This window comes from Thunnus albacares, chromosome 8 (genome assembly GCF_914725855.1).
Source record: "Thunnus albacares chromosome 8, fThuAlb1.1, whole genome shotgun sequence".
In the NCBI taxonomy this organism is placed as follows: domain Eukaryota; kingdom Metazoa; phylum Chordata; class Actinopteri; order Scombriformes; family Scombridae; genus Thunnus; species Thunnus albacares.
Genome location: NC_058113.1, coordinates 23,733,366 through 23,805,454, shown reverse-complemented (window position 1 = coordinate 23,805,454; position 72,089 = coordinate 23,733,366). Strand labels below are relative to the sequence as shown.

At 38.5% G+C, this 72,089-nt stretch overlaps 2 long non-coding RNA genes across 2 annotated transcripts; both read left to right on the top strand.

The window, feature by feature from the left end:
- Positions 1–14,218: 14,218 nt before the first annotated feature.
- Positions 14,219–29,206, top strand: LOC122987453. Its single transcript, XR_006404493.1, has 3 exons — positions 14,219–14,500; positions 14,737–14,783; positions 28,936–29,206. It is a non-coding gene; the product is annotated as an uncharacterized LOC122987453 (long non-coding RNA).
- A 15,538-nt stretch (positions 29,207–44,744) lies between these two features.
- LOC122987454 lies at positions 44,745–69,690 on the top strand. Its single transcript, XR_006404494.1, has 3 exons — positions 44,745–44,759; positions 60,618–60,626; positions 69,615–69,690. It is a non-coding gene; the product is annotated as an uncharacterized LOC122987454 (long non-coding RNA).
- Positions 69,691–72,089: the final 2,399 nt, after the last annotated feature.

The window sequence follows — 72,089 nt, the reverse complement described above, 5'->3', positions numbered from 1 at the left end:
TAAGTCAGTTTTTATTTGTACAGCCCAATATCACAAATCACAAAATTGCCTCAGGGGGCTTTACAATCTGTACAGCAATACAACATCCTTGTTGACCCTCAATTGAGATAAGTAAAAACTCCCCCAAAAACCCTTAAAAAATGGAAACCTCAGGAAGAGCAACAGAGGAGGGATCCCTCTTCCACGACAGACAGACATGCTGTGTGTACAGAAAGGAAAAACAAGATGACAAAATTGTAGACAGACTGATAACTTACATGAAGAATCTGATCAGGATCATGTGGGTTTTCTAAAGTAAGCATCAAAACAGGGTTATGTTAGAATGAAAGAAGAGTCTGGGCTTACATGTTTTCCTATATTACTAACTAGCTTCCTACGGCAATACAACATCAATGCTGCTCCTTTTCCGTGTCTTCCATGTTTGTTTGCCTGGGGCATGTGGCTTTAGCCTCAACCTTTTAGTGTAATAATATGCATAGTAAGACTGTTTTATAGGGTCCTTGATTCAAAACAAATCACCTGTAGAATGAGTTTTCAAAAAACTCATGGGGCTAATGTTAGTTTCATTAGAAGCTAACACTTGCTTGAAAAAATTCAAGCAAGAGTTGTCATTTCAGCCAGCAAAATCAATGGTTATTGTCTAGAAATGAGAAGTCTGATTTTGCTTACTTCTGTCTGAAATCAAGGACCCATTGTTTCAAAAATTGCAAAGAATTTTAAGAGGTAAATCTGCCACCGTTATCACTGTAAACTGCACGTGGGTTGTGTGAGAATAAAAATCTTGACAGGCATAGCAACAGTAACTAAAGGGGCTGGGGCTAACAAAGGGTAATTTACACTTATTCCACAATACATTCCTTCAAATTTTGCTCCTCTAGTCTTACTTAATGAAAAGTCATCACTATTGTGTCTGCAGACTTACCTCATATTTGCTGTGCCCACATTTCTATTTGCACCTTACATGGCTTTTATGGAAAGTTCCAAACACAAACTTTTTTTAAAATCTCAAAGTTTGTTGTTTGAAGTCAGTTGTTACCTCTATCTCACATAATCCTTGTGTTTCCACTAACCTGAAAAAACACAAAATGATATGTTCAAGGCAGAGCACTTTGAAAATGTTTAGCACAGAAACACCGTTTGAGGTACAAGAGTGGAGTGCATATTCACTCCCACCCCCCTTCCCTCTCTCAGTGTTTCAAAGTTGTGATAAGATGTGACAGTTTATCAAACCTCAGTGAGGGTTTTAAACCATCCATCCATGCTGCAGTGCTCGGTTATCTTGGTGGCATTTTGCTGGCGATATAACAGAGAATCAATTATGAGTACACAGATATGCGAAAGGTTTAGTCGGCAAAAGATGCTTCTTGGCAGTTTGATGATATGATGGCGGTAAATAAGCTCTGTACATTTTTTTCCTGAGCCAAAAATACTATCCCCTTGAGCTGAATGTTAAGATAAAGAGAAGAGAACAGCCTGCACAAAGGCAAAGAATGTGGAATTAGAGTCATGAAAAGAAACAACAGTAATGATAGTAATGATTTGTGTGATTCAATCACGCTTCTATGTGCTTTTAACTGAACAGTAAGATCAATTGAATGTTTCAAAGTTACAAAAATATATAGTAATAATAAGAATCACATAAATTTTGCTAATAGTTCTGCAATCATAAACACTAAAACTCTTGAGTTTTAGTGTGGGATTAGATATTATGGGGGGGGGGGGGGGGGGGGGTTGTTATCGTGCTCGCACAGTGTGCGAGTGAAAATCATTAGTAGTCCATTGATATTAATGATCGTGTGAAATTTTTGCAGTTAGCAGCTGTAGAATGAATATAACGGAAATGTTGCAATTTGTGCTAAGAATAGATGTTTTGAAGGTGCTTTAAAATCAGATATATAGGAGAGTAAATAGGGGTTTCTTTAGCTCCTTGTTCTCTCTCAAGCAAGAAGCAGAGGGTTAGTGAAAAGATTTCAAGATGTAATGACACATCTTTTTGGATTCTAAAAGAAAAGGCCTCTGATGCTTCACAGCTGCTGTTGATACAGTTCCACTGAGCTGCAAGCACTTCAAACAACTCAGGAAAAGGCATGTAGGAACTCCCAAAAGTCTCTCTAATCAAATGTCACAAGACCTTCATGAAAACAGTAAAGCAACTCAGCCTATGGCATTGCCAGTGAAATTGCAAAAGCCAACACATCAAGAGGACTTTCTTTGTTTCTGAACCTCCTAAACCAGGGATGGCACTAGGTGGTAGCTTCAAGTTGCTAAAGCAACACCAAGATTTGGCCTAGCAACTGCAAAGCAACCCCAAGGCTTTCATTATGAGAACTAAAAAAATATACATTAAAATATATAAATTGTTTTAAAAATCATTTTGATACTTTTAATGATAGTTTTTATGTTTGTAGTTACTAACAATCAGTAAAAATTGAGATATTTTCTAACAGTAAGCGGCAACTGGCGAGACTCGCAAGAACTAGTCAGAGGTATATTACCATTAGCCATGAAATTAGCTAATGTAGTGTGCTAACACATTTCTTGAGTTGAAGTTTCTTGTGTCGAGGCGTAAATGACCAAAAACTCAAATGGAGACAGACATTGTCAGTGCAAATACCACTACCCTCCACAGCATTAGTGTAGCTGACATCAGCTAGTAAGCTAATGAAGGACCAAGGTGCTCTACGCTACGAAAATACCCGACAAAGAAGTGCAGACTTCAAATGAGATTGTTCAACCAAGGACTTTGTTTTGCATACCGACATTTTTCACATGAGGACCATGGGTTGGACATAAATTCGCCATGTATGCATGGTCTGAATTTAAGTTACGGAAAGAGAGTGGCTCAAAAATCGGAAATGCACTAAGCGAAGGACATTCAAAAATGGTGTGTGAAGACGGAATACACGCGGGCAGTCGTAGAGGCACTGCGTAACACTGCTTGTCAAACTGTTTTACAGCGAGGGCACAGGGAAGGTTTAACATCAAATAGGGGAAACTTCATCGAGCTGTTACACTTAATTCGCAAGTTTAACAAAACTGTAGCAAAAAAAATATCTGACAATCCGAGAAATGCAAAGTACACTCACCACGACATACAGAATGAACTTAATGACTTAATGGCAAATATGGTCAGGGACCAAATCAGTGGAAAAGTAAAGGAAGCTGGAGTTTTTGCACTGATGGTGGATGAAAGCAAAGATGTGAGTAAAAAGGAGCAGGTGTCTGTGGTACTACGGTTCTTGCATAATAATGACATACGGGAGGAGTTTCTTCACTTCAATCCAGCTGATGGCTTAGATGCCGATTCACTTTTGACAACAATCAAACAGACGCTTAGTAAATGCAACATTGATTACAACATGTGCATTAGCCAATGCTATGACTTTGTCACTGTCATGTCAGGGTGCAATAACAGCATACAGGAGAGATTTGGGAAGGAGGTCCCACAAGCTGTTTATGCACATCACCATGCCTATTGGCTTAATTTAGTTTTAGTTGACTACGTCAGTAATGTAGAACCAGCGGGAGAGTTCTTTCAAACTGTGCAGATGCTCCTTTTTTTCTGACTCTGCTGTACATAACATTTTCCTTAAAAAGCAAAAGGAAATAAAGCCAATGGAAAAGGCAGTTGAACTGAAAAAGTTGTCAGAAACTAGATGGGCTTGTCAGTATTCAGCACTGTGGGCCAAGGCAGTAAAGGGACTGATAGACAGTTCGCTTTTCACTTTATTTGAGAATCTGTTTTGCATCTCCAAATTCTTGTCTGACCATTTACAGTCCCCAGAGCTCTGCAGTTAGCATGTTCTATGGATCTTGCTGAGTCTGTGATCACATCCCTGTCCAAAAGGCAAAATGAAAAGTCATGGAATGACATTTAGGACAAAGCAAAGGCCATATCCACCAAAACTGGCATCCTAGTCCAGGTGAGACAAGAGAAACGACAAGCTCAGCATCCACACCACCTGGAGGGATTCGTAGTTAACACTCAGGAGAACTTCTACCACTCAACTCCACTGATGACATCTGAAAGCACAGCTACTACCCTGTCATTGATAGACTTATCAATGAAATGAAAAGGCGGGGCAACAACTAACAATTTGTCTGCAGAATTGCACCGAGTTTGATAGCTACTTGGTCAAAAAAAGCAGCAGGGACAAATTGTGAACACTACATAAGACTTTCTCTCCCTTCTCCTGCCATACAAGGACGTATTTGTTGATTTGCACAGACTTTTGTGTCTATCCGTCACACTGCCCATCACGTCTGTTACCTGCTAACACAGCTTTTCTTGTTTAAAGGCATGTCAAAAAATACATGAGGAGCAACATTGGGGACTCTAGGAATAGGAATTTGGCTTTGCTGTCCATGATGAGCACGACATCACAGATGCTTTTGCTGTGAACCATAACAAAACAGGTGCATTGTTCTGCTCTGACAGACTGACAGACATCCATTGGCGGGTAGGTTAATGTGAATTTATATGATTTCGTTGAATAGCTTAAATCTCTGTATGTGTACCGGTAGACTATAGTAACGCTATATCTGCTGTGTTGATAATGCTGCTTGTTGCTAGACCCACTCATACCTGCGCATTGTAGCATAGGCCACATTTGTTTGTTTATTTTGACAATTGACATACAACTCCGTGCAATCATATAGCAACTACTAAGCTACTGCAGTGAAAAATTCCCATGTCCTTAATCTTGTTGGTAGTGACCAGATGCCTCTTGAACTGACCCTGTGATGGATTGTTTGTTTGGCTGAGTTCAGTGTTTTATACATAATTGAACAATAATAGAATATTGATCCAACAATAATAAACTGGTGTGTCAAACACAGTATCTCGCAGAGCTTAGCCAGGAATCTTTCAATGCCCGCGTCAAATAGTCTCTGCAAGATGTCAGTTTTGGCAAGATACCAATAACGGATGTTTTCTCAGGTCAGTAGAACAATATAATGCAAAACACAATTAAACTTTTTACCACTTAATTTTCATTCAACACACTGGGAAGGTAAGCTACAGCGACTATGTGGCTACTGTAGATAAGTGCATTGTGCTCTGTCATGAAAGGTGCTTGTTTGTTCACAAACACACTGCGGTCCCTGAAGACTTGTATTGATTGTGTGGGGTCATTTTCCCTGCTCCCAGCCAGCAAAGCACTGCTTCAGATGGGCACAGAGAGGATCTTGACTGAGTAAAGACAGCTTGCTTTGTTTCCTTTTCCTTTTTACTCTGTCTAGATTTGACATGCGGATTCGACAGGCCACAGCAGTGTGGCCCAAAAATTTTAAAGTTATTGTTGACATTAATAGATGATGTTCTCATCTCCACCTACAGGTGTAAAGGATAACAGCATGTTGTCCTGCCACAGTTGCATGCTCCTCCAGTTGCGTATATATATGCTGGTGATGACAAATGGGGAAGGACACACATTAGCCCTCTGCGTACCTCACACAGCTTCCTACCCGGTAATGGATTCACCTCTGTGCCATCATCACCTTCTATTAGGCCCAGGACGGAATCGATAGTTTTCTAAATGCAGCTGAATCATTCATCATAAGAGGCCTTGTGTCGTCCACTTCATCTATCGCCTGCTACCTCTCCAATCTGCCTGACTCGCTTTGCCTCCTCAGATACATAAGTGAGTACCCATTTGTGAAAGAAGAAGGCTTGATCAAGCTGCATGAAGGTACCATCAGAATCACGGATTTGGTTAATGATGCCTTACCCTAAATCAAATGTGAAGATCTTGAGAATTTATTGCAGATAATCTTATTGACATGGGCTAATCTTCTCTTTTAACCCAGGGACAATTTCAATACGCATGAAAACACAATACCTTTGACCAAATCTCACCACTGAAGACGTGTGTCTGGAGGAGATAAGTTATTAATTCAGCAGAAGCAAAACATTTTGAGATGAAAGTGGCATTTTTAAGGATTTACTAAATCAAGGAGAAAAACATTGTGAGGGTGATTAAGGAATTATATTCAAAATGAGTTTTCTGTTCAGTTAATAATTAATATACTGTACAAAGGTTTTCAAAAATCAAATATAGATACCTTTCATCTTCAGTACAATTATTGTGGTTTTAGAAAAAATATGTCTCTGTGGGGAAACTGCACACTAATTCCATGGAGTGTATCGTGACAGAACTATGTTTATCTTTTGTTTTACTATTTGTTGTTAAAATGCATATAGTGTTTTGTTTTGTGGATGAGTTACTATTTATGTTTTTTCATCAAAAATATTCCCCATGATAAACAGGAACAATCACATGTGCTGCAACGAGAGAGACACTGTAAATGGATAGTATTGTGGGTTTTGAATTATTTACTGGTGGTCATAGCTGGGAAATTTCTAAATACAGGCTTGATGGATTACTTATGTCAATATGCAAAAATCAAACAGCTATCAACTCAACTCAAGAGGTCAGTCTAATTCTTAGAGCAGGATATACCCACAGATCTCCTCACCATGGGAGCCTTGTGAAGTCAGCTGTGGGCAGCACCAGTCGGGCCTGGCCTTTATTCTGCCAGCATTCTTCTGGGAGGCTGGGCACTGGCTGCTAAGACATGATTAATTGCTGCAATAAAGCTCATTATGGAGATTAAGTAGGAGTTACAGGAGCATTATTGATCACTGTCCTTTAAATAACCTTAAAGTTGCTTGTTTGTGCATGTTTGTATGACGCTGGTCAATGCAGAGGGCAAAATGGGAAGAAGAGACTCAATGGAATGTTGCCCCCAGACATTAACGTATGACATAAAATCAGTCCCGTATGGCGATATGGGACATGTTTGCATGATTGCGGTGCTGTAAGGCCTTAACACATTGCATGTGCTCATGATTTTTGTTGTACAGTTTTACAACATTAGGTGCAAAAGATCATGTTTAAATATATACAAATGAAAACCAAATGCCACCTACTATATACACCATGAAATAGGACATATTATGCTTTTGTGATTTTCTGTTATTTTATACTGTTATGATGTCAGATATCCATGCTAAACATGGTCAAAGTTACAAAACTTTCGGTTAACATATATAAAAATGCTCCCTACAAGTCAAAAGCCCAGGCTTCAACGTGCTCTGAATGTATGTTTTTCTATCTTGCCTACTGATGTCAGCTCGTCGTGCATGCCCATAAATGGCAATTTGTTCTGTAGCCTTGGTTGCTAAGGTTGTTGCTGAGGTTGTTCCACGTGTTTGCGTTGTCCACTCTTATATTTAGATCCAATACCAGCTGGAACGGGTACAGATGAAGAGATGGGTCATACAGTAAAGGAAAAACCAACATGAAGTGTGTTAGTATGGAGTTAGGCCACCACGAACCTCCAGAACAGCTTCAGTGCTCCTTGCCAAGTGTGATGAACACCATTCCTCCACAAGATATTCACTCATTTATATATACCACCTGTGTTTGATCAGGTAATCTCATTTAGATTACACAGATATCACTAAATAGATTTGAAGATATTATATAATTTGAGAGCATTGTCTTATGTGTTGGTCCAAAATCTTCCACAGGTGTTCAACTGGGTTGAGATCTGCTGACTGTAAAGGCCCTAGCATTTTAGTCACATCATTTTCATACTCACCAAACCATTCAGTGAGCCCTGGTGCACAGAAGCATCTGCATTTGATATGTTTCTCAACTCTTTTATTCAGGTTTTTCCTTTAATTTGCCCCCCATCTGTATTTTAGAAGTTGAAGTTTTTTGTAGTTTGTTGCATAATTTGTTGACGTTGCCTCTAGAATAGACAGAAGAGTTAAAACGGTCTAATAAGTAAACCATGCAAAGATATTCCAGTAGAGCCCTAGATCAAAACCTGGACTAAGACCTGGAAATGTGCAAATGTGCCCTTTAACACCTCTGTAAAGCAAATGATACTGCCTTTTCCAAGTGACTGACTTGTCTTTTATTTCCAAATTCCACATGAACTGAGGATAAAAATATGATCATTTAAAGATAGCTCCTAAAAGAGCATTTGAGGTGCACCTCTGTATTTTTTTAAAGGGAATCATATGTGCATTTGTCAGAAAATTCTCAAATCAAAGTGCTTCATGGAACCTGTTTCTGATGTGAGCCTTGCTTGAACTAAGCTAGGTTTTTTTTTTCTACAGGTTTGAAGTCAGTTTTGTTTTTTGTTTTTTGAATTTGGATTCAACACAGCTGATGCAATATAAACTTCTGCTCTGCTTTTCACATCATAAGTGGGAATACAACAGCAAATAATCATGGCGTGTCTGTTTTTAAACTGTTCTTAAATCTATGTAAATTATATTAATTTACTCGAACATCTGCATCCTCCATCAGAACAGACATTTGATTATCTACTACCATATTACTGACGTCATCCACATGTTTACGTTAAAGAGACAGCTATTTTCAATCTTATTCCTATTACCTCTCAGCTTTTATTTACAGTATAAAAAGGAATTGTAATACATTGATTCTATTATTCTTTCCTCATCTTTTGTTACCTAAATCCCTTTTTTAAATCCTTTTATCCCTTCTAGCTTCTGAAAACCCCTCGCATTGACAATAAACCCCTGAATATCTCAGTGCAATATATGAAAGCTTTTGTATTTTCTGAATATTGATCCTATGTTAACTCCTCCAGTATGAGTAGACTATTAATGATGCCACTCAAACTTTATTATCCTTGCAGCCATTTTATCCACAACTGGTAAACTGTAGTCATTCTGCGAACAAATGCTGTGTACAATTGTGACTATGGGTAAAGAAACACAATCAAAGGGACTTTTAAGCCCATGGCCCACTTATCAAGGTCAATACTTGGCGGTGGCTTACACATTCCTTAAGGCTGGGAACCCTAGTTGTCTGCTAAAAACCTGCTAGAGAGCAATGCATGACAATAACAGGCTGAGATCCACAGCCAGGTTCCTGAGTATAACACACCTGGCAGCTTGCCTTTATCCAAGTCACCATTTATTTGTCAAGAGCCTAGCCAAGGACAAGTGTAGGTAGTGTGAGATCACTTTAAGTGGGCATTCTCAAGGTAACTTCATAAAGACACTCAGAAGATAGTCACCTGTGTTGTGTTAAATTACCAGGTCAAACTCAGTTGAACTCAGTCAAAGTTCCCTATGAATCTGTTGAGCTGGAGGAATTAGATACAAAGATAAAAATGTATTTTGCTATTTTTGTGAAGGAAAACAAACAAATAGGATGTTTAATCAATTGATATGTGGCCTTTCAAAGCACAGGTATTGAAGTAAAATACATCTGGGCTATTATGTAATACATAGGAAACTACTGTATAATGTGAACCAGTGCCAAAGAGAACAGCCCCATTCCGATATCCTCTTGCTAAAAGTGAATAAATAAACACATTCTAATGCTTTCTATTGCATTTTTGGCCATATCAGGACCGATCAGTTCAAGTCAAGCTCCAACACTCTCCATCAGCACCATAAGTTGTCAAATGAGACAGGCCAGGAGATCAGCACCTGCTCCTACCATGCAGTTGACGGGTGTTAACCTGTCACTCAATCTCCAATTTGCCTTGCTACTCACCATTGGCTTCACGTTTCCAGGCAGCCCAACCACAGCACACTGCCTGCCTCCAAGAAGGGAAAACTCATTTAGAGTGATGACGACAGTGGCTCGGTTTTGCAGCATTTGCCATGTTCGTCACGTCCTTGAATAAAAGGACCTATTCCTATCACGCTAATAATGCCGGGCTGCACATGTCACGCTCAGCACTGGCACGGGGGCGTTTTGAGCATGTCAGCGAGATAAGAGAATAGCAGGGTGCATGTTCACATGTCTTATCGGACTATGCCAGGAGAGGGTTTTGCCTGCTTTCTACAATGGTACAACCTTAAAGACGCAATTGCAGTATATGCATGTGATGCAGGTGAGCAAGAAAGGGGAAGAGGGAGTGGGATACATTATAAATAGGTCATTTATTACTTAAAATTCAATTAAATCTTCAGGATTGTAATACCTGTTAGATATTTGAGATACAGCAGGCAGTTAACGTGTTTTTACATGATGTGATCCACACCCAAAGTACATACACATACACTGAAGGGTCACTATAGTGGACAAATAACACAGCAGTTGCTGGTTTAAAACTGTAAGGCAGGTTTATAATCTTTATACCAGGATTAATTCTGATATACCCACCCCTGGCACTTTACCTCGTGATGCTGTACATACTCTGCTCTAGGCAATGTAATGAAGTTAAAAAATAATTCCCTAAACTCTTTACTATAACCTCTCAACACAGGTGCCATGCATCTGCCCCTGCTGCTGTAGGAAAAATACCTCTGGCTCTACAGATAAGTCAAAGGCACAGAGTTGAACTCAGGCCTTATTTAGTGCTCCTACAAGCTCTCCAGTTCAGTATCAGTAATCTCCAGGTGAGTAAGCATGGGCTAGTTGACTGGAGTTTGGCATACAGAGATAAGCAGATTCATTGACATGGGACACTTTGGCATCATTTCATTCCCAGGCCTATTATACCTTATTGATCTCTGCTCTGGTTGCTTTCTAAATCCCACAACACAAATAAGGCAGCTGCCTTGACTCAGAAACTCTCTAAACTGAGCCTCTCCCTACTGCCAGACGCTCGCTTCCAGCATCAGCCCAAACATCATTTGAAAGTATTTTAGGTTAGTAATTAAACTCCCCCTTGTGTCGTTTCCCTATTAACTCTACTTTTGATCACCCGGTGGCTTGATATATGGAGTGGGCGGTTTCCGCAAGCATGCAAATGTGAATTTTGTCTCCCGTCCATAGATGAAACATTCAAAAACATCAAGGAGTCTGATTAGTTTAAGCTCTGCATCCTGGCCTCATTTAGGTACTTAAACAAAAAACACAAAATGAATGCAATGTTTGATTGATAAAAGATATGTACTTAACATAAATATCACCTTCACCTCCAGCTCCAGTTTTCACTTTTGAATACATTTTTGATTTAACCAAAACACCAAACTATGTCTTGCATGAAATTAAAACAATGGGGCTTGCACAGTTGAACAAATGGTAAATGGAGGGAGAAATAGCTGCCTGAGAGGCCCTTTGTCATCACAAGAAAATGACAGAGAAATGAAGAGAAAAACTGTACTGAACTATCCAACGTGACAAACTGTGCAATGCAAATGCCAGAAATGTGCAGATTTACAGAGGAAAACAAACTGGATGCTAGTGGTGAGTCCTAGAGTGAACAAATACAGAAAATCATGATGAATAATGCGGGTGAGTAATGCCCATCCTTACCTCACCAACTACCGTGATGATGTTCTTGAGCAATACTCAAGCATTTATAAATGTGTGTATTTTATTTGAATAAATAAATGTGTGTGCAGACAGTCTTCTTTGAATGAATAAAATTAACAAGACTTCAGTGAGGTAGACTGAGGATAGAGGCTGTGTGAACACTGTCATAAATGGAAACCTTTGACCCATGACTATCTGTCCACATAAATGATACTAGATTTCACACAGTTCCACAAGATATTTCCTCCCAATTGATAGTCAAGGATGTAATTTTCAGCCAGTGCCCTCTGCCCTAAACCTGCTGGTTTGGCATACAATATTACTTGGAATATGAATTGGAGTCCACTGAATGTTCACATATACTCACTTTAATCCATTTTATATTATGTGGTCTATTTGCAAGAGAAGGGTAAGACAGTATGTATGACTATATCAGATTTTTCTTAGCAGACTTTACACTTCATGCTGCAGTCATAATTTGATTTTATCTGGCCTCTCCTTTCACTTCCTCCATCTGTCAAACAATCTGAATACAGTATTTTATGTACTGTTTGGTTTACTAAAAAAACGTTGTTTTTGGCCAAGTTGGCCAACAGTGTCTGGCACATATATGCTATTAAAGTCACCAGATGGTAAGGCAAAGGATTTGGTACAACCCAGAGAGGGGGTCTGGTTTAATACAGAAATAAGTTAAATACATACATACATACCCACTTAACCTCAATTTGGGGCAGTTTTGTAGCCTAGCACACTCTTTACTCTTGCCACAACTGTTGTAGTTATAATTTGTCCCTCTATGTGACACCCCTTTCTGTTTAATAAGATAGAAAATTGTGCTTTGTTGTTGTATTTGGCTTTTGAAGTTAACTTGCTATGCAGAGGCTCCTGTGAGATCCATACAGTGCTCTACTCCACAAGAACACATTATAAATGCTGCTCCAGAAGAAAACCTTTACACATTGGTGACTCTAAATGGCTGCAAGCGTTATGAAAATGTTCTACTTAAAAACTGTGAAATAAGTCAGTCAGAGGAGGAGGCACATGAGCTTAACTCAAGTCTAACTTGAGTGTCAATTTCATTTACCCAGACTCAGGACTTGACGTGTTATTCTAAATTTGGTATCTTGAAGTTGTTAAAGGCTCTATTCCAGTTATCAGTAGTTCTAGCTGATTAGACCACTGCTCAGGTTGAAGGTAGGAAATTAGGTGAGGTCCCCAGACTCCATATATGGTCACAGTGCAGGTTTGTGCTTCATTTTGAAACAACGGCTCCATCCGGCGATAAACCAAATACCATGTGTAACAAACACGTGGGAAACAATACAGACTGATAAACACATATTTCACACAACTTCTCATGATAGCCATAAATCCAAATAGAAAAGGTACTGCACTGTCTGTGCCAACTCTTAGAAGCTGTGAAAAGATTAAATTAAAGTTTACCACAGCATCTACACTACCTGCTGCTGTATGGTAATCAGCTGATAGGTATTCAACATCATACCTGCCGCTTCATATGCCGCTTGCACTCCAAGTGAGTTTCCTCGCCTTTGACAACCAAATAGAGGGCAGCCAATAAGAATGACAGTGGTGCAATTTTTCATAGCCAAAACACGTACGGTACAACAGAGACAACAGTTATACACAGTCTGGCCACAATACACACAATCCTATGAAGAGGTCTAATCAGGTAGAATGGTTGTGCATGGGGTAACTTGGGACCTGAGTTTAGCTGCTGTGCTCATGATATCTTTAAACAAAAGCAAATTGTTCCACTTTCTCAACCCTGAGGCTGGTTGGTTTATGTGAAGAAAATGCTTTTACCAAAACCCCACTCCATAAAATTTAGATAAGTAACATATTTTGATAGTTCCTGTCACAAACAGGTCACATTTTTATAGCTGTGCATCTGGTGACTTTACAATATTAAATAGGATAATGATTTTAGGCAGATAGTGATACAGTTCCCCTTGTGTCAATATACTGTATGTTTAACAAATCATTATTTTTTCCATTGTTGATTCAGACTTTTTGATTGTGTCACATCAGATTATGTGATGGTTCACAGATATCTGTGTAAAACTGGCACCCAATATGGTGTCATTTTTTGTGAAGTTGTGTCGCTTTTTAATACTGATATTGGTAACATATTCTTGATACAAAATAAATAGGTTTAAAATATGTATTTAGGTCTGCAAGCTAGATCAGGCCACATTGAGCTGCTGCATTTACACATGGCAATCTATTTTCTGTGAACCAATGTATTCAACGCACCCTTAGTAAAAAAGCAGCGCAGCCAGATGTACGATAATTATCGTATTTGTACGATAATTTTGCCCTCTGTACAATCAGTAATGCCAAAAGTCATATAATGTACAATGATTTGATAATTTTGTGACACTTAGTAGGAATAATCAGTCGAGGCTATCTCATTTTAATTCATTTCCTGGCGTGATCAGGATAGTAAAATATGGATCCTACTTCTGTGTATACGCATCTCTTCTCACATGACGTTTCTCCAGCCAATCATGCTTGTGATGCTGAACGTGACTCACAAGAACGGCTGTTATTCTCCTGTGAAAATTTGTTCAAGAGATAGCTTACTGCTACATTTATGTGAAAAAAGTAAAGAAAATGAGTTATTTATTTATTTATTGAGCAGCTATGCTTTTGTTTCCAATGTTGAAACATTTTCATTTGAGTTATTTGAGTGAGTCCCGAAAGACTAACCTTACCCCCTTCCACGCATCATATAACCACGTCAATAATTTTTAAATTTTTTTTTAACAATGTGACTAGATTTGTAGGCAGTGCCAAAAAGTCTCAATAAATACATGTTTTCTGAAATTACACATTTGCGCCTATTTGTTGTCTCGGTTATGATTCATGATAATCCCTCTTAAAATACGATAATTTTTTTAACCTTTCCCATCTGGCAACGCTGGTAAAAAGGCGGGCTATTTAAGCTCTCTATGCCCTGCCCTCTGTTTGCTTGGCTGTGTTGCTGCTGCAGGAGCCAATGTAGACTTTTCAAAGGACGCTAGCTTGCTAATAGTAAGATCATATCATTTCAGGACAGCGTTTTGAGGAAATAATTGTGAGACTCAGTTAATCTGCTGTGTGTCATATCAGCTGTGGGCCTAGCAGCAAACTGGAAGTTGGAGTTTGCTGTAGCTCCTGTCACAGTTTCAGAACATGACTCCTCTCAAAGAGCACTGACACACCTTTACTTCAGCCAGGTGAGAATTGCTTTGAGTTGATGCTTTGGCTGTGTTCTGCTGGGTTTGCCTCTGCCAAAGAGTTACTTGCTGTCAGTTAGGCTAACGTTAGCTGCTAATTGCTTCTCTTAAATGCTGCTGCCATCTTTGCCTCAGCATTAAATGTAATTGACTGTCGTGTAGTGACTTAGCTTACTTTTCTGTTGGTTATAGTTTGACTCTTTAAAGCCTGAACCACTTTCCTCTAACCTTACCAGATGGTTTATTGCTGAGACGTCGGGGATCACTGCTTCTCTTCAACAAGGTAAGAATTTGCTTTTTGTACTAATATGCATTTTGTGAGATGACTTCTTGGCTCTGTGCTGTCTGTGTTTATGTGCTCGGCTACATGAGGCTGTTAACAGTGCTGGATGTTTTAATGCTCTTGCAGATCTGTTTGCATCTGATGGTTCCTAATTTCTGCTGTTATGGTGTTGCCATCTATCTATACATGTCCATAGTGGCTGGGTGTAGTTTTGTTTTATTTGTATTTTGGCATACGCACCATGAAACATGAATTTCTTTGAGTAATAATGTGACTCATGAGCTGAACTGATTTTGTGGCAAACTGTATTTTACCCTGTTATTGTTGTTGTTGTCCTGCGGGGTTTCCTTTTGACTCACTGCAAACATGTCTGGCTTTGTTCCTATGTTGCTGCTGTTGCTATGCTGCTAATTTTGTAACTCTATGGTAACTTTACTGCATATTCTTGGTCCTGTTGCTGCTGTTCATACAGCATTTCATAACATCTACATTTACCTGGGAGAAAACGTTGGGACTATGACAAACAAATGTACCCTTAAATAATAAAATCTGGACCCTTGTTTGTTAGTTTCTCTTGGTTTTACACATTTAGGCCTAGATTTTAGAACTGATGTTCCAAACTAACACCATGGACTTGACTTTGGACTCGCAATTTACACTTGAAATCTGACTTGAGTTTTGTAACTTGAGACTAACCTTGGGATTGACCAAAATTGCCTTGGTCACACCTTTGCAGTCAGAAAACGGAAACGTAATTGCATTTAACACGGCTGATCTGCTGTGATTTTATATCAGAGGATATCAAAGGAAAAACTGTTGTTATGAAGACTATGGGTGCAGTTTGAGCCCATACCTTTACTAAAATTCACAAAGAAGCTTGGTAGCTCTATACTGCTATGGCCCCATCTTGTAATTTATAGCGCAGTTTCACATTGTAATTTTGCCAAATACTACAGTAACCGTATCTCCTGAGTCTTTGTCAATCAGAACATAAGTTATTATGTCACCTGGTCTGACTGCAAAAATCTTGATAGACATTATTTAGTTTAACTAAATCATTACAATTACTAAAGACTATTTTTCTCTATCTTGCTAAAGATAAACACAAGATGGCACAAATCAATGTTTGGAGGAACGCTCCCTGAGCTGATGATGAGCCATAATCACATTTAGGCCACTGTGTTATCTGTCTGTTTCGACTTGTTCTTCTTCACTTGCACTCCTCTCACTCAAGCTGTTATCAGTCAAAGTCCTGACAGCGGCTCTCTGTTTCCAGGCCTTGTACGTGTCTTTGTCAGTCCACATCTCAGCATTCGGACAAGCCGCTATCGGCCAAGGGTGCTTCCCAGCCATTACTTCCACCTGTGTGACAACAGGCGGTCTTATCTGCTCTAGTGATGTGAGCCTAGCTGAGTTGCTGATTAATAGACATGGGGTCACGTCACCCCTCTCTCTCTGTCTCTCTCTCTTTCTGTCTCTCTTCCTCCATCTCATTCACCCTGTGTGTCACACACTGGGTGAATGAGATTGGAGCGGGAAAGCTGAACCAGACAAAAAATTAAAATATTAATTAAAGTATTACAAGACCAAGGTCATTTGGAGGTGATAAATATTAAGCATGAATTAATGTTTTTAAAACTACATTCTCCTGGGAAATGATACACACACACACACACACACACAGAGTCTTTTCCTCTGTTTTTAATTAAAAGCCTGAGTGACAACGTGGCCTATTTCTTCCATGGCTGTTTCAAATTGAGAGAGAGATAAGGCTTATATTTAGGAGGCCTTATCGAACTCATCTATTTACTGCTGGGTAATTTTTCTTTTCTCGCCTTACAAGAAAGTGCAGACAGAAAATCCTCCTTTATCCTATAGGGTTCAAGTCTCCAAAACAAAACTGTGTCTCTCTCCCCCTCCTCGATCCTGATGCCTTCTGCCCGTGCTACATGGAGTATGAAAGTGAGAAATGGAGACAATGGATTTCACTTGTGTCCTAACATGCTTTCCATCAAAGCTGTTAAATTGAGTCAATATCCTACCAGACCGATGAATGATTAACACGGCTGTTTTTGCAGTGTGTTCTGGTGTTCCGGTGTTTACTCCCCAGTAGGGCCAGGTCTGTTCTCTAAACATTGTCATCTCTTAGCCCAGATCCACACAGGACGCATAATGACAGACCAACATTAAAGCTTCTACGACACTGAAGAATCTGTTTCTCCTTGGTCTATTTTTGCTTCCCAGTAAGGAGTCACTTGATCCTACCTCCTTCCTGACAGTTCATCCACTGGATATCATTTTTGTCTGTCTGTAAGATTAGCATAAAAGCAAAAGGGAAATCATTTTACCCTGAGAAACCAACAGGAGATATGACAAGCTCTGAAACATTTATGCTTGGCTTTGATTTGTTTGGCCTGGTTTGTGTCTGGTTTGTCTCAAAGCAAGGCTTAATCAAAAGAGATGTACAACCCATATTACTTTTGAATATATTATGCAGTGCCGTGCGTACAGTGCCGTAGATGACTGAAGTGCATTTGTAAGCAGATGAGTTGCATTGTTTGTGGTTTCGACCTTGAGAAGGGCAACCTGTGATAATAAAGCACTTGTCAGAAAGCCAGCCTCTCTGTGAGTGGCTTTGTCTTGTTAATGCAAGATGTGTGCGTTGTCACCACTAACATTCTGTCTTCATTAACGCTGAACGGTTGCACAGACACACTAGGTCGATATGCAGGTAGCATGAGTATGGCTGACAGAGGAACTAAAACAACAAATTAAAATTTGAACATCTTCCTTTTACATTTAAGCAATGTCTTGCTCCATAAGATGATCTTTGACCTCATACTTAATAGACTGTTTGTTTGGGGCTGATGATTATCTGTTAACTCATACAACCATAGGTGATTGTAGCTAAGCAAAATATTTACTACATTTTCTTTTAGCCTGGTTCCTGATCTCTGAATTGCTACCCACATCACCAATTTTTTCTTCAGCAATTTATTTATATGACAATTAATTCTGATTATCATCCTATTTCCTCTTCACATTTGTAAACAATTTTGTGCCAGTAAGGTTGATTGTTTTCATTATCAATTAATCTGTCTATTATTTTCTCGATCAAAATAGTTGGAGATTAATATTCTCTCAACCAATCGATTCATCTACAAAATATTGCAACTCTAATATCTAGTAACACTGTACACATGGGATACATGTCTTATTTTTAAATGTTGTATGATTCCTAGGGTTGGGTTCTAGTAGTCAGTTTCATTTTGGATCCAGTTCCTGGTTGGCAAAATATCCAGATTCACTTACTACTAACAAATCAGTTCCTCCCTCTTTTTATTAACAGAAAACATACAAAATATTCAGGTAACACTTACAGTCTTCTCATTATTAGCTGGCTCTGACCATCGCTGCTGCTAACCAAATGTCAATCATTGTTGTACTGTATGTCAGCTGTAACTAATTAATGCTAATTCCGTAATATGAATCTTTTGGCTGTTTGGTGAATGTGCTCTTTGGAAGCTGCTGTCTGTACTCAGCCAAGGAAATTGAAACTATGGAGCAAGTACCTCGTGAGAATAAGCTGTACAAGGTCAGTTGGCTACAGCTGTTGCTTCAATGTGTCAGATACATTTAAGCATTTAACATTTCATATATTTTTCAACTTGTCACATTTCAGATGGTAGCTGCAGGTTGTGAACATTAATCAGGCTGCCTTTCAAAATGGTTTTAGCCAACAAAAGCAGATTACAGATCCTTGAGTTTATTATATATATCTTTAGTTACTTGCAATGTTAAAAGTTGAACATGGGTACATTCGACAAGGAATTTGAAATTCAATTCAATAAGAGTTTGGTAAGAATTTGATAAAATAGTATTGAACCACAACTTTTATGATTCAGGCTTGAATTTGCATACATGACTTCTTAATGGACAGGACTCTATTGTAAAACAGTGTATCAGTGTGATTCAGTACCTAAAAACAAAAATAAATAATTCAAACAATAAATAAAAAATACTAAATAAAAAGTTATTACCTTGTGAAATCCTCTAAATTGTTCTATAATCCGGTGAGTCATTTCTTAGTTTACACACCACATCAAATCTGCAACTCTCCTCCTTCTGTGAATTAGAGATCTTTGCTCAGTTATAGTGCTGCCATACTGTAGCTTTGTGTCCTTGAGGTTCTATCCATTTCTCCTCCCTCTCTGCCTTTTCTCTGCACTGTCACCCCCCCACCCCCACCCTACCCCACCCCACAGTGGGAAGATTTTCTAATATCCATTACTTCCACCAGGGTCAGTGCAATCCCACTGGGTCCGCCAAAGACTTGGCAGGTGCCGATAAGGGCCTTGCTCCAGACACTGTAATAACTTAACAAATCCCTCCATGACCCAGAATCCCCTTCACCAGCATGGCATCCCACTATTTTCCATAAAGCCATTAAAATTTACCTGGTGTCATATTGGGAGAGGCGAGCGTGGGGTTGCAGTGCACTCCATGCCGTACACATCTCAAAGCTGTTGTGTTAATACAAAAAACCCCAAAGTAAACTATAAACAGAGGAAGGCGACATTGCGATTCAGCACCTGCTGTCAGTGTGCTGTTGGGAGAGAATAGGTTCATGGACTTTGGATAGCGTGTCAGTATATGTCTGATTCGACCAGGCGTAGTGGGCAGGCAGTTTAAGTCATGCTCTGTCTTTCATGCTTTAATTTTCTTTTATCCATTCCTTCACTCTTTTCTGCCTTCCACTCACACACAGTGGGTCATTTTGGCTGGGCCTCCTAGAGCTCTTATCCAATAATGATACCCGCTTCACTGGGTATCAGGCCACAGCTCCACCCATTTCCTTTCCTCCTCTTAACACCCAGCTTTCAACCTGCCAATCATGCTTTAGCTGCATTCAAGTGGCAATAGTGTTAATGATTCATTTCCCTTGTAATCCCCGCTCAGGCTGATAAGCTCATGACGGCTGCCGTTATTTGCGGCTGTTTGCCATTGTTTGCAGTGTTAAATTAAGCCTCAACGATCCATCCGTTGAGCCTCTGTGAGCAGAAGAAAAACCCATAGGCATGAGCTGCTCTAATAGATTAACTAGCCATACTGCACAAAGAAGGTGAAAACATCTGTGTCCGATATTGCTGCTGCTCATAGATACGAGTCTGTGGCTGAGATTGAGGTAGAAGAGTTAAGAGTCACAGTTAACCAACAATAATCATTTGATGAACTAATTAGGGGAAAATTCTTAGATTTCTATTTCGACCATAGTTATAATTTATTTAACCTTAAGTCCAGGGTCATCTCAGACCTAAAGTCATCCAGAGGTTGCAAACAGACTTTTGCTTGTCTGACGTGAGAAGTGAGTCAAATTGAGTCTCTAGTATTCTAATCATCACACAGTGTCTGTCAGGGCAAGGTGAACAACGGCCCCCTCATAAAGACATCAGGCTAAACATCAGTGGAGCGCGCCGTGGGTAATAACAAGTTTCATGAAGCCGTAAATCTGCCTAATCTAATGATTTGGCTCACCTGCTGCACCACTTTGATGTGTCATGGTGCCTACTTGTCATTTCAAGGGGATATGTCTGCAAGATGTCAATGGCTTCTTAACTGGACAGATTTATTTTTGTGTATTACTGGATGTCTGACTGATTTAAATGTGCCCTGCAGAAAAATAGGGTTGAACAATCCTTGTTTTAGTTAACTGATGGTGAACCATGATAATTTTCTCGTGGCAGGCAAAAGCATGTAAGCATATGACTGACTTTGATATCTGTAAAAGGACAGAAGATCCCATTCATGCCTTAAAGGTGCAGTGTGTAGAATTTAGTGGCATCTAGTGGTGGGGTTGTAAATTGCAACCACCTGAATACCCTTTCCAAATATGTAGGAGAACAGTGGCCGCAAAACTTGTGAAAAACACAATAGGCCCTCTGTGGAGCCAGTGTTTGGTTTGTGCCGTCTTGGCTACTGCAGAAACATGGAAGTGCAACATGGCGGGCTCCATGGAAGAGGACCCACTCCCTGTGTAGATATAGAGGGCTCATTCTAAGGTAACGAAAACACGAAGATTCTTATGTTCAGGTGATTATAAACTAATTAAAACATACTTATGAATAATATATTCCATTTCTGCCATGTCCGTTCTACTAGATGCCACTAAATTCTACACACTGCACTTTTAATTTAAGGCCAGTTGGCAAATAAGTTAGGGGATCCATTCAGTACTATCGGTTTCCACTGAAGTGCTGAAATGTCACCCTTTCCTAAAAAGGCCTTCAACTGCAATTTAGAAGACAATTGCTACCTTACAAAATTGTTCTCTGAAATATGACTCTATTGAGAATTTAGAGGGTAAGAACTGACCCTGGATCATGATGTGCTACTTTGTTCCAGTTCCTTTCACAAGACGTTGGGCATTTCCCCTAATTGAATGGACGCTGTCACAAGTTTCAAATAAATGACCGCAGTATGTCCCCAGCAATGTAGCCTAATGGCAGTTTGAGCAAACAGTTCCCGCCCATTGTCGAGGACACATTCCTCATTGGGTTCCTTCTGCTCTAAGAGCCTCCTTTAAAGGCAGCTTTGCTCCATCATAAAAGCTTGCAATTATGGGAGGCTGCCAAGTGTTTTGAAAGTCACCTTAGTTTCCTGCTGTTTGTGAGATGTGACAATATGAAAAAAAAACCCTCATAGCTTCAATGCCTCTCTTTCATACACACATACAAACATAAACACACATACACACCAACATGTTGACAGAGATATAAGTGTACATTTTTTAGGTCTGCAATAACAATCACCAGCAGTTTTCCATGAATTAGTTAGTAGCACAAAGTTGGTGGGGAAATAATTTGTAGCTGGCATTTCAAAGAGCCCAGGTGTAATGAAAAAGCTTTTAAATTTAGATCAAAAGCTTTTAACAGTACCATTTGGCTGATCTCCATGTTTCCCCTCACATTTGGTGTCCTTATAAGTGATTTAAATGTAACTGTTAAGTCAGTGAAAGTAGGGAACTATTTTCTCTATACTTCTATACTCCCTCTCCTCCTTTGATGATTGCTTGCTCATATTCATGCCACAGAAATTATATTTAGTTTTCCTTTCAAAGCAGGAAAGAACCTGCATATTGATATGAATCAAATGTTTCAGTATAATCTGAAAGAGTTGCTCATACAATGTGGTGGCTGGTGACTCAAAAAATTAGGGAGGATTGGAGGAAAACCGACATGGAATCTTACAACAAACCGCATCAAGCTATATCACTGTCTCCCACCTGATGAAATCGGAGGAGTGGGGGGCAAGTTTGTACGCCAATAAAACAATTTGTTTTCAAAAACAAAAACCCCTGAGTGGTGAAAAGGCTGCTTCTTTAAATACATTTAGAATATACATATTGTTTCTAAACAAAGAAGTGCTCATTTTAGCTGTGGAGTGGTTCAGGATGTGTCATTTTACCAACAAAGTGAAATTCAAATTTAAAGTATTGTTCTATTGTGACTACAGATTTATATTCTCATCAAAAACAGACAAAATATCACATGATTTACATGTGTTTCCTGTGTATTTTCTTAGTATACAGAAATATATAAAGTACCACAAATCTGATACAGGTATAGATCAGTGCTGAACACTAAAAAACATTCACAGATCTAAAAGTGTAGGTTCATATCAGAAAGTATTAATTCATGTATCAAATACATGACTTACACAGTCTTATCTATATGCACCACATACAAAATATAGTCTACAAAGATGACATCTTAACACTTGTTATACTTTTAGCTTATCACTCAATATACAGCTCAGCTTAAAAATTAACTGAAGAAACTGTCACAACAAGCAACGAAATCTTCTGCACACTCATTCACAAATCACACAACATTAACAGGTGACTGAACAACCACTCAATTAAAAACTGGATCAATTCCAAATGAATGAGTGAGTCCAGACAGCTCACTGTAACTTCAACAAGCAAACTACCTACAGCGCATTGTATGATCTCTGCTGCATTCTTGTTAAGGAGATAAATTCACACAACAGCCATAGAGACATTTAACCATCAGAGATGAGACAGAGAGAGAGAAGCTGTATCTGACTCACGTTATCTGATATCTTCTTCATTCTATCATGGAGATGAAGTATCCATGTCATGGCTGTTGGTCATCTTGTTCGTTAATTAACAGAACTTCGTGGCTGCTGGCTAACCAGTATGATATCATTAGCAACAATGACAAACACGCCAACTCTCCTGGTTGTTTCTCCGGTTGCTTCTCTCTCCAGCCTCCCCGGCGGCATCCTGCCACTGCTGCGCTATCCAGTCCAAATCCATTCTCCTGTTAGCTTAAGAGTCCTTAACAGTCCTTCCATGGATGTATAAAGATTCCTTCAGGCTGCTACAACAAGCTAACTGTTGCGTTGGCTAACACAAGGAGCTATCTACTGCTCATTATCTACTGCTGTTACTCTGCCTTACAGTGGAGACAATTGAAGATGAAATCTGGAAGCTATCATTGGACCAACACAATGTCAATATTGCATTCTGCTTGTTGATTGGTTAGGAAGGACGTCCTCCCTTGGAGCGTCATTTTACGTGTCTTGGCCAATCATATATAAGCAAGAAAAAAAATTAAGTACATTAAATTGATGTAAGAGATCCCGCCCTGAGGAGGACAGTGGGAGCCTGTCCTCCTAAAGTGGCAACTTCTGGGGCTGTAAAATGAAGCCAATGCAGAAGTGCCAAAAACTGCAGTTCCTTGAATGGCCACTTGAGGCTTGCTCCAAAAGCGAGTCATTACCCATAGATCCCCATGTTAAAATGCCCAACTTTACAGCAGAAATAAACATGTTCACAGCCTGGTACAAAAAATGGTTTTGGCTATAAACCAAAAGTAAAGTTTGGACACACCTTCCCATTCACCTGAATGAGAAAGTGTGTCCAAACTTTTGACTGTATTTAATTTAATTTAGGCAACTGACCTTCATGCTACTCTCATTTAGCTTTTCTCTAGCCCACACTAAACAGATGGCTTGACCTCCTTCAGATGATGAGGCCACTTGTATTTTTGGGTCTGACTTGAAGAAATGTGTCTTGCCATTCTGGGAGTGTGTTGTGCTAGGTAATCTGCGCCTGGAGATATGTCAAAATTAGAATGCACCAACAGCGACCCATATTACCTCTGATTCAGTCTAAAGGCTGGAGGGCTTTCTACTGTTCCAGCCTCACCACATTATAACTGTCACATCACTGTGGTCAGCATGTAGGTCTCCTCATCTTGTTGCCATCGCTGCTGTGGAGCTTATCATTCTGTTCTTGAGTATTTAAATGAAAATATGCACCTACAGAGTGTTGTGATTACAGTTTTTGGTAAAGTCTCTTTCCCGCAAGCTTCCTTGTGCCACAATGCCCTACAAAGACTGAGGAATCTTAGAAAGACGAATTGACTTCAGCTTATTGTAACAAGAGGTTTAAGGATAGAAAAAATGAGTTACCCCCCTTTTTCAAAATGCAACATGCCTTGTGGCTGTGTTGTGTTTTGGTCTATCTATTGTTGGTGGAGAAATAGCTGTTTATCCCTTTTCTATGGTGGCTTTCTTTCTGTATGATTGTTTATTGTCAATGCAACGTGGTTGTTCAATACAGAAGCAGCTGTTGTGTATTGGAGCTATTTCGACGTCATATTACTTCCTCTATGTGTGGCTAGTTATTCACTGAAGTAAGGAAAACATCACAACAACATGGGCTAGAGCTGGGCAATATAAACACTGATCGCGATAGAAAATTTAATTGATTAAAAACTTAAGTATACTGTCAATAGTTACATTGCTCAACTGCATACTAATAACTCAATCCCAACACTGACACAATGTTGTTTCTACCGAATCATATATTTAGGAGCCCACTTTCCAAAATGGGCACAGCAGGTTTGGTTGACTTGCTAAACACACCAGACACGCAACAACTGAATAGTTAGATGAAAGAGCATTCCCTTTTAAGGAAACATTTTTGTGCGGACACAGAAAGTGACATCTTAATTGTCACAGAAATCTTAAGTGTAAAAGCAGGTGTGGATAAATGAGGTGGGTGGTGGTTTGTGCTGTGTGTGTACGTAGAGACCAATGTTATTTGTTTAGCTCAGAGGACGGCTTATTTTGCTGAAAATTGTGTTGTAGCTTGTTGTCTACCTTACTACGGTAAGAAAGAGGTGTTGTTTGTGTTTTAACAGTGTTTCGCCAATAAGTTATTGATCTGGGAAGTTTGAACCTATTAATATATTTCAAACTTCACCGAAGTGTGTAACATATCCTACAAACTGTAGTTTTTCTGTCAATGACGCATTAGTTCTTTACACAACTCGTTGGGAGGGCAAAATGTTGCCACACCAGTGACTTCAGGAAAGCAGGAGGTAAGTAAGCTATGCTGTCCTCTTCAAAATATTCTTTTTTTTCTTTGGACATGTGCTAGACGAGCACAAGTCGGTGGGGTTGAAAAAGAAAAAAGAAATACTGGAAGACTTGCTGATCCTGCTTTTGACTTCTAAGGTTGAAGTAGAACGTTCATTTTGATCGATTTAGAATCAAAATCATGACACCCCTTGTGATGTTAAAAGAAGAACATGTGCCAACAAAAATGGGAAATACCACAAACTGAACAAGTTCATCACCTGAAGTATCACCATCTGATGATGCACCCAGAGTGCTTTCACTCTCACTTTTAATTAGAACAATGCTCTCAGAGAGACACACCTGCAACAAACCGTAACATTACTACATGCTTTCCCTGTTAAAGACACATTTCTTGAAATTATGCTCCATTTCCCAAAACTCTAAACACAAATGCATAACTGCACACTCATCTTCACAAACTTCAAACTTCCATGCCAAAACCAAACTCTCCACTCAAAACGATGTAATCTTACATCTAAACCAAACTTTGCCTTCAGACATCACATAAAAGCCATCAAATACACATATACTACAAATAGCCATTACACACTGGTGAGATCAATTCAAAACACTACCATTAAAAACTTGATAAAGCAATGAATAATGGCACTGATGGTTTTCCCCCAGAACAACCTCTTTACATGATGAACACAATATAAAGACACAACTCGTATACATTTTCAGAGTTTTTAATTCCTCAATGTACTGTAGTAAAATAAACTGGAACTGAGTGAAAAGGTAAATGTACTGTAAAAATATGCAACTGACAAAGAACATAGAATACAGTAAAAACCATTTCAATGTGTGTACTGATAGGAACCAATGAACAACAAAAACCATTAAGAAATAAATCACATTTATTCTGCCTCAGGTCTTCGTGTCAATCCATCCATTATTCCAAAACAAGTGAACTGACCCACGGCCCTTTATCTATCTATCCTGAGATTCTGATTGGTGTGTGAACAATTTTGACTCTTAGTATTTCCACCTGGGGAATTGTGTGTTAATTGGGTTCCAGCTGTGATGACTTGAGTTAATGATATTGAATGCCAGTGCTTTCTAAATGAGCACATGAGTGAAAACAGGGGAATAGTGTTTTATAGTTTTGGGAAATGGGTCTGTCTTTGGGTAGATGGCGTCATGGTTTGGGGTGTTTTAGTTAATAGGCCCAGTGTGTAAGCGATTGAGAAAAACTAATACATCACACATGCTGTTGCTTTTGTAATGGCAAATGACATGGTGGTACAATCTGGACATTCTTCACTAGATGCCAGCCTTCTGTTTTTTGTCTTTGTGGAAGCCATCTTCTGCAGAATATTATGAATTGCAATTAGTGGTGTTCAGTCACAAAGTACAGTAAATAATGACTCTTTTAATCCTTCCACATATGACACAGTAAAGTAGACGGTGGTGATAAAGTGATGTCATGCAGAAAAAGAGCTGTTACAACGGGAATTTGAGACTAATAACTTCCTGGCACCCTCAACAACATCAACACACTTCTGCTCTCTTTTGTCTGTTTATATTAGATTGTCCATCACTTTACAGCTGTTAGCTCAGACTGGCTTCCTACCGCACTTTCTGTTGTAGCTTCTAGGAGCGCTCGTTTTGTTTTCTGTTTAAACAATGTATCCCTGTATGATACACGGAGACAGTTGCTACTGTTAACAAGGAGCGACCGACAAACTACCACCCACTCCTCCTATGCGGAGGTTTAAAACAACTGAACTCTCTGTGCTGAAGCTAGCAGGCAGACTGGAGCCCTTTCATGAGACAGATGAATGAATCAGTTCAGAGGATGATATATGACATTAATTGACATGTGCCCCATCAAATAATAATGTGTTTGACAAAAGACAACAAAGTAAGTAGTTAGCAAAAACTCTTCAGTGAAGCTAAAGTTTTTAAATTTGACATTAGTGTTGTTTTAACCATCCAGTTTATCTGCTGCTGCTGCTGCTTTACATGACAGTAATGTTAATGTAGCTTGATAGTTTGGAGAGCTTGACTACTGATGCATTTCCACTGTCTGTTGTTTGTCCACAATTACTGTAATTAACACAATACAAGTTAAATTTCTGCTTCATGCTCTGTCAGATTTTTAAAAGGAAAACTCTTTACATTTCCAGAGTGAGTGAAGGAATCAGGAGAGAGAAGACAGAAGTGAGGAAGAATTGCAGGATGTAATGGTGTTGAAAGGAAAACAAGGAGAAAGTAAAGAAGATGCAACTGATTTAAGATTTAAAGAAAAAGTTTCAGGAGGAAATAGAGACACATAGAAGCAGGTATCAGGTGATGGAGAGACATGAACAAATTCAAGGCCGGAAAGCTGGTAAGAAACTTAGAGCTGTATATAGATGAATTACTGTTCTGTGAATATTTTTAAAGGCACAATCTGTTATTCAAATGTAAACTACTGGCATTCCCACTAACAAAAGTCAAAGCACAAGATTGAAACCTGCTATAAAAGGACTTATAGATACTAATATTACACGACTCTATTAACATGATGTTTTCTTAAGCTGTTAATATGCCGTTGACCTCAGTAACTGTACCTTAACAAAATAGGTGATACTTCAGCAAAAAAAAAAAAACCTCTGTGTAAATATTTAAGCTAAGTGCTTATTCAGTGACGTCTCCATTTTAGAACAATTAAAAATCCAACATCCAATAAGATATTTCAGTCAAAACATGTTCTGACATACAGCAAATGATGTTCAAGGACTTATAAATATTTTTCAACTGTGTTGCTTGGAGCTGTTAAATATAGATCCCAGAATGTTTTCTTACTTTTGCAGAAACAAAGATCTAAATTAATAAATTATGAAATGGCAGCTATGTGCTGCTTGTGCCTAACTTGTGCAGTTTCTAAGATAAGACTTTATAGCTGTGTGGTTTTGTCTAACTTTCTCTTGCACTACATTTGAACTCTGCCTCTCCATTATTTTTAGCCATATCTTATAGTCTTTAAAGATTCTACCCTTTCTGTCCCAGTTGCTGTATGCCTTTTTAGGTTTTGTTTTTTTTTTTTTTTAATTTCTTTGTAATTATGGGATTTGAAGAAGTACATGTTATGCTCTGGATCAGAGAGATTGTCACCATATCAAAAGCATATTCTTTGTTTAGAAATGATATGTATATGCTAAATGTCTTCAAAGGAGCAGCCTTTTCACCACTCAGGGGTTTTTGTTTTTGAAAGCAAATTGTTTTGTATGCCATTCAATCCAACATTATACGCTGAGTCCTTCAGACAAAAATACTTGAAGCCTTGGGCTAATCCTGCCATTCATTTACCCTTACAATAAGAAAACCTTGGTCCTCACAGTTTATGATCTATACTGTGGCCATTATGGTTCTCAGCTCTGAGTGTGCCTCGTCCAGCCTGCAGAGAATAGAGAGCGACTCATAGTCCCCCTCCAATTTCTTTGGGTGGGGGACAATCATATAGTGTGATGTGGTTTGTTGTAAGAATCCAGGTTGCATTCTGTTTGAATATGGGTTGCTATAATCCAACAGGTTATGCTGTAAATTATGTTGGTGTATGGTATTTTGGTATTTTTTTGTTCCATGTGCCCCTTTTTTAATTTTAAGCACCTGCCCCTCTAAAGGTCTCTGCAAGGCCCCACTGTCACCCCTTGTTCTTCTTTCTCCATTTCTTCTTCGTCGCACTACTTTGTCTCCTTCTCTCCTCTTCTTCCAGGCTTCACTTTTCCCCTTGCCTTAACCCCCGAGGATACCGACTCCAGTGAAGGTGGAGGACCTGGAGGACACTGATAAGGCCTTTCCTTTAAACCTCAGCTCCACAGGCTGAGTGTGCAAAGAGAGGAATGGAGCAGAGTGCACTGCACCACACAACCATGTGGCCATATCAGAGATCGAGCCAAGAATTTTGTGTTTTGCTATAGCCACAGGGGCAGCCTTGAGCCCTGGGTAGACGATATAAAATAAAAACAGAGTCATGTCAAATCAGAGTAACATTAAGTGGTACAGTTTGTTCGCCGTGCTGTAATCTGGAGGATTGGTTAAATGTTTGGATACTGTTTAGATTGCACATTAAAGGCACGCAACTTCTTGTGAGCAATAATGAGAAATTTAGTTAAAATTACTCCTAATCTCTATCAATTTAGCCCAAACAAAATTAGATAACAGCTCTTTTAGTGGAGGGAAAAATAAAATGAAATGAGGCAGTGTTCTTAAGCCGTCAGCTGCCACACAGGTAATTTATTTTATCGTGACCATCTCTTTGCAGGTACTTCTGTAAGCTATAAGCCGTTCGCCACAACAGCTGTCATGGCTGTAATCTCCATGGTTGGAGATGGACAGATATCATCTCCAAACTAGCTTTTCATTCCACTCTGTACCTCCCAGGCTGGCGGGAGCAGCCTCTGTCTGTTTCCAGAGTAAATGGGGAAAATGAGTCACCCAGAAACTCATAATGATGTGTGTGTGTGTGTGTGTCTGTGTGTGTAGTATATCAAAACCACAAAAAGCTTCACATTAAATGAAAATATTCACACAAAATGTCACTAAATATTTGTATGTATTAATATTTACTCCAGAACATCATCTTAATGTAAATTTTTAGAATTTATGCAGTCTTTTACAAAATAGAAAGAGTGATATTGCTCACATATCACAGTAACCCACTATCTACTCTCACAGGCAATGCCGTGCAAATCCTACATCATCAGTGCCTTCTATTGCAGTATCAACAGTGAAAAATGTGTGCTCGACTTTGCCTCCCAGTGGTCCCAGTGTTATTATTACTAAACTTGTGCAGCAGATTATTATAAGAATGGGGAGCTTTTATTTGCCATCTCTCCTTTATAGCTGAGTTTAATGATATTCTGTCAGATAGAAGTGAAAAATTAACAGTTTATTATACCACCAAGCTTCAGTGCAGAGTGCAAACAACCCTACTAATGCCTGTGGTAATGGTTATAAAAAACATAAGATCCAGCAGGGAGAGAAAACATACATTCGTGCATATCAGGACTTGCTGAGAGGCATCTCACTGCAAAAAAAGAGAAAACAATATAAATCTTTGATGTTGGGTGGGCAGAATGACCTTTTTTTTCCTACTTGGAATGAAGATGTGCATGTCTAAATGTCTGCTGGCAATAACGCACATTATGTTTGTCAAAGTCAAAACCTTGCACTTTTTTATGAAATACCTCCAATGAGAGAGAGCTAATTTTATGCCAAATCACTATGCAGAAATTCCTGTGCCTGGACTTACAACAGGGCTAAAATGGAAGATTCTTGCCACTGTTATATTTGGAGACCTTGGAGATTACCTTGGAGTGTGGTAAAGGGAGAGTGCAGTGATATAGCTGACATTTTTTATATGTATAGACCATAACTGAAAACATTTTTAATCAGTTATTCAATTCCTTTCTCAGACAGAAATATAGAAAGAAAAAATCCTTTCACGTAGAAGGCATTTACCACTTAACATGACAATTGTTTTTTACAGTCTTCATTAAAATGCCATTATCAGGCTATAAACAGGCTGTAAACATATAACGCACACTATAGGCTAACACTTAGATGTTTAAAAAAAGTTCTAGTCATTATTATTTTTCCCCAAAATGAATATTTGTAGCATTTTGCAGTTACAAACTAAAGCTCCATCAAGTTTAATCTTGTTGAAAATGCTGGATTTGTAATTAAATATTAGTCGTGTTTCTGGTTTTGCCATCAGCTCATAGAAATATCACCAAAAACTTGTCAGTGCCAACCCGCTGTCTCTTAAACTTAATTTGTTTCATCTTTATTTCTTGGTTCCAACAGGCGATTCTCAACAGTCACAAACTGTTATGTCACAAACCTCCCTGGGTGGTGCCTTTCATGTGTAACTGACAAGTTCACTGTTTAGCAGCTAGAATGCCAATTTGCCAACAGCCTAAATGAAATCTGGTTATTTAAAAAATAATAATAATAATAATTATGTAACTTCAAATGCTTAGCACAGTACATAAAATGACAAACTTAATAAATTTGAAAAAGGCATCAAGTTTACTACAGCTTCAAGAAAACAAGTTATACAAAAACTTTTACACTATAAACTGAGTTTTTCTTATGTATACTTAAAAATGTTCTTTAAAAAAAGAACATAAAAGTAAAACATATCCATTTGTATACAGCAAAATCTTGTTTGCAGGTAACACACAACCACCCACATTTTCTTTTTTTCTTTAAGGAGATTGATTGATCAAACTGTCACTGATGTAGATAAAAAGCCTGCCAGATTCCTCTAAAGGCTTTGACTTGTTAAGTATCTTAAAACATACCTGTATAATCTTCACACATCTAGTGGTGAAAGACCAGTTAAGGCCTTTTTACCAGTTATACTGGTTAATTCAATTCAAATGGCTGATCAAATGTCTCATACAGCTCCTCACAACAGAACTAACAAGAGTAACATTAAAAATCAGGCTCAACACATTCCTGCAGAGATGAATTGCATTAATAAAGGTCTAACCAGGAGCTAGGTGTTCATCAGTAGGAGATCCACTGAATGTTAATGTCATTTACTTTTATGAACAGAATCGAGTAAATCAGGCTATTTATGCTAATTAGAGCAGTCTGATGGCACCCAATTTAATCACTTTCCAAAGACACTTAATGTCAGTGAAAAGTTGCTTGTATTTGTATCATCTATTTATTTTTTCTATCTATCAAATTGATTTGATTTATCGATTGGGACAGTGTGCAGTTTTAAACATTAAAGATGCACTGCACCGGAGTTAGCTCGAAGCTAATTTGCATCCGTAGTCCCCCAAAACATACAACAGCACAACAACAAACAGTACAAATCAAAAAAACAAAAAAACCCAACAAAAACAAACAAACAACATATCATACAAAATACAAAGATACACACAACAGCACATCACATACACCCACAATGTCAGTTAAAAAAATAATAATGTAAATTAATGTTTTTGCAGGTCTATGCTTATTGCACATCTATATTGTTCTTTAATCGGAAATAAGATAACAACTAGCCATGTCATTCATTGCTGATATCAAGTTTCTGCCTGGTTACATGTAGCAAATTTACACTCAGCTTAATTTTGAAATACTCATGGGTGTTTTCCAGTAGTGGACTAGAATCATGTGGGTGTGGTATACACAACATGAGCCTGAATTAACGTGCTTTCTGGCAGTAGTTTGTGTGTTGCCCACACTGACTTGGCACTGACTGTAGACTCTCTTTGTTTGTGTCTTTGTGCTGGTTTTGCCTTCCTGTAGCACTGTATCTTCAAGAAACTCTTGTCAGGAACTCATTTGCCCTTTCAAACTTACAGTTGTATATCTAAGTCCTCTATTGCTTTTTTAGCCATGCCAAGCGGCATGGCTCTGGAGATGGCAATGTTTGTCGGTCTGTTTGTCTGTTTGTCGACCACTTTAGTCCAGACTGAAAAATATTGCTATGAAACGTGGTCCAGATATCCATGGTACCTAGGGTATTAATCCTAATGACTCAGTATCACACCAAATTGTGTAATACACCTGCCGATCCACTAGACCAGTGGTTCTCAACCTATCTTGGGCCAGTGCCCCCCTATCCATTATCCAGGTCCCTCACTGCCCCCCATTAATTAAAATGTAGGCTAACTGTCTTCCCTGAATATTAATGTTGATCATTATTCTGTGTTATATCATTAAAAAAGCATGTCATTGAATGCTGAATAACAGATTTGATTTAACTGGACAGTTGGAATATCATTATCATTAGTTTCCCAGGGAGCAAAAAAGCCATGTGGATAGAAATTATGTTTGAATGTTGAACAAATGAAACGGTTAAAAATTTCAAGTCATTCAAACCTTAATTAGGCCTCATTTTTGATCACGAACAGCAGCCAATCAGAAAGCAGTAATTTGGTGCTCGTGCCAAACAAGAAGCATTCTTATTAATTGTTCCAACGGAAAACAAGAGCAGTCTACTAAGGAAAAAGTCTGAGGCTGAAGGATACAGTATGTGTCCGTAGCTAAGTATTCAGTAGAATACTGGCAGCTTTTTTTGTTGTTCTGCGCCATTTTATGATGCTATCCAGTTGATTAAATAATAATGCTAACATGCTAAACTAAAACGGTGAACAACACTGTTTTACTTGCCTAACCCAAGCCCCCAGGATGTGTTCTGGGCTGTGGAGCTAATTTGACTTAGTGGCCATCAGGAAAAGGAGCAACTGTAAAACAGTGATCAGAATTTGATCCATTCGGTCCGATAACATTTGGAAAGGCAAGTAGAGCCGTGAGATTAAATGATTTTATCCCCATTCAAGTGACTGGAGAGCCAAAGCATGGGCCCAACAATCGGGAAACGTAAGCAACATCCGGGTAATTTCTTTAAAGTGGGAAGCTGATTTTTTTTGGCTTCATGCGCCACTGAGCAACTTTCATAGGAATGAACAGGACACCATCTTTGAGTCCTGTATCCAGTTCTCCTTAATACATCCATGGCCATCATGCTAGCATTGTCATTGAGAGCATGTTAGCATGTTGACATTAACATACAGCTTAAAGTGCCGCTGTGCCTCACAGAGCAGCTTATATGGCTGTAGACACTGTGGGGGCTTTACCTGTCTGAGTTATTGTTTTCCATTAACTGTGAGCCTGTGAAGACCTTTATGATTAAAGGTATACATAACTTCACTTTTACATGCAGGCATATGTACAGTATAATAGCTGCTGCTGTATGTCACTGCAATGATTGTATTTGTTTGAGTGTAAAGAGTAAGCATGTATGACGGTTTACATGCTGTTTAAGATGCTTTTTAAAGAAAACATTTGAACAAATTGAGTAAAACCTCAGTACAAAAATATGTATCTGTGGTCTTCAAAAACCTGTATCAATGATTCTATGGATGAGACTTTTACCCATGCCTATTTCTTTATTCTAAATTTTTCCCATTATCAATTCACATCTCATTCCTGGTACCTTTTTCAATACAAATCTTCTACAAATTTTCCTTTGAACAAATAAATTGATAACCTCAGTGACTTGTAGGATTTTTCTCTTTTTTCTTGTTCCTCACCTGTGAGGTCAGAGGTCAAAGGTGAGCATCACCCACGGAACAACAGCACTGGAGCTGGGAGAGATTAAGGTCTTGCTTAAGATGTTTGACAACTAAGGCCATGATCCTATGTCACAGAGTTGAATTATTTTCTAAGATCTTGGTTTCCATACTGCCCCACTGCAACGCTGGCAGTAAAACAACTAATGATAAAGCCTCTAAATGTTTAACCTTTGAATCAGCATGTTTTATGATGTCATAATTTTATTACAACTTGAATAAAAATGAGGAAACTCCTGCACACTGTCCTGCTGGAATGTTTATTAGTTTACAAAGTTTCGGACTCTTTGACCTTCATCACATTTATATTAAGAAGAAAGCTGAACAGGCCAAAATGTTGTAAACTAATAAATATTCCAATAGTGAGTGAGACAGTGTGCCTTAGTTTTCTCTTTTTTTATTCAGGTTGTGCTTTCCTCAGATGCACATGTCGCATATTCAGGACGGATATGCAGAGACTTTTTCAATTCAATAATTTTATTACAAAAATGTAGCATCTATACTTGGCAGCTGCTGTTGGAAGTTCAATTTTGGCACCACACCAATAAAAACAGTGATACAAGTAGTTTATTAGAATACAAATGATTTTAGAATAATATTTCTATTTGCCATAGTTCAGTACTGCAAAATTTACATAAAAGTCTTAGCATCTGTAAGCAAAACTGAGCTGGTTTACTACATGTATTGATTTTCCATGTTTATGATAGCAGCAATACCTATAGCAGTGACACAAAAGGGGAACCAGCAGCTAGCGCCGAACAACAATGTACTTTATATGACAATGTAGGTCGCTGTGATTAAGTTTCCAACTAACAACTGTCAAAAGGGTAAATCAATAGGTAATTTTGGGGCCAGGCAAGAGTGGTTGGAGTCAATATCCTGAATCAAGCAACCCACTGGAAAGTCCTGAGGGAGCCTGGTAAAAGGATTACCCTCTGCTACCCTTAAGTTCTCACTCCATAATTGTCTTTGAGCAGTGATGAACATCACAGGCACGACCATGTCTTCTGCCCACACTTTCACCGAATAGGAGATAGAAAATCAATATATATATCCAAGCTAAACCCCACCACACAACTACATTACATTTCCATTGTTACATTACACACAGAAACATATTTGAAAAGCCTAACATCCTGGAAATGATTCACAAATGTACCAAGGTTAATAGTGCCATTCATATTAGAGGACTAATCCCTATGATTTGAATGGAGGATAATCATGAGGCTAATCAGGACCTTTCCTATAAGCTTTTTGTTTGGTGATCTATGCTCTGCCTTTGCTCCCTGTAGAAAGGATTCCATCGAAGCATGATGTAATGCACAGACAGTAATATTCACTTTATTTCACAGAGGGCTATGAATAGGGACAGTGAATGAATCAAACCTAATGCGAGCATTATCCTTCAGACATTTGTGCTTATTGGTCTAATGCTTGTCAGTGGAGCCAGAGTGGAGGATGACATTTTTAATGTCTAGTTTTATTGTCTGTCCCTTCCCACTAATGTTCATATAGTTCAAACTCATGAGCAAGGGATGTGAGATATTTCCTACGCCTTTTATAATGTATTTAAGAATGTATTGCACTTGTACAACCTGATGAATAAACTGATAATTGAATACTGGCTTGTAGGATCTCCTACAAATTTCATTCATCCTGTCCAGTGACACGGAGAGCACTATCTTGAAACAACAATCTAGACCTAACAATGCCCTGTCATTATTGTAAATAATCCTCTTTGACACAATGAACTGTGCTATCGTTGTGAAGGATTTATTCTCTTTTGTGTTTTTGCGAAACCCCAATGCTGAGATCTGTGACTTTTTGAAAGGAGAAACCGCAGAGGAAATTCAAGGTATAGATTGAAGGAGAGCCACTTGAAATGGGGTTGACTGACCCAGGATGGCAGTACACAACTAGCTTCAAATGAAAGAAATGAAAAGAAAGAGAAAAGCTTATTGGATGTATTGAATCATTTTACTTTGCAGCCAGCCAAGGGATTGGATGGGGTGCGTGATCGGACTCAGTACCAGGTCGAAATGTGTTATTAGATACACACTTGACCGCAGACATCTTGAAACACACATGAGCAAAGCCGTATACTGTTGAAAGCAGTTCTGTGAAAGACAGAGTGCTGCAGGAAAAGTTTGTCCAGTTTGACATATCTTTTTCAAAATAGGGTAACTTTTGTTCTGTTATCATGCAGTTTTAACTTCAATCATTTGATTTTCTAATATATTTGATGTTTGAATTTGGAAAATATATCAAGAACATAAACCTGCAGTGCTAACTGGAGACTGCCACTGACAAAAATGGCTTTAAATTCTGCTTTGTGAGTGTAAAACATAAACAAAATGCCGGCAGCTGCCATATTTCGATTCATAAAAGTTATACTTAACAGGAGATCTTAATGTTTTAATTCTATATTACACACAATGTAAATGTTTCAGGCTTCTCAGCTGGCACGTAGTTGCTCTAAATCGGAAAGACGTCTACAAGATTGATATGTTTGGATTTATAGAGTCAGTGTACTGTAACAACAATATTAATGGTGAACTAATTAATCAATTTGACTCTGCGAGGTTTGCAATAAACCACAAAAAAACTACTCTGTTAAAAAAACATGAGATATTTCTTCTTTGGTCTATTGTACAGTGCTGCTTTATCCTGAGTCACCAGAGCAGAAGCCTTTCACTTTTGTAGAGCCTTTTGCCGTGACAACATGGTGAAATACAGTTTTTTTTTTTTAAAAGACTGCTGAGCAATACGGCCTCTATTAAACCCGTAAGGTCTGTTTCATAGCCACCTACCTTCCATGTAAGCTTTGAAAACATGTGAGTGCCACTTCAGGGTCTCCACTAAACTGCAGGGTAAACAGCTACATGTATTCCCAGTTCCACAGTCCAGTTCTGTTTGCAGTTTACCACAGCAGCTGCTAGGGTTACACAGCCATCCAATATAGCATTTGTAGCCAAAATTTTTGCTTTGGATCTCAAATGATCATCAAGCAATGAAGCATTAGCCTTCAATGCATCTTCAATGCAAATATATTAAATGTTTTGAACTTGGATGTAAGAAAGGCGTTATTGTTACACTTTCATCTATCATCAATATGTGAAGTATGACGCATTTCTGGGTGTGAGAAAGTTCTGTTTTTCCTACACTTTTCTTTTTTGTCTTTTTCTGCCTCTGTTTGTGATTTCTTACAGTCTCCAGAAAGCCTTTCAACAACCCTCAGAGAATGAAAGTGAACTCATGTCTTGTGGCTTTATGTTCTGGTCTGCTGAGGCTATGGTTGGTAGAAAAATTGACCTTTGCTGTGATGGAGTTTTCGCTGTATGATTTTTTGATCATAAACACAAAAATGGCAGCTACAGAGGAAGCCATGCTCTTTGATTTGGAAGGGCGGCAAACCTTACGCTTACCATTGATGTTTTATTCGGAAGGAATGTTTCTGTTGAGCCACGCTGGAAATATCTCATGTGAGGTCACACTGTCTATTTTTAATGAGTTATTTTTGATGAAAAATATAACATTAAAACATTGGAGAGGGCACAGAATGCCAAGGAATATTGCCAATTATAAGGACCTAGCTTGGGGGGTGTTTTACTTTAATCAATTAATTTTGAAGATTATGGCGTTTTAATGATTTAATGTCAATTCTGATGGCAGTTTTAACTCTTAATTCATACAGTGTAAATATGTTCACCTACAGGTGCTTTATATTCACAACTACTTTTCTCCAATCCCTAAAAATAACAACCTGCTCAAGATTTAGAGGATCTGCACAGATGGCGGTGTACTATGCGAGCCACATGGGACAATTAGTATGTGAATTGATGATGATGCGGGCTCAGAACTAATTGGAGGCTGGTAAATGAATGTGATTTCTCCCTCTGTCTCAGTAGGCAGCAACATCAGGTAGCACTGTTCTATGTGTATGTCTATTTCCATAAACAGCCCTGGCAGCATGTAATGGGTTGATCATATGCAATGTGCAGCCAGTCTGCACCTCGGCCACCAGCACTAATCACACACACAGATTGCATTAACGTTGCGTTATGATCTTGTTTTGAAATAATTGAAGTGCATCAGTATCTCAATTTGCTGGCTATGAATCTTAGGATTTAGTATATGAGGCGAAGGAAGTGCGAGAGTGTGTGTTTTTTTAAAGAGAGCCTGATGTTTTGAGAAGACACAAAATTTTGGTTGTAAGCTTAATGATATCCTTTCCTCCCCACTCAGGCCCTTTGCTGCCGTTTGAATAAACACTTCAAACTAGAGATGGAAAAGGTTAACAGGCTTGAGACAATTTGAAAAGAGACACATTCATTTTCAGGCTACTATGTACACATAGCCACACAACTTTTAATTAATACACCAGTCTCTAAATCTCTTATATGAAATGTTCTGCTCTTTATGTGCACAGATGAAAAAATGTTTGCATGTGTTTATGTTTATCTCCCATTATGAAATACCAGTTAAAGGCACCAACGATGTGAATCAGGAGCTCCCACTGAGCAATATGGCTGCACTTAAAATGTCATTTCAATGTAATCTTTACCATCTGAACATTCCAAGATGTAGGTGAGGTCTAGTCTGGAAGTTTTTACCTCCATTGTGCTCAGATTGTTATTGGATCTTCAAATGGAGACGATGTCAAGAGTCAGATTAGATCAGAGCTCTACAGTCTGAATGACTGCGGCACACTAGCTCAGTTGTTTGCACTGTCGCCTCACAGTGAGAAGGTGCTTGGTGGCGTGGAGCCTGTGGAGTGTTCCCCATGTGTCCATGCTCCTCATTTCTTTCACCTTGAGACACTCATGTTAGGTGTTAGAAATGTGGTCGACTCAGAGCTGGAGGGACTCTGGCTGCGTAGTTTGAACAGATCAAATGCAGAGGACACATGGAATAATAAAGAATAATTTAAGAAAAAAAATGGAAGAAAATTGAGAATTTCAGAGTGAATTAATTTGATCCCCTGCCATCAGGAATTCACAAGTTGAATTTGCCCATATTTGTATCCACTTTGCCAAGTTTGCTGTAATTACTGATACAAAACACATTATTGGAAAGTCTTGTCGGCTGCAACCAATGATTGTTTTTGTCATCAATGAATCTGTTGTTTCTGCAATTGTGTGTGATGTCTTCAGATTGGGTGTTTTGTCAGACAACCCAAACTCAAAGATGTTCGTGTTAAAATTATTAAAAAGATATAAAAGTGAACAATGTTTGAATTTATTAAGCTGGAAGCAGTGACTGTTAGACATTTTTACTTAATAAACAATTAATCGATTATTGTTGATGATCAATTTTCTGTCAATTGACTAATCGATGGATCAATGAATTGCTTCAGCAATAGTCCTGTTTAATGACATTCATCTGCATTTTACCAACTATTTCATTGTTAGAACAAACAATGCATGGCGAATTACCAATAGATATTTTGTTTTAATGAGTTGTAAATTGTTTGATTGAAAATCTTAAGCAAATTTACAATAATTTCTGAAATGCTGCATGGACACTGTTACTGAAAATGCTCAAAAAAGTTGTTTATATGTATCAATATACATTAAAAACTATACATTTTAATGCCTGTGTCACTTTGTATTAACTTTCTTGGAAAATGGTCCAATAAGAATAATGCAATCCATGCAAAGATAAATAACTGATAATCTTAAATTAATAAAATAATTATTTTAGCTGAGAATATAGAGCTATAGTCCCAGTTTCAAATAGTCCATCCACTCTGTTAATCTGATGCCTTTTCATGTGATGACACATGTTCAATTAATGTCATCACTTGTGTATTAGCTGATCATTTATTCAACCCCTGATGGTGCCAACTGCTGGCAGTTGAGGCTCATGGGAGGTCTGGCCTGGGGAACCTTTCTTTTGATGGAGCATGCAGGCATTTTTTTAGAGCTCGCAGTCCCCTCCAGGAAACCAGCAGCAAGGAGCAGTAAATCAATAGCTACGCAGTGTGGGCAAATGACAACCCGTTTAGTTTGGCGGCCTACTTCGTTTCACAACATGTGGCCTGGCCTTCTAAACCGAAGGCAGGGTCTCGGGGAGAAAATATTTCCCTGCACTAAATCAGATTTGGCAGCAGGTGGTCCGTGGAGTTGTGAGTGAGCTGCCTCTACACCTGCCAAGGACTGTGGAGCCAGAAGAAAACACTATTTTTCTCCACCCAGGTGACTCTCCAACACCTCCCACTGGTTCAATATATCAGTAGTATCTGGCTGGTTGTGATGTGCCATCCATCAGCATCGTAACATCTTCAAAATAATCATTCGTTACCAGGAGTGTTAAGTATGCAAAGGGCAAAATACCCTTTAGCAAACATATATGCTGAAATAACAAACAGGCCTGAGATGTAATATCATTTGAGTAAATTCATTAATACTCTCAGTGCTGTTTATGAACTAGAAAAAACGGTTCGCATAAAAATAATGCTGATTGTGTTTGGACTCTAATATATTTCTTAGAGTCATATATTTATGACCTTGATCCTTGTGAGGAATAATCAGTTTTGCCATGTGAAGTATTGATGCAGTCTAGGTTCAAAGGGAGGATGAAAGAGTGATCTGCACACAAAAATCCAACTCTCTGGCTTTCATGAGACCGCTGTGATATCCCTTTGGGCTAAAACCTGTAGCATGGTTGACAGAAGGGAAATTAATTCCTATCATGTTCTTAAATCCACAACAATTTGTCCTAAGTAGCAAAGTCACTCTGAAAAAGAACCACCCCCCTTTAAAAAAAAAAAAAAAAAACGACATAAAGCTAAATGTAAGATGAATTATGCATGTGAGGGGCAAAACTCGATTATACCATTATTTATCTGATTGACTGGTGCTATGGCGGTGAGGTTCAATTTCCGCTCCTTCGCTCACAGTTTATAGCCTCTTACTCTCTGATGATCTCTAATTTTTACATTACTCTTTTTTCCTCTCTCTCTCTTTCCTCTCCCGGGTAGGCAGGTTGTATACTGCAGTCTTCAAGAGGACAATTATGAACCTATAAAGAACCTTCTTCGCAATCTGCTTCCCCTATAAACTGTGGATTCCCCAAAGAACTCAAGCAGGCATATAAATTTACCTTGTGAGCCATAAAGTGATGGAATAATTTGGAGGTTCCGGATGAAGTCGTTTAAAAGATCTTCAACACATTTGTTGGTAAAATAAAAAAAACAAAATAGTGAAGTAAATCTAAAATAAGGCAACAATAAATATTTTTCCTCCACCAGGATAAAGCTGGATGTACTCTAAACTTTTTGTATTATCAACAAATCCCAGGAAAAGACCCAAACCAACAATAAATAAACAAAGTTACAATTATTTTCATTATCAATTAATCTGTCGATTATTTTCTCGATTAATCGATTAGTTGTTTGGTCCATAACATGTGAGAAAATTGTTGAAAATGACGATCACTCCAGGGCCCAAGATGATGTCTTCACATTTTGTCAACAACCCAAAGATATTCAGATTTCTGTCATAGAGGACTGAAGACACCAGAAAATTTTCACATTTGAGAATATATAATCAGAGATTCAGACATTTTTTTTCTTAAAGAATGTCTCAAAACGATTTATTGATTAATATATTACTCTGTATCAATCTTGTCCAAAGTCTATTAAAACACATCAGTGAAACACACTGTTGCACTGGGTGCATACGATAAACACGGACACTGTAATTTATTTAGAATTGTCCTGCTGCTGTAAATACTCAAGAGTGCTCCAATTCTGTGTCTGAAAATAGTCCCTGACAAAAGCACAATTTACTCTTGTTTGACTAATGATTACTAAAAACTACATTGCCTAGCTGTTTTAGAAAATGATTTAGCTTGTTATAAAGAAAATATCATTTGTAACTTGTCATTAGATTAATGTCTTCAAAAGGAACAAATGGAGGCTGAGAGCTACAGGAAATGCAGGGAAGTTGGAAAGTATTGCAAAACGGACATATTTGGTTTAGTTTTTTTATGAGATTTGTTGACAATAAGAAAAATTAAGAATAAATCCAATATTATCCTGTATTGTGCAGTCAATCAGTTACAAGTAAATACTGTACATCGTCAAGCCCAAAGAAGTAAAATTCTTTCAGAGCTGAAACGACCAGTTGATCAATAGAGTTGATCAACAGAAAATGATAAGCAACTTTTTATTTTTTTTTATTTAATTAAATTAAGAAAAAAGACCAAACATTCCCTTGTTCCAGCTGAGGATTATCAGCTTTTCTTTGAGTTTACTTTTGTGGTTATATAAAAAATAATATAGGCCTACGTGTTTGAAAATGTAACCTGGGGATTTAGGAAATTGCAACATGAAATTTTCACTATTTTCTGTTACAATTTATAGACCAAACTTAATGAATTAATTGGCAGATTAATCAATAATATAAATAATTGTTAGTTGCAGCTCTGTTTTCCTTACAGTTTTGTAAAATCTTAAATCCTCAATCTACAGTCCACTTGTCACACTGTACATAAAATAACAAAAATATAATAATTTCTAGAATCAGAATCAGACTTTTATTTATAGTATATCTTTAAAACAATGATCAACTTTTTTTTAATCAAGGTTTTTGCCCACAAAACTGTATTTTGAGGACACAAATTAGTCTTGTAGGCACTCATGTAGTAAACACCAGTATACAGGTTAAAGGGACAATAGGACCTTACATGACTTTGACTCTGACATTGCACTGCGCATTACAAACTCCACAGTTATTAGTAGTTTTATATTCGTGTAAGTAAGGATGTCAAGTAGGAACCTCCTCCTATTTTTGTATCCTCCACTGACAGTAAGAGGACTTGCCACACCTATTAGAGTGTGGAGGCATTGTCGAATTGCTTTTAAGAGCCTATGGATGCCTGAACTATTGCTCCCCAACCTTCCTCAGATTATTCAATCTCACAGTCCTATTGCCAGCTCAAGATAAGATGGAGAATCCATGCAGTGGAGGCTTATCTGAACTTAGCACACACTCTCAGGCGTATGGGATTTCACTACAAATTCCTTCACCGCACTTCAGGTATGACCCAATTAATGTGAGAATTCGCTGCCTTTCCCTTTCAGCCCCTGCCACATCAATAAGCGATAAGGATTTTGAATAAAGGCAGAGTAGGAACTTTTCACACAAATACCAGTATGGCTGTTTTTTTTTTTTTTAAGCAAAAATTTTACTTTTCAGTTTTTTGAACTAGAATGTATTCAAGCCTTTCAATGTTTAAGTAATAGTTTAATTTAAAATCAATTTGGTATTTCTGAATGGTTATTGCCATATCCATGATACAGAGATAGAGTTAGGTCCCGATAGCTAGCTCTGTTTTGGATCTAGTCCAAGGTTAATAAAATATCCAGATTTTCTAAGCTCCAAGGCTAACAAATCTCTTCTTGAATCTTTCATTTCTCCTCTTTTCTTATTAGCAAAAAGTAGCATACAAATCATCAGGTTGCTGGTTGAAATGACAAACGTTGGACGTGGCAGAGTATATCAACTCTCGCTAATTAACATTAATGTCATAGGTAGCTCTTCTAAAAGCCAAAGTGAAACGTAGCAATTGTCTGGTTTATGTGCCCTCAGCAAGCCTGTGTCTTTACTTAGCCAGATTGTTTGTTAAGCACCACTAGTTGAGCCTGTCAGATACATTGAGGAGTTCCTCTCTCTGAGATGATCTTTGGCTAAATACAGAAACTGGCCTGCAGACCTCAAACCCTCAAAGTTTTTTAGCATGTTGTGAAAATACCTATAGAACTAATATAGCAGCAGGTGATATGTCTTGTCCACTGATCTTTGTGAGTAAGAAAGAAATAGGTGAGGTAAGAGATTTGATGACAGATTCATCAACGTTGCAGGTTGGCAAATCTGTTTATTTTCCATATGTCAGAACTCAAATTTTCACTTGCATATGAAGGAAAATGTTCACACTGTAGAGCCTGGCTGTGGAGAGCAGTTATGCAGCAGGCTGAGGTGGACAGAACACAGTAGAGAACAATACAGAAAGGATTGGCATTTGATTTGATTTATTTTAGCCAATACGATCCATGAAAATATGCCTGTATTGTATCATATCATATCATGTCTTCAACTAATTCTTTTTTTCATTAGCGATTAATCTGTTTATTTTCTCGATTAATCAATTTGTCGTTTTGGTCTGTAAAATGTCAGAAAATGGTGAAAAATGTCAATCACTGTTCCCTAAAGCCCAAGGTGACATCCTTAAATGTCTTGTTTTGTTCCGAACAACAGTCCTTAACTCAAACATCTTCGGTTTACTTCCATAGACGACTAAAGAAACAAGAAAATATTCACATTTAAGAAGCTAGAACAAGATCATTTTATTTATTTTTTAAAGACCAAAACCATATGTTTTGGTCATTTATATATGTTACCATATGTTGCTTGCTTGCTTATTTAGTTATTTAGTTTAGTTTAGTTTAGTTTAGTTTAGTTTAGTGTAGTTTAGTTTATTTGTTTGTCTGTCCATCACCAGTGATATTTCTGAGAAGCATGGAGTGTTTTATTGATTTTTGATTGTTAATGCATCTCTGTGTTATGGTGATTTATTTAATGGGAGTGACACGTCTGTAAAACACTGTATTTCTAGATAATGATGCTCAATACCTTGCATACAATTTACTGTATATCCACTAGGTTAGAGGATTCGAGTCAATTGTTCTCTCCAATTATGGATTTTCCTCATCCTCAGAGACATGTTAAACAAAGTGGTACTAAAGACTTGGCTGCACCATCTTGGATGTTTTTCTGCACAGTGTGATCATTATTGACATTAGTGCTAATCTGGGGGCAAATGCCAAAGCAGCTGTCTGGAAAAAAATAAAAGAGAAAGGATTACTGGCACTAAAAGAGTCCCAGAGCTTGGATAAAAATGCCATGACTGATGGTCAGGGCTTGAACTAGAACACTTGCTAATTAGCTAAAATACATACTCTTTGAGTCCAAAATTGAAACAATGACAACAACTGTCCTGACCACCCAATACTCAGCTAATAAGCAAGAGTTCAATGTAAAAAACTGAAGAGCAAAAAACTTGAACAGATAGCAGTGTGTGTGGCGCACTGTACATCTGTCCTTCTGCTAACCTTAATGAAAAGTACTGTTGAGATTGAGATCACTCACCTTCATTCATTTATGTCTTTTTGCCTCACGTGCTTATTCACATTTAGGGTCGTGAGGTCTTGAGCCAATGACATCATGCACTGGGCAGAAGCCAGTGAAACACCGTGGAAAGGTCGCCATCACAGAACTAAATCACTTACATTTAAACCTGCGAAAAATTAATTGTACCCCATCCAGCTGACTTTCGTGTGTGGGATAGAGTTGCAAAGTGGAAGGAGCGATTTCAGGTGCCCTTGGTCCTGGAAGTAAAAGTCCCATTGATTTTCCTAAAGGCAATGTTACATGGCTCACAGTTGGAGCTCTTCTCCAGCTTGGATCTGCATGAAACCTTTCCCAGTTAAATCATAAGTACAAAAGACAACTAACTGTGTTAGAAAATATCTAGTTTTTTGACAAAGATATATAAAAATTTCAAGACAGAAGTTAACTAAGACCCCCAAGGTACATTTTCGGAGAGAAACATCAAATCAAAGGGTTTAAAATCCTGTGACGTGCACTGCTAATGGCAGGCAGAAGCTAAAGATTACGACGTTGAGAAAACTGAAAACACAATCTGCAGCTTAAATCAATTCACTTTTAAATTTTAATCCAGTTCTGGATTAATTTAGCAACTATGGCGCAGTGTTTTGCTCTCATCTGCAACAACATGGCATTTTAAATTAGCTACAGCTCTGATTCACACCACTGCCTGGCCTCTTTTCCATAGCAATGGCAGCTGAAGCACATGGGTATTTTGAGTCGTCCACCATGCCAAAATGACGGATAAAACATGATTTCCTAGAAATAAAGTTGAAATGATTAAAACAAATGTTATATCGGATAATGTCGTTATATTATCCAGAAGAGTCCCGTGTTTCTACGTTGCATTGAGGATGTTGTTTGAAGAAAAATTTGAAATGAGAATACACAATGGGAGAAAAACACTTGCCCACAGAAAGCTGAGAATCAAACTTGGATACCTCTTTACTTTTTTGGATAATGTCTGTACGTGTTTGTGTATGCCGGTGATGTTTTCCTGCTAGCAAAACTGCAAGCATGAGTGTGTGTGTGTGTGTGTGTGTGCGTGCGTGTGTTTACACCCATGGATGGAAGTTCGCCTAGATGCACCTAGTATCTTGAGTAACAATCAATGCCAAGCAGAGGAGAAGTGCACAAAAGAATTAGACAGCCGAAGGAAATGAACCAAATTCAATTTCAGCCCAGGCCGCTCAAGCTGTCTGCCACATAAAGCCAAGACTTATTATGAGATGGGCACCAATGTCATTATTATTCAGACCTGATGAGGCGCCCTCTTTTAATGGAACCTTTCAATTTAGTTCACCTAACAACAATCCTTGCATTATGAAGCTGGTTTGCCTCAGTATTTTGATCACCTGCTATTTGAAACGAGTGGCGGTTGAAATAAATTGAGAATTCAGTGATCTTGTGGGGTGTGTGCAGATGGAGGTTGATTTATTTAGATAAGAAATATTGCTTATTCAGAGGCCCCTATGTGTTACTTGTATGCTAAGGAGCCTGAATAAGTGAAGTGATGAGTCACTTGGCTGCCATAGATTCAGGAAATTGGTTTGTCGTAGTGTAACAAAAGGCTTGTCTGTGGCACATAATTGCTTTAGACCTGCAACTTTCACTACAGACACACACACACACACACACAACAGTGTGCGAGGCTGAGGGCTGAGGTTATAGACCTATACAAGGATGTTTGATGACTTGAAAGGTGGTGCACTTCAGAGCTTTTCTGATAAACTGATGAGACCCTCACACACTGTGAGGGGTGTTGTGATAGATCAAGGATCTTTTTGCAATACACCGATAAAATTTCAAATACCTCACCAACAAAGCCTCACATGAGCACTCCCCATCATAACACCAGTGATTTTAATCAGGTAGCATCCAATTAGGGACTTGCACTGACTCAACATCTGGAGAACAGTTGCTGGCAGTTACTGTGTGTGTGTGTGTGTGTGTGTGTGGTGGTGGTGGTGGGGCGGAGGGGGGGTTTGGATAACGGAGATCGCTTCTTATCATGGATCACTTTCTCTATACTGACACAAAAGAAGACAACAGAGTGCTAATCAGCCTGTAGATGAAGGTATGTCCCCTGTTGTGCAGTCATTTCAAACCTTTCCTGGATATAAAATATGAGGCATCATCGAGTTCTCAGGAAGTCCAACAGCTCAGTAAGTCAGTAACATAAACTTGACACTTACTGCTATACTTGTAATAGTTTCCTTTCAGGCAGCAGACTCGATTCACATGCATCATTCTTTCTTTCTGTTCTGCTTCACAGCATTTCAATAAAGCCTCTAAAAGAATTCTGCTCCCCGTTCTCTTGTTCTATGAACACCAATATTCCTCGGGGTAATAATGTTGTTGTTAAGTTTTTTTTTTTTTTTATTAGTTCATGAGAATTGACCGTTCCAGATCCAGAACTGCTGAAACAGTGGCTATGTTTACATGCACAAAATATTCTAGTATTTGCCCTTATTCCGAAAAGAGACAATATTCCTACTAAGCTGTTTACATGACTAATGAAAATGAATATTCCACTAATATTCCCGTTAACACGCAGAAGGTTTTCAGGGTTTTTCTCTGCTCCGGTGGGAACAGGAATCACAAGATATTCGCAGGCAGTGAAGTAAATCAGTGAGGTGAAAAACATTAGTGATATTTATAAGTGATATTAATATGACTGATATTATAAATTTACACATCCAGTATCTAGGTTGTCCCATGATGTTAACTACACTGCTGAGTGTTTTTGGTGCGTCACCGTTAGTCCATGGCTGCATGTCAGGATAATAACCAAACCCTTCTGTCCCTGTCGTGGAGGAGGCGCACTCTGCTTTTCCAGCCCGCCCTGAACAGCTCTCCCTTCTCCTCTCATTCCTCTCCTCTGTCTGCCTTCCTGCTCCAGCATATGTCATTTTGCCTGTGCAGGGGTAAACAGGCAACAGTCTGTGTGTCGCAAACTGCAGTAAAAACCCCAATTGAGACGCATATTACAAATGCGCTGTATACATGTCCCAAGAATGCTCCTAAAACCCGAATAATATCGGCATATCCCACGTCTTAATTGGAAAATGCTACTTTCAGAATAAGGCCTTATTCAGGATATCCAAACTGAATATGCTGTTTACATGACCTGTATCAAATTTGGAATATTGTCATAGTCAGAATAATAGTGGAATATTAGTGTGCATGTAAATGTAGTCAATGTCTGATAAAGAATAGAGAGTAAAATCATGCAAGAGATTTAGTTTGTTGTTTTTTTTTGCTGAAAATTTTTAGAGAAGAATACAATAAATACAGAATTGCAAATGTTAATTGCAAAGGCATCTGAACTCTGAAATAACTATAATTATAAAGAAACAAGCTGACAACTATGCCCAAACACTTCATGAAATATTGCATTTGTCTTGGACAGTTGCTGTAATCGTACAGATCTCACTGTATTATATTAGTATGATATCACTTCTGACAAAGCTCATGTATGCACTTAGTCTGGACTCAGTAATGCTTTACGTTAATGAAAAGTGACCAGAACTGTGAAGACTTAATTAAGTGTCCAGGCCCTTGGCTGTTCAGGGTTAGTATGTCAAACTCCTTTATTCACTTACACACTCTGGATCCTTAATGCACAACGTCACGCCAAGAACCCCTAAAGAAACCCTGCCAGAAGAACTTCCCGGAGGGACGAGACACTTAAACTGAGTTCCATGCCTGTCTGCAGACCAGTCATGACAAGGCCTGTCGCCCCCCATGCTCCAACAATGAGACGAGCAAATTGGAAGTCACAGTGCCAAGTTTCAACATCTGACAGGCGTAAGAGGTCAGGACTCGGCTCAAGGCACTTGTTTACAGTAAGGGTGGAAACCAATTCAGCCTGTTACACTCTGGCCTTATTTGTAAATGCTGCTGTTGGTTGACTCGTCTTTAACTAAAGAGAATCACATTATGGATTTATTTATCCATCCTTTTTATGCTTACATAAATCTTAAAAATTAATTCTAATACAAGAGATAGTGAGGCAATGATCAATTACCTCCATTTGGTCATCCTGAGGTGTAAAGTCAACATAATGATTTAGCTAAAAATCAAACAAACTTAATTTCTTCATTGCATACAGTTGGCTTCACAGTCACAATTTTAGTTTTCTCTGTTGCTATATAGAGTAGCCCTGTAATACTATACAAGCAGGAAGTTGCAGTGATTGCCTGTTCATTTTCTTCCTTAATTTTGCCACATAACACAAAATATTTTTCTTCACTCTTTTCTTTATCTAAGCAACAACAGCCAAAACAGCTGCTTTTAAACAAAGCTGCTGCCAGTAATCCACATTAATATTCATAGCCATTAAATCCTCAAAACCCTCACACCATCAAAATTAGAAGTTGATTTAAATGAAAATAGAAATTACCTCCGGGCTTCCTGTAATACATACTGTACTGCAATGTAATTGTTTACAATATTTTCCACAGTTATAACATGTGCTGTACAGTGCTGAAACAATTAATCAATGAGTCAATCGACACGTTATGAGTCCCAATTTTATTATGATCTTTTAATCACTGAAGTACTTTAAAAAAACAAAATACTAAACATGTTTTGCTGCTGACACCTCTTCAAATGTGATGCTTTACTCTGTTTGATATCGCCTCTGTTAACTTTGTTATAGATTTCATTGATTCATTGGTTATTTAAACAAATAATTAACCGATTAATTATCATCTCAGATATTCTGCGAGGAACATGCTGATGACTCATTATGCACAAATTGTCCATCCCATAATTTAGAGGAAATATACTAGCCAAGTAATACTTGAAACAACTTGAAATACATAAAATTTTAAGCTCCATGATGCTTTATAATAAATATATAAATATATAAAAAAAATAAAAAATACATTGAGGAAAGAACATCAATGGATGTCAGCCAAAGTACCCAGTCTGGAGGCAGACTCTTTTTTCATTAAGATTAACTGTGTAGCGGGGGCGGCCTATCTTTCTATGCCTCCAGCTGACACTTGTCCCCCTCCTACAGCAGTGCGTGCATGTGTGTGTTTGTGATTGTGTGTGTGTATGTGTGTGTGTGTTCCTATGCTATCAAACAATGGGAGTGTTATCAGACATTGCCAAAGGCATATGAACGAATCAGAGGGGAATACAGACCCAAAATCAGCATGTTCCCAAGGGAACAAAGAATTTCTACTGTGAGCCAAAATATAAGGAAGGAATCTTGTTCTGTTGACCTGTTTTCAAAAATTAAATGCCATTGTTCCTGATACAGTAAACCTTATATCTGCAGAGAAACATTGTCATGTAAAAGTTCAAACTACGACAATTTTTAAAAAACAAGTCCCTGAACAATGGTATAGTGACCGAGAGGAATATGGTGATATTTTATGGCATTACCTCTTTGTTCCATCTATTGTACAGGATTTCTACAAATCCTATAAAGTATCCTTTTCTTCAGTAAAACATTTTCTTGTGCATTGCAATTTAAAGCTGCATTAAGCAATTTTCTGACCACTGCAGAAACTCTGAGCCAAACTCACAGAAGCACGGCTCTGATAAACTCTTGTGCATCACGTCGTTCTGGCTACCACCTGCCACAGACACTGAGCAATATGTGCGTCCCACTGGAGTCTAACTTTTTTTTTAATCATCCATTTCAGCTTTACTTCAGCTCTTTGTCATTTCATGCTGGACAGGCAAGGGTACACATGGCTGAGCTTGTTTGTAAAGGAAAAGGAAGGATTTCACATATGGGGGTTAGTGAGAGCGGGAAGACTCAACAAAACAGCCTGTCAGGGATTTCACACCGAACACCCAAGTTGGACGTTGAGCAGAGCAAGGCTATTATTTCCGTTTAAGAGAACGGCTGTGCTCTCTCTGGCAGCTGCGCGGCAAGCACCACACTGATTTTCTGCCAGGTTGGTGGCCAAAGTTGAACTAAATTGGTCTTTGAACCCAAATACACTCATGTCCACTATAGCATACTGTAGAGAAGATAGTGGAAAAGTACATTTTGTGCACCTCTGGGAAAAAAAAAGCTATGTCACTCTACTCGCTGATCTTACCGGGACATGAGAAAAAAGAATCTGAAGTCTGGTGACCAGTGGTCTGACCGATGTCAGAGCTGTCAGATTGGAATTCATGTGTTGTTTTTTTTTGAGGGTTTTTTTTTTACGTCTCATTTCTCTGCCTCATCATCTGTTGTCATCATGCAGTGTCGGCATCTCAAAGCCTGGTAAAAATAAACATATTGCCTTGTTGTTCTCATTTTTATCCTCATCATCTGTATTGTCAGCTGACCTCCACAACAAATAATCCCGGACATGTATGCTAGCACAGCTGTGTCATGCATGTTTATGATTTGACCGTTGCACAAATTACGTGCGTGGCAGTTTAGGACCTCAACAGTGTTCCCACCGGAGCCAAATACATGTCACTTACAATCATGAATGGGAGCCATCAACACAAAAAGATGGAATCTGACTAAAAAATCTGAATTGAGCATTAAAGCCTGTAATGTGAACATAGCCCAAGTGTAACAGTAGCAGTAATGTCTTTGTTGAAGAAGCCACATACTCTGTTATTTCTGGATTTAAGGGTGGGGTGTACTGCACATACATGTAAGAGGAACAAATTACATATCTTTTTTTGAGCAATGATTCTGCAGGTTTTTCTCTTGCTTAGACAGTTTGATCTACTAACATTTTCACTGAGGATGAAGGGGGGAAAATGCAAGAACCTAATACTCATCATTGTCTAGTTGTACACAGGGAGGTGTGTCAGTAGTAAGTGAGATATCATATCACCCATGGATATTACCAAATGTTTTTTTTTGTTGTTTTTTTTTCAGTAAACTCCTGATTGCTGAATGATAAATGGAGTGTGAATCATCTACACTGTATAAAGAAAATCTAAATGGGATTATTGTGCATGCAAGTCGCATACAAATGTTAAATATAGCTCTTGTGTGCTAAGCACATGCAGTTATGATATAGCTAAGCTACTATGTGACATTGTTTATCAGCTGACCTAGAATCAGTGTGCCTAATGAGCAGTTGTTTTGATCGCTCTGAGCTTTTAAATAACATGAATGAAATTGTTCTTGCAAAGAGGAAGGCCTGAGGTTTCTCACAGTATGATGCAGACATGAGCTACTATAATTTACAATGTCGAAAAAAAACTAGCATATGCACTAAAAAGAAGGCACATAGATGGATACAGTACACATTATGTTGCACATAATTGATTGTAATTTGTATTCTGCCTTATTAAAAAATCAAGTGTACGTATAAAACTTGACTCATAGGGCCCTATATTACGCCTGGCGCCAAACGGCACCAAGCGCAGCGCAAGCGTCATTTTCCTGTCCAGCGCCCACGTTGTTTAAATAGAAAATGCACTTGCGCCCATCAGAGTTGGTCTTAAAATGAGGTGTGGTCACGCATGTTGATGGTGCATTGCTATCTTGAGGCAGCAGAGAACGACTGCTCTATTGACCAACAAAAACCTGGTCTAAAGTCAATGGCGCAGTGTTTCACTGTTATTTTAAGGGCGCATTATCAAGAAAGTAATATGCGCCTACATAGGCAGGTGCACAACATGCGTAACACATCAAGTTATTTAAACTTGAATACAGGTATGGTAGGCATTTTTCACTAATAAGTATTCAATGTATTGACATTACTTTGCTGTATATAATTGCTGTTAATTGTTCACTCTTAACACCATACCAGAGTTGTGTTAAGAGCTGTAGTCAACGGGCGAAATACGGGGTGGCTTTTATAGTGCAGCTGTCATGTGAAATGCAATGTATTTGTTTCAGAGGTTAGCACTGAAAAATGTGTCTGCAAAACAAGACATGGTCCTTTTCTGCATTTTTTGACAGTGGATCAATTTTAAATATTGCAGGGAGTAATTGACCAGGAAGGAGCAGCCACAGGGCAATGTTAGATGAAGAGCTGCCGGTGACAGACTGCACATCTTCTTCACAGCAAGGCAACAAACTCCTCTTACTACATAAAAAGCTACTGCAGGAATTCGCAGCAAAAACTCACCAAATTACAGACATTAGGTCGCTTGGTGTTGGTGTCTCCAAGGCCCAGCATCCAGGACCTCGTACAATAAAGAGTATACATTATATATTGAGCTTAACAGGTGAGGCAAATGAGTCTGATCAATTAAGACAAACTACCAACACAGGACAGAATCAGCATCCTGAGCATATATTATACAAACATATATTGTATATAAACAGTATATTGCTAATGCACTATAGTTGATTACGAAGGTAATATATGAGATATGGTTCGTGCATAACCATAACATAGGACACATCTTTTCACTATTGACTGTCTACAAAGGGTTTGTTTTTTTTTCTTTTTCCAGATTTCCCAGAGGGGGGTTTCAATGGATGGAGGAAAGAAATTGCAGAAGTTCAGCTCATTGTTAAAAAGGAGGATTTTCCTCACAACCCTTCCTCCGAAGTCATTATAGATCTGTGAGCTGCTTGTGCACAGCCTGTCTAAGCAAGAAGAAGCCACTGACTGAGCACAAACTCAAACTTTAATACTTTCCAACTACACAACAGGCACTTCTTTTGGGAGTATATCCCAATTATTTGTAAAGAAGCTTCCTGACAAAAATTATCCTCCAAGAATCAGATTTCCTTCACTCAACTTTGATTTCTGTTCTTATTTCAAAGCTTTGATAAAAGCAAGTAGTATTTTTAACATGAATAATATTAGGGAGATCATTGTAGCTCCTGGAAAATAAACCTTCATTGGTCATCCATCTCCAAACTGTGTTTTTTTACATTAATTTTGCATGAAAAATAAGCTGAAAGACTACAGAGAATTCAGAGAAATGGTGGTTTTGACCTACATTTGACTCTAAAAGAAATTCTATAAAGATTTATGTTTGGAGGAGTTTAAACATTTCAGACAACTTTTGTTTCTGTTCATGAAAAAAGATTAATTTTATTTGAAGTGACTTCATGAAATACATCACAGATGGTAGTTTATGCAGCTGTTGAGAGAAGTTTTCACCTTTTAGGTATTAATTGTCACACCTTTTTGTTGTAACCATATGCTGAACATTAGCACTAAACCTGACAGTTTTTTTTTTTTTGTTTTTTGTTTTTTTTCCCTTCTGGCCAGCTTCACCAGACATTTCAGCTGCATTTAGATTGTACTAAGCTGTTCATTTGTTTTTTATTTTCTGACATTATCTGTCAGCATACTGTAGGTGTCACTGTGATTTAATCTCCACAAGCAACATTATAGTATACATAGCAACATTTACCTCATCATACCACATATCTTCCTTTATATGTCTGGTAAAAGCACTCCGACTTAATAAATACTGATGTTCTCCTTAGAATAATGAAGACAAATGTTTACTTCCAGATGTTTTTATGCACTCAGAGAAGCTGCTACTGTCTGCCAATGCATGATTGTATACATACTGGCAAAAAGATGTGTCATAGTAAATTAAGTGATGGTTGCATGGAGTCCCAATGAAAGCAGTGCATGTTCTCGTCTCATCAGCTCTTATGGTTTTTAAGTCACCACAAATCATTATACAAACACCATTTAACAGAGTAGAGGGTTACTGCTGTACTCATTCAAATATGTTTTTAAGATGTCTGGCTCTGCTTTAAGCTATGTAAATCTTGCATTTGTTAAGTTTAAAATCACACTTTAATTACAACCGCGGATTGCTGGAAAGAGTTGGCAAATGAATGTCCGGTATTCTGAGAGATGACAGGAAAGCTTTGGTTTTTGTGTTTTGAAAAGCATCTTTTAACAAGCTACAGTACTACTTCCAGGAGCAACGAATAAATGTCTGCATTTGCAACATTTTCAAGGCTTAGTAGAAGCTGGAACTTGTGCCAGGAAAAACACAAAGACCACTCTTTTGAGAAAGAAACAGAAGTTTGGAAGCACAGCAAGAAGAGCAGACACCCTATTTTGCCACCTCATTGCTGTGAAAGGCAGTATTTAGTTAAGTGTTAACCACAGATTCTCAGCCTGTAAAGTCATACTGTAACTGGAGTGAATGGAAACATTGCAAAGGAAATATAAACTTTATTTTTAACAATCCTTGTAGCGGCATGTAAAATTGTCAGTAATAAAACTGTCAACGGTGCAAACAGAATTTAAGCACAGCAGGCTACCGGTGTCCCCAGTTTGAAAAAAAAGAATTAAATGAAATTAACATGAAATAAACAGATACAAAGTAACAGAGAGGGATAAAGTAATTTTCGAATATTAAAATGTACTTTGAAACAAAAGTTTGAATTTCTGCACACTTTCAGCACCAAGTTACAACATTATGGTCACGGACCTTCATCAGGTCACAATTTCATATGAAACAACATCCTTATAATAAAGCCACAGGCTGTAATAACCAATCAAAAGGGGAGCCAAGCTGTGGTAGCTGCCGCTTGATGTCAACATCTATAGGCTGTATTTAATGATAAAAGAATTCAACTAGTATGAGTTATTACAGTGTATACATCATGAATAAAAATGAGAAAAACTCTCACCGTCTCACTCCCTGTTGGAATATTTACCAGTTTACAATGTTTCAGTCTGTCAGACCTTCATCAGGTGTATATACACACTGTTTACATCACACATATCTCTCAGACTACATTGATTTAAATAGCAGATTAACTTGTGTTTGAAAAGGGCAACTACATCAACAGTATATCAACAGACTGTTAGGAGTCCCATAACTAAAAGTCCTCTGACATATCTGTTAACAGGGACACTGCTGGAATCTTTTTTGGAAGGGTAATGTGGTGGAAAATAGGAATCAGGAATTGGAACATCCTGATACACTGTGGTTTAGAATAAAGGGGACTCAATGAAAGGTTAATGGCTGTCATTTCTCCACAGTGTTTGTTCATTATTCAAATGCCAAACAGGCAAACTTTAATCAACGCTCAGCGCCGCACAGACGGGTGACGTGCCACTTTCTGAATATGTTCATTATATTTTTCATGTATTATTAAAGTAATCAGACCACGATGTCCTCGCATTCATGTCGCAAGTGGCTGCTTTGATCCACAAACAAGCGAGAGGAGTAAAGTTTGTTATTTCTGCCTCTATGCGCAATAAGCCTCTCCGTTGAAATGATGGTGTATACAAGCAGGGGAGGTGGAGAGCAATCCGTTTTGGGTTGAAATGTTCAGTAGCTTGATTGGCATGAGGAGACGGGTGTTTTCAGATTACCAGCTCTTGCAAGAAGCTTTTTCACCTCACTGCTCTTGTTCACTGTATTGTTTCTTTGGGCATACATCAGTGGGGAGGGGGGCAAAAATACACCAGAGTAACACTTTGATAGCACATAGCAGTCTGTAATAAGCTACTCTTGAATTACTTTTGAATAATGCATTAGCTCAGCCCATTAACGGATGTTTTGCACATATTTATGAATAATGGTTGAAGTCTTTCACTGATGTTTAAAGACAGTGGCTGAGAGAAGCAACTTCCACTGTACAGGTGCTTCACCATCACTCAAGATCATTAGCGTCTACTATCATTAACCAATTATAATGTATTCATTTTTTACATATCATTTTTTGTGGGAAAAATATTTTTGAAAAAATAATGCTCACAATCTGAATGTACAATTTACAGTTAGTCACTGATCTGCAGTATAGACGGCTACAAGTGACCTGATTTGACAGCTAGTAGTAACATGTTCATGTTCTTCCTTGTATATTTTATTGATGTATAACCAAAGCACCATTAGCTACGTGACATTAAACACTAGCTAGTCGTAGCAGAGTCTACAGAGTCAAAGTATCCAGCAGGCCTTTTTCTAAGACATATTGACATGTAACAGTAGGAAAAGCACAAATGCAAATAGTAAGATTAAATATTATTGAATTATATCAGTGCTATCATCATTATTATTAGCAACATCTGTGCTTTTCCCTCTATAACAAATTAAAATGTATGCTGTCAAACAGGCCTATTCGACATACTATAGTTTTGCTGTTAGCCTTTAAGGCTCATTATGTTGGATTTAAAAGCCTAAAATTAGCCCAAACCACAGTAACCATTTGAATATACTGTAGTTTTCAGCAACAATCCAATATTGTACCTCGAAGAACAATGTCTTCATGTGACTTTTCATCTAAGCAGACCACATCTTCCACAGTTAGACATATAAACTATTATGAAATGCTCTTCAGTTGTGGAAGACCTTTGGGAAAAGTTAGCAGACCGACAGTAAAATAATAGTTTTCCTCAGTAATGTGAGAGATTGATGGGTGTTTAAGAAAAGAGAGGGAAAAAACGGTAAGGCTAACCCTGGGACGCTTGCTGAATTGAGTAATATTTTAATGTAAATTTCTTTGTACTAATAGTAGTAAATGTGCAACATAATTCACTTGGGTTGGGTTGTTGTGTGAAGAGGTAAATGACTGCCTATCTCGTTGATGATTTCTGTTCCCCAAATGGGCCCTTGCATGTGAGATCTTATCGATGTCAGATCATGATAAGATTTTCATCAGTCTGACATTGAAATTCAGTGACATGATAGCTCCAACACACACTGTTTATGAATATATAATGTACACATCTAATAATTGTATAATTTGTGCATTAATGTGCATTTTAGTTTCTGAAAAACTGCGTTTTCATCTCACTGCAACAAAATGCAGTGTATTTTCAATAGAAGTGTGAATTAGTGTCCACAAAGGGCCTGTGTGGTCCAAGCCATTGACATATGCAGAGAAAATAATACATTATCTCTCACTGTACTTCCATAAGACTTTGACTATGACTGTAATGGCCTAGAAGATGGAAGCAAGAAACTGCAGCTCTGTGATGACAAACAAGTGTGAAGGGCAAAGTAGGTGATAAGTGCTGCATGATTAGGCCTACATGATGCCTGGAAAAAGGTGCACTTGAGAAGTGCTTGTTTCATTCTCCGTCAGACTACCTGCCAGAACTCAAGCACTTGACTCAGAGATTAGGGGCAAAAACTATGAAAAAAAAAACATACAGTGCGGCAATAAGGAAAAGTTTGCTTGCTGCTGGTAATAGGATGAAGGAATATTGTTTGTCCCCCCCGTCCAGACAAATCTCTAAGGACGCCTCTTTAGATGCACCAAAATTTAATCAACGAATTGAATGAGGTGTTATTGCATTCAGGCGGTCGCACATTTCACCAAACATGGTTTACCCACTGGGGAGTTAATAAAGCACAAGGCATTAGCATTAAAATGAAAGTTAAAGGCAAACTCCTGCTGAATATAAATCTTGACCAGGAATGTATCTACTGTCGAAATCCATCTTTTGTAATTAAGAAAGAATGTGGGGGAAATATGCGAGGAGGAAGGAGAGCTGGAAGTAAAAGACCTGCTCAGAAAGATGAATGCTATTATGGAGTGAGAGTGAGACGGCTGGTCTGGAATAATAACTTCCTCTGCCACATTATGTTAGTGCACTTCTGATAAGATCATTGGAAAATGGCAGCTGTTGGAAATAATGCAATTCATTCTGTGTTGCTGCGGGACACTACGGGGCCCTAAATGAAGCATGTCTTCTATTAGACCCCTAAAGAAACAAACTAATAGCCCTGCAAAGACTTGCCATTTATAATATGACTATAATTCGTATGATTCATTAAGCAGGAACAGAAAACGATAGTATACTCTGATTAGAATAGTCCTCGGGGGAAATTTTTATGTTAATTTATTCTGAAATCTCTCATTGACTAAGCAACTTGTCGTGATATTGTGTAGATTAACTCCCCAGGTCACATTGTATTGTAGTCACATATTGTCTCTGCAGTATGTTTAATAGATTAATATTGTTTACATATGTTTAATAAGTCAGTCCATTTTTGTCGAAAAAAACGAGCTCTTCTATTCATGTAATTCTCTATAGTTATGAATAAATGGTATAGTTATAATATAGAGCAGGATTAAGATGAAGTAGAGATGTGATGTGTGTCACTTAACAGGAGAGACATTCCCCTTTGCCCAAACACTTAGACACAATTTGGTTTTCCATTCCTACAAAGCACCATTGCTTTCAGGCATTTTTCAGAAGTGGAAAATGACTTACTTCTAATGTTTTAATGTCATATGTACTACGGTGCTGCCAGTTGCCACAGTAGTTGTCCATTGCAGCTGTGATAAACACTGCAGATATTAACCAACAATTTTAGTTTGTTACACTAGTTTTAGAATGTGATTGTCACTCTTTCTCATACCCAAATAGTGTGTGAACATCATAGGATCTAGCACTCACAGTGGGAGTGAAAACCATATTTAGCTGCAATATAAATGTAGCCCGAAACAGAAGGGAGCTTACAGACGGCAGATTTTCAAAAATGAAAGGTAACCATATCAACATGTACAATCTCATCTCATCATTGACAAGCCACAGATTTTTCTACCTCGACTGACAAATGTATTTTCCATTTTATGTTTGATCTCTCCGCCATCAGGCATTGAGTCATGGTGGTTAGATCAGCCTTTGAAGCTGCTGCTGGTGTTACGAAGATCTTGAAGTGCCATTCGGCTCTACTTACTATTCTTGGCATCCTGTGTACCTACTGTTGTATATGCTTGTTTGTATGAGGATTATTAACAGTCTGCCTATTAGTTCAACATCTTCTGTTTGGCTAAATTTTCTTTAGTGTGCCCCAAATTTTCATACCAAGAGAATTTTTTGTCCTCCTGAGCTTTCATTTTTAACATCATGTACTTCGGTGTGGTTATTTAATTTAAACTTGAACAACAACACAATCTCTGCTGTTATTCCTTCTGAACAAAACATTTCCTGATTCTATTTACAATATATTATGAAGTTGCATGGAAATTGGTAACATCCATATGTATGAGATGATAAGGACGAGAGCTGGGCATTGAACATCATTACTTTTTGTTACCACATGAAATGCACAGAGTATAAACAAAAGTACCAAAAGCATCAAATGTCAGGTCAGATTACTAATCTTGTTTACTTGTTCTTTTACACAATAGTTCCTGATTTAAATTTTCTGAAGAAATCCCTAGAATAGTTAGGGAAAATTCTTGTACAACTGCTTGCATTTAGCATTTCAGAAATTTGGCTAACTTTGTTCAATGAAAAAAGAAAGGTTTTGTTGAAAAATATGGTTATAATTCGCAGATAGATACATATCAAAAAGTAAGTATTGTTTTGGTACTGAAATTCTGGTATTGTGGTACTATTGACAATAGTATTGAATTATTAATTTCATACTCAGCACTAGGAGGGACTACCAACAGTTCAATCCCAGCCACTTCTATTACCAGTGAAGTATACCGGGGATGCTCTGTATTTATGCTTCTGATCACTGATTCATCTGTCTCTTAAATTGGAAAATATTTATCATACATTTTGATATCAGCTTCTTATGGCAACAACAGCCATCAGCATAGGCCTTGTATAATCTCTATTTAGGAAGACTGTGGGACATAAAGGCACTGAGGTTTTTATTACACCTAGCACCTTTGACATTGCCAAGAGAATTTGTGCATGGCAGGTGAAAGTAGGACCAGCCATCAGCCAAATGCTGGTGAAATATGAAAGTGTCTGGTCGATTTCAGACACAAAATAATGAGGTACTATTGAGTGGCTGTTGAATTTGAACATTTATCTGTCAGTGGCTGGTAGATGCTCAAACAAAAAGTTAATTTCCCACCCTGGGTAGTACTGTCAGGAGAATAGAACACACAGGATGCACCAGTATCATCATCTATTTGTTTTTATATGTTGCTTTGTTGTTGAAAATTGAGATATATTGTGTTGAACGGGGTTATAGCATCATCCTATGTTTTGCTATTTCTATAGCTATCATCTCACATCTCACAAGAGCACATACAGGCTGACATCTTCACCCCAACATCCAAACAGTGTGGTGGTAAGTGTTCTTTTAAAGTGGACAGTACCATAAACAGACGGCTGCAGAGGAGGAGACCAGTTGACAGCAGCCGACAGCAGCAGGGTTTCAAACCTTCTGCAGGAAAAATGATCAGGCCTCCCACATCCCAAGTCATCTGTCTGGAGGATAATTGGTCTCTTTTTTTGCCATGTTTCACCTTGCAGCTGTACACACTCTCCTTTGAGGTTGGTGTGTATGTGCATCAGCCTGTGTGCGTGTCTGCATTTGCGAGGATGTGTCTGTGTGCTCACATGCGTTTATGAGTTTGAGCCAGCAGGGGTCTTGGTGGGGGTAGTGGTGGGTCCTCCTGCTTGGTCCTAGTCATAGTCCATTCATCTAACTCTATTAAGCGGCATCCTTGTGAGCGGCCTAGCTGTGGGGCTCCATGAAAGTAATGCATCCCTATCAAGGCCATGCTTTGTTTGCCAAAACATCATTTGTTAATTACTTTGCAAGTCTTGACTAGCCGACTCATACATCATCACTTTCCTGCTGTAAACACCATAAGGCATGCAACAGTGAAAGATCAACCCTCCCCTATGTCGGGCAAGGGCAAAAAACAAGTATTTTACAGACTGTAATTTTTCATGCATGCCTATCAAAGGCAATTTAGTTGATTCTTTATTTCTCTTTCATGTACAAACACTTAAACTGGTTCGATTGGTTGAAGACATAGTAAACACCATATTGAAGGCTCATGGGATATCTAGTCATCTTTATAAATTTGTAGAAGTTGAAATATTTTTTGCATATATAAATTGCTACAAAGTCATTACCTATTAGCAATCAAGCCATCTTTCGAATTAATTTAATTACATAAATCACCAAAATCACAAAGGGAGGTCAGCACTGTGAGCATAGAACACCCATGTGAGTGCAAAGGGAAAGAAGGAGAATACAAATAGAATAATAGCTAAGTAGAGCAATTGCAGTGAGTGGAGAGGAGGTGTTTTCATTCAGAGAGGCAAGGAGGTGATGTTCAGCCTATGATGTAGGGCCCTATGAAATCCATTTTAATTTTTCCAGATTCCGTTCAATTTTTTCCCATATGCCTTGTTTTCCATTTTGATTTTTCTGAATTTTGTGTGATTTAAGCACATTTTTCTCATCAGAAAGAGTGTCTAATTATGTGGTGGATGAATAAACTTTCAACAATTCAAAGAATTTGTAATGATGCAACACAACATTGCACTATTTTTAATCAAAGAAAGTGCTTCAATACACAGTACATTCAGACATTAGCATGAAGAAATGAAACATATGTAAGCGTTATGGTCAGAAGTAATCCTTCACATTTTTGTGATTGATCACACTGTGCACCATAAAAAATAGTAATCACAAAATAACATTGGTAAAATGAGGCTTATAGTGAAGGGATTTGAACAGTGATTTGCTCATCCTTCCAAAGTAAGGGTGAAGCCACTAACCAGCTGTAGGGATGGTTATTGCTAGGAGTTTATCTTTATCGTACCCTTATCAGTCCATCTCATACTCTTACTGGTTCTTTTTCATCACTAAAGAATTTGTTTTTTAAAAAATATTATTTGAAAAAAAAAAAATTCAGAACAGGATTAGAATTGATTTCTATGTTAAATATAGTTATCTAGAATAAGAATATGCATGCACACCCAAACCAAAGTGGGCAGGTGCTGAGCTGAATGTGAGCAAAAAGTCAAAAACCAAAGAAATAGCTCACACACTGCAGGGCTCCAATGTTCACTAGAATTTATTACTCAAGACACTTGAGTCTTGGTGCAATATATTCTAGTGGACATTTGAGCCCCGCAGTGTGCGAGCTGTTTCTTTGTTTTTTGAAATATAGCTAACTAAATATTGTTTCTAGAGCAGCAACAGTGGAGTTTATGACAGTCACTATATACACTCAATAATATCTGACTGGAAACAAATCTATAATGTCAATAAAATAACTAATATTCCTGACTTCAAAATACTGAGTGAAGTTTAGAAAGAATGAAACCCGCCCTTGGTGAAACTCTAGCACAGCAGAGAACAGAAGCAGTGCGCCATAAATGACATTAAAACATGGTAGAGACTCTCAGCATAGTTTTTTTTCTGTTCATTTTGCTTAGGCATTGTGAAAAACCACTTAGGTGCTGCGCCTAAGTCTTGTAATGGTAGGGAAAACCCTGAATTTTATAAATTGCATCCACAGTTTGGCCAATTCCACAATATTCCGCATTTTACAGTTGATTCCATTTTTATTGTCAAATTCCGCTATTCTGTCTGTGTTTTCCTCAACATGGAAATCATAGGGTCCTAATGATGGAAGATTGGGAGCTACTCTGCAATTTTGAATTTTCTGGAGTGGGAAGGTCAATCCAGGGGGGAGAAGAGTGAAGACCAGGTGGAGTGATACAACAGTGGTGCAGAGAAGGGAGTGCTAAGTAGACAGTATAGTGGCATGTGGAGCTGCAAAAAGGCCTGGAGGTACAGTACGGGTGTGGATCTCTTGTACTGAAGTGCCCGAGTTGTGAGTTTGATAAGAGCAGCCGCCACATGAATTACTGTTTCTGTTGCTCTCAAAGGCAAAGTGACCTTGTAAATTCACAAACCACTGAATAAAACTCTCACTTTTATCATCGTTCAATTCAAGTTATCTCACTGCTGCCCCTCATTTTCATTTCTTTCAAATCACAAGGACTCCGAGCAAAAACTCTAGCTTTATTTTTTTCTACTATTTCCTTTATACTTTGGATCAATCATATATGTGCAGTGCTGTTCTGGAGACTTTCTGTGACAGGGTCATCCGAGAGTCAAGCTTTCATACAGTCAGGTCACTTTAACCTCTTAGTGCAGGAGTGACTGCAGTAACATGACAAAAACCACACGTCATCTGAGGTGGCACCCCACTGATAAGAGGAGCGCAAAAATGAAGAGTGACAGCTATCATATTCACTCTTGCTTCAAGGAGAATTTTGTATTGCCTCATTGGCTCTCTCTTCTTTATTCGTAGACATGATTCTACCATATGAACTGAAATAAACAACTCCCAACTGTGACCATGACCATGACTATGACCATGTGAGTTTAAGCATGTTTTCTATGCCTTTTTTTTCAGAAGGATTGTCTGTACATTGTGCAGTTTCACCAGTGGCAGATGTAGCTGTACAACTCGTGACGCACTTCCCTAATGCACATAGCCTTGCTGTAGTAGTAAACCACATTTCCCCTCACAGTTACCTCCACTAACAGAGAATCAGATCACTTCAGAAGTCTTCCTGTCCCATCTCTCCTTACGGCAAGAGATGTGGTGTGACAATGACCGGGGCTTTCACAAACAATGGAGTCCTCGTTCCGGTGCCCGGATAACTCCACCTGACACCTGACACTGAGCATGAGCTCCCACCGGGAGACTGAGAACTCTGTGGCTGTGAAGTCTGACTGGGCGCTAGAGTGGCCTTGGGCACTGACAAGAAGCCATGGCATGACTTGATGCAATCCCAGGTAGTAGGGTTGGTGCACTGTAATCGTCCTTGACCAAGACACCGAACCTACAGAGCTTAGGTTAAACATAGAACATTGTTTACCTTAGCTCTCATAATGTTTATCCATCTTTCTTCCTTTTTCATTCTATCAAGGTAAGTAGAAATGGCAGTGGAAGTATGCTGACAGTGCAGATGTCAAAGTCATCTGCTCCCGCTAAGGTGCAGTGATAACTGTGCTGTGAGAGGTAACTGTCAAGGAAGCCTAAAGGAGTACATACCCATAACCATTAGCAGTCTGTGATTTCAAAGTTAATTTAACTTCAACTGCTCCACGAACATCCAATAAATGTGCATTCTTGGTTCCAGGGGGCTCCAAACTTTGCAGTATCATTAACCACCAAGGCAGAAGTAATTTGATCAAGGCTAATTTTGTTATTAGCCTGATTGTGTCCTCTGCCTGACCCAGGCAAAGCGACAGAGATAAATAGAGGATCCTTCTATTTGGTTGTATAGTGGATGCAAAAAACAACAAATAACTTCAGAGCATTTTTCTTTTGTTGGAGCTTTCTCATTAGCTTCCCACAAGGTCCTCTATTTCACAGTGTGCAGCAATGTCATTTTTAAATTAAGTGCAGTGAGGACACGGGAGATATTAATTAAATGATGGTAAGTGGAGGATTTGTAGATAAAGAAAAGTCCTAGTCAATATCACACCAAAGTTTTACTTCTCACTCGAAAATTTGAGAATTTCTGACCTCTTTGTAAATTTTAGCTAATTTGTAAAACAAACAGAGTTCTTATGAAATGACGGCAATCACACACTTTGATTGCCCCTCAGTCGCACAGCTGCCTGCGGATGTGAAAGCCTCTAGTACTTCCTCCTGCACAAGTACCTTGATACTAATCAGCCGTGTTGTAATTGAGACTGACAATTCTGCTCCTCTACATAGGATCTCTTCGTAGCCATGGAAACCAGAGAACATTCTTGATCTTGAGAAGCCGACATTTCCTGATAACATCTTGTTCTTTTTTGACTGCACCAATCATCCAAGACACACACAGAACATGAAAAGGCTCCAACAAAAGTGAAAGCCAAAAGAATTGTCCATTGCTTGTTAAAAATAAGGAATTTATTGTTGGATTGCTGTGGGAACAATAGCCATGGGGCAATTCGTGAAAGTGGATTTTGTTGATATGAGTGAGAGGAGAAACCTAAAATGTGTTCCTTACAGTAGCTGGCTTGGTGATATGTTTTGGAAAACATTCAGTACTGCAGTAAGCAGATCAGAATGATCACAGGTAATTATTGTCTTGTCACTTCACTCCATACCTTTTGAAATGTTGATGGCTGACGAAGACTAGGATGCATCTCTGAAATGCACATTAATCAAAGTGCAGAGTTGACTTTTGTTTCAGAGCAGTAGTGACAGGCTGCTGGCCTCAGGGGCCGTTGGAAGGGCAGCATGCTCTCCTGAGTTCTACCCTACTGCTTCTGCCGCAGCCCTGCATACGAAGAATGCATGAAATGTTTGCAAAGCCTGAAAACCTCAAGCCATGCATTTCCTTTGCCACCTAACCTAATATGACATGTATCCCTACAGCAATGCAGATTTAATGCAGCATAATCTGGCTTCGCTGACTGTAGCAATATGGGATCCTATTTGGAATTTGGTACATTTACCTCCTGAAAGAATAAGTCCCTTTTACCAACCTGACAATGCTAAAATTGAATTCTGGATTCTTTTGTAGCCTGTCAATGACACATGACAGCCCGGCTGAGTGAAAAATCAGAGTGAAAACTGCAAGAGAGGCATTTTTTATTTACCTTTAGTGTAGTGTAACTGCTCCTTTTTCTGTCTGGCAAGCAAAATGGGGCTACTCGACACAATAGATTGTCAATCTTCTGGTAGTTTTATTGCAAATACTAATTTATGAGAAAACCCTTGGCTCTGTGTGTTTTTAGAGGTCTGGTTTACATCTGTCACATTTCCTCTGCTCATAAAGATGACAGGCTGTATGTCACATTAAGGACTATTGGTCATCACACCCCTAATAAAGTCACCGTGGTTCGCCCTGCAGCATACACTGTCCTGATCTCATCTTCATAGTGTTGTTACACACTAACAACTCGTATAGCCCGTTCAACTATACGACACAGTGAATATGCAGTGCCTTAGTGTCAATCAGAGTGGAAACATCTGTTGAGGAGCTAAAAGCTTATGTCATGAGGTAATCAAAAGCATGATAATCACTTCACTAAAATCAGATCCCTTGGAAGAAATACATTATAAAAACATCATATGGCAGCCTGTACTCCTATTTCAGTCACTTCATTACCCCTGATGTCGATTTCGTATATTTGCTGAGACATGTGCAATTCTCCAGGGCTTGTTGTCTCAAGAAAAGCTGCATCAGCAGCAGGATCTTCAGAAAAAAATCATCTGGGAGAGAGAAAAGCCACGGCAAACACATCTAGTTTCTATTTTGATTTATTGCACTTTGTAATTACAATAACCAAAGGGCTTTGCTCTGATGTGCAGATATTCAAGTACAAGCTGATTTATTTTCTTGCCACACAGTGAAAGTTGTTATGGCCTCATGTAGTTTGCTTATTGAAGTGTGTGTGCCGTTTTTGTGTGTGCATGCATGCGGACATTTCATTGTGCAAAAGTGAACACGTTTGGGAAATACGTGCTGATGTCTGCAGGGTGGCAGTACTGTAGGAAATGGATATCAGCCAGATATGTGGCTGTGTTACTGTTCTGAGTTCAGTGGGAAGAAGACTGAGGGAGATCTCATTCCTTCCTCTTTTAATTCAGAACCAACACTGAAACAGAGTATAAATTAGGTAGCAGAGAAGTCAGAATAACAGCTCCCTTTTGGGGACGAAGTCATATCTTCTCACAACCTTCTTCAGTGAATGGGCCATGCTCAGGTGTCATCACATGAGCCGAGGACGGTACTTTGTTCAGTGATAAACGGTGGTCATATAGGGGCCTCTGTCCAGGGATCTTCTTTGGCGTCTGATGTGAATAGCCTTCTTGATCTTTTTCCAGATGTCTATGGACTCCTCGGTTTTGGTTGACAGATGGTACATGACAACTATCAAACTCCATTTGCTGATTAAGACAGTAAGATGCTTTTGAAAGTTCTACAAAAAGCTAAAAAGTGGACCTTAAGATTATTTTGTCAAGTTGATCGAGCCATCATTGGTAGAAGTTAAGTGTTTCACTGAGGTAAATAATCTAGGTATTATTTATTACAATGTGAAAAGCTGTAAAATTATTTATCTACTGTACTCAACTTAAGCATTTTTTTTTTGAAAATATGTTTTGCATCTCCTTAACTGATGAAAGCACACCTGGATGTTCCAGTTATGTAACATGCATCTTAACCAGTAGGGGCATACCAATTCATACAGTTATTACTTGATGCAAATGGTGAGATGCTAAACCGGTAAGGGATACACTGAGTGTGCACACAAAAACAAACACAAAAAATTACGATTTGTTGGTGTTATGGCACAGGTAGCACTGGTTTAAAAACAAAAAAAATTGTTGGTAGGAGATTTAACTACAGTGTCACTAAGCCTTTTGTGCGTACCAACTGCTAAAGGCCTAAACATACACTGATTTGATTGCCAACAACAAGAAAAGGATGCAGACCTCGTCTGAACCCCAGCAAGCTTTATTAGCTTTCCAATGCCACTCTACCCTTCCCCTGCAGTGCCGACTGCTGCGTGGTTGTTGCCAGTCCGCTCTGGCCCTCACTCTCATATCTTCATATCTCTTTGGTTTGATGTTTGAAATGATTTCCCAAATGTGTCATGATGCATAGTAACAAGACGAGTTTAGGTAAAAACTGGACATTATGTGTTTCAACTACCCGCTCTTATTAAAATCATCACTGATCCCTGTCAATGTGCTCATCAAAAACGACTTTCAAAAACATACCCTGGCTGTATGAAATGATTCTCGGTATGGAAGAGAAGCACACATTGATTTTAAAGTTATCATTTTAAGCCCTTTGATTGCAGAGTGGTGTGTTTATGATCTGCAGTAATAGAAACATCTATTTAAAAAAAACTATAATCAAAGCTATACATCTAGCATCCAGTTGACTTCAAATCCATCATCAGTTTTTTCTCTTTGTGAAGCCAGTAATCCTTAACCCTGGCTCGCCAGGTTGCTGCATGTCTCAGCCAGCAGCAGGTATGCTTTGGTTTCCAACCACTTGGCATCTCTCACAGGCCTCATTACAGGTTCGTCTCAGTGTTCCAGCAGCGCTCTGACAGGCTGTACTTTGCAGCCCTCAAATCAACAGGTCTGTAATGTAAGGGCTAAATCACACTAAAATTTATCACTGCACATAGACTCGTGCGGGGAGGCATGTCAGTGTCCTTTTCTATTACTGATCTCCTATGTAAACTCCTCTGTCCAAGATTGGTGGCAAGAAAATAATTGGAGGGATGGGATGTACAAAAGCGATGTGAGAGGAATTACTCATCTAGTGACAACTACGTCTTATCCATTAGGCAAGAAACCAAGAGAAAAAAAGAAGCCTTTAATACAAGACACATGATAGCAATACTTAAAGAGTCAGTTCATTCAATACATTTTTCACTTGCAAGATTTCACAAGGTTTACAGATCTCCACGATGAGGCATCTACAGCTACCAGAAAACATAGGAGGTGAATAGAATTTTGATCATACCCCATATAGAATAATTTTGGTGGTGAGATGGTACAATATTTGAAGCAATAAAGCAGGAAATTTTGGGTTTGCATCAGCAGTAACTTAACACGACTCTGATATGGCTGCCCCTCAGCAGGCTTCCGGAAAGCTGGCCAATCAGAACAGAGTGGGCTCATCGGGAGGAGGGGCTTGAAGAGGCATGAGCTAAGACTGCCTGTTAAGAGACAGAGCCTGAACTGAGGGGCTGCATAAAGGGCCAGTTTAAGATAAATAAGGAGTTTTTTGAACTGTGACTCATGCAAAGCTACTCTAGTGGAGTCCCAAAATAAAAATATGGAGCTGGAAATTAGCATAATGGGTCCCCTTAAATTAAAGCTGCTGTTGAACAGATTGCAGAATAGGGCAGAATAAATACAAGTATACATTCAAAATTAAGGATGTTGAAATGTTTCTTTTTTCCAGTTTCTAAGTTCAGCCTTGATTCAGCCCACACTTAACTCTAATCACTATTTTGTTTATTAACAATGGATCAAATTACCATGTGTACTGTTATATAAAAGTAGTCACTAGTAATGCAACCACAGAGAATTATCACCCAACGCTGCGATTCACCCTATAGCACATTTTAGCTTATTGTTTTGGTTGTTTTACAGCCTACAACTTGGTGTTTTGGTTCAGTCTCACTAATCTCATCAACCCTGTATAGAAGCTGCTGTTTTCAGTGGAGAAGCTCTGTCAGACCACCAACAAACAATTACAAAATTCAGGCAACTTACCTATAAAGCCTCATTTTTCCACTGATCCATAAAACTCAGATAAAAAGGTCTTGTTACATTGGGAAAGGTCCAGTCAATCTAATCCAGTAAAATGTTTAGTCCAGAACCCACTAAGCACTGTAACATCATTTCAAGTTAGTCGGCAGATGTGCTTATCTTCCACGTATTTTCTGTCATAACTTAAGTTAGCAGGTGAATATTAGTGACAGCTCAAAATGGCGGCTGCACCCTGACCTTTCGATTGACACCTCACTTGACCCAATAGGAGCTTCCACGTCCTCAGCCTACAAAAGCCAAAGAGAGTCCACATTGAAAGGAAGTGCCTGCCCCTCTTCTTTCATGTAAAGACCGAGCTAATTAGAACAGATTGTGCTGATGACTGGCGCTTTGTATATCCAATGAAATTCTGAAAATGACCATATGCAGTTTTAATGGGTTCGATAAAGCCACAACAAGGAAATTTTGTAAATTGAAATAGTTTGCTGCGTGTTACTTTTTATATAAACTGCTTTTCCACCATAGCACTTGTTTTGACTCTTTTATATGCATAAAGTTTAGTTTGAAGAAGGGGAAAAAAACACTATAATGTGTTTATGCTTCAGTTACTCTGAAGCAGGGGTTCTTTGGAGTCTCCAAATGGTCTTTTTTGGAAAAGACATACCCTAGACATACCCTTAGAAAAACCTGTAAAATATTCATTTTATGTGGTTTTGTTATCAAATTTGATCTTGGACTAAATAATGCTAAATGCTGTGGTCCCATTGTGTTTTCCAGCTAATAAGTCCCAGATATCTGCAGGCATCTGTTTGCAAAAAAATATTCAGGGGGAAATAAAAACCTTCCACTTCAGTGTGTTCACACTTCTATTACTCAATGCCAGTAGCACTTACAATGATTCTGACAGCTGGGGGAAAAAACTTCAGAGTGTTACCTTTCAAAAGGGACCAAAACCATGCATGTACTCCAAATGGTTCAAAAACAGCTTTCAATTTAATTTGGATATACCTGGGATAGACGTTTTAGGCTAATTTTACAGGAATGGTAAGGGGTTTTAATCAAGAAGCAAAAAATGAGTTTTTCATTGAAACATTTTCAATTTAAAATGAATCCCCTTCTCTTTTTGAAACGAGGGATACCTCCATATGGATTATAGCTCATCAGCTACAAACTTCACAGGATTGTTTTCACTGGCTTTTGCAATTGTTTTAACCTCATCTGACTCAGTGCATCCACTCCACCAACCGGTCAATAAGGCATCTCCAGAGTTATGCTCCTGCTAAGGAATCTGGATAAAGCCAAGCTTGTTTTAGGCATTAGCTTGTGCTTGACGAATAAAGCTCTAACGAGATAGCGATCAGAGAGGGCCCAACTCCAAAGGCAGCCTGCTTGCCTGGCAGCGCTTGATAATCTCTTCGTTGGTTTCACTCAGCTCCCTTTAATCTGACTTCACATAATCCTTTTTTTTACCCTCCTGATCAAGTAAACGCTTAATTATGGCTAATGAATTCCATCCAGAGCTCGGGTAAACATGTCTATCAAACAAGATCATGCTGATTTTTAACTGAAGAGAGAAGAGAAGGGAGGAAAAAAAAACAAATATGGGAGAGCAATCACTAACCGTGACCATTTTCTGTGCCAAAATGACTGTGGTCGCACTTAGGACTTGGAACAGAGATGGTTCTATATCTCTAATAGCAGCGATTTACTGCCTGTGTGTTGTAGTGCTATTATTTTGTAAAACTGA